Below are 72,089 nucleotides of genomic sequence, written 5' to 3'. Positions count from 1 at the left end.
GCAAATAAAAGAAAACTGGAAGCATCTTAACAACTTTAAAGTATTAAACACAGACCCTCTGCGACAATTTTCTGTGATGTGACGCATGATGTATAACTGGGCAGGAGGTGTGAGGCTTTCATTTTGTGAAAGGTTCAAGTTTCACGGAACTTAAGTTGGGTAAAGTAATTACGAAGAGAAAGGGCCATGGTTTTCTTTGGACGATAGCTGTTTTGTGTACACAGCTTGCCTGGGGGAGACAGTGTCAGCACCGCCATTAGGTTTTCCTGGTCTAATTAGGAAACATACACAGTCAAGTTTCTCTGGAATTAAGAGCCAGCTAATTAGGCCATGAAGATGTTCCCCTAGAACTTGCATTGCTTGGGAATCACCTTTCCCTTTATTTGTCACCAACAGAGGATGAGGGAGGTGCAGAGAAAGAGAAGAAAGATGTGATGCAAGGTAAAAATAAATGGGCATAGAATATGAATATGGTAACCAAAGAATGGAGACCTTATGAAGTGCTATTATGTCCATTCAGCCTCCAAGCACTCCTGCTTTGGACCTTGTGAGTTGAGCCAAGGTATAGGGTGACCCAGCACAGCGTTGCAGAGATGTTCACAGGAACATGGGGAAAATATTTTCTTCTACTTGCCTGCCTACTTGCCTGCTTTCTTGTTTCAAAAAATGAAGGTGGACATGGTCAATATGAAGGTTCGATCATATCACTAATGGTTCCACTTCCTTCAGGGCAAAGTCCCCCCGTTTCCCGCTCATTTGTAGGACAGAAAGGTCTTACTGAGGATTCCAAAGACAGCTGTGCCTTGTTGGATGTATCTGGATTATGGGTTTGATTAATCACCAACACATCAAAGTATGTCAACAGCTCCCAGGAACCGAGCTCTGTCTACAGAGAGATCAATATAGAATCTCAGGAGACCTTATGAAGGGGATGATATCAGAGCAACTCCAAGAGTCAAAGTCCTCATAGAAAAAGGAAAGACAAAGAAGATAAAGGAGGAGAGAGAGGAGGAAGAAGACACTTTCTAGGGTTGTTTATCATTCCAACTGGGAGCTTGATATCCTATGAATAAGGAAATTGATCCACTTGATTTCTTTTGCTTTACTTATTGAATTTGTGGCAAAGAATGAATTGTTTGGAAAGCTCATTCACTATTTCAGTTTATATTTGCTTCCTACCAGAGCCTGTTTTTGATTGAAGAAACCAAAGACGAGTATGGAATAGACAAAGTTGAGAACAAAATGACTGGTTATAACATTTGTACCATTTTTTCTGTTTCGTTATGGTGGTGGTGGTAAAATACAGGTAAGATAAAAATTTTCCATTTAATCCTTTTCAAACATACAGTTCAATGGCATTAAGTATATTCAAGTTCTGTAACTATCACTACCATCCATCTCCAGATCTTCCCATCCTTCCAAATCAAAACTCTGTACCCATTAAATGATAACTCCCCACTCCCTCCTCTACCTCAGCCCCACTAACTACTGATCTACTATCTGTCTCTATGAATTCAGCTACTCTGGGTACCCCATGCAAGTAGAATCAGATGTTTGTCCCTCCCTTCGTCCCCACTACATTCTGACATGGTCAAAGAATCTAAAAATTAGCAATAGCTAACCCCGAGGTATAATAAATAAGACAAAAACAACATATCTACTAATGCCAATCATTTTCCATGTTCTGAGTTAGATGTTTCTTGTTCATATTTTTCATTACTACATAAAGATAAGCTTTAAAATTATATATTTGTTGCAGACCAAAGACTTAGCCCCTTCCACCCAAAAATATTTCTTTCAGCAGGGTTTGCCATAGGAAGAAAACAAGCACTTCTTGTTTAGGGAATTTAGGGAAATTCTTGTCCATCACTTTAGAGAAACAAGGAGTAATAGAACCATAATTGTGCTTTACCTCTCAACATTTTTCAGAAGAAAAAAAAGAAAAGACTGATGAGTTACTATCATTATCTCATATGTGTCTTTCACAGAGCCTTTGCTTTGTTTAGGGACATGAACAATTTAGAAAAGAAATAGACACACAGGCTTTGTTTTCTCAGCAGGAGCTGCTGTATGTTTGGTACAATGGATATGGTTTTCTTCTTTTTAAAAAATTAAGATATCCATTATCTACCAAGCAACCTTAAAGGGACAGATTGAGGATTTAATTTTAGAATTTCATGTCTGACTCTCATAGCCAGATGGTCTTTACACAGTGGAAGTTCCCTACCATCATTCATAATTGTTTCTTATCACTATTATCATTAATGTTATTATTAAGAATAATGTTGAAATCATTTAAACGCCCATGTGGAATAGTCTTGTTCCCCACCTCCCCATGTTAACTGATCGGGCTGATAGTCATTAAGACTCTAGAAACTGCTTTCTCTCTTGATGACTTTAAAGAAAGTATACAGATTCTTGCTCCCCAAAGCAATTTGTTTATAGTGGCTCTTACCAAAACTTGAAGACTAGTATGTTTGTTTCATGTTCACTTATAGTTTTTGACCAGATTGTTTTTATTCCTCAGTTTGTTTTTAACTAGAACATATTCACGATTCTTTTTCTTTTAAATAAATTTTATGTTTTTAACCATAGGACGATTCCACTGAATAAATTTTATGGGTTGTTTTTTTCAGGGTGGAGCAGGAAAAGGTTTTTTAAAAATTGAAATATGACATCCATATCATTAGAGTTTTAAAGTTGGTAACATGCTTAAGGCAGACTTTCTATGGTTAGCAAAGCTGAGAGGTTCTGACACCCAAAGGATGTACGAAGAGATAACTTACATAAATGTATATGGTGCCCCGGAGGGGCCTTGATTGTATTATGGGGTTTCTCATGAATGGCTTTGGTTCAGACGGAACAGTGAAGCAAAGCTAAGTGGTTCTCTACCGAATGGGCTGTGCATGAGACGCGTTACCCTGCAAATAGAAGTACCTTTCAACGCCAGCTGGTTTACTATGAGATGCCGAAATAAGAAACAGAACAAAATAGCTAATGAAATGTTTATCTTATTAAAAATGTTTCCTTTAACCACTGCATTGCTTTAAAACAGATAGCCTAACAGATGACACAGAACAACTTGGAAGTGATAAGGTCTAACGCTTGGGAAAGAAGAATACACAGAAGCTGGAGAATGTAGAAACCGGGTAATACGATACATGAATGATTGACTGATTGGACTATTTCTTAGAGCTTTGAATCCGCCCTGAAATTCATTTCCTCCAATACTCAAAACTGTACTTTCTCTCTTTTTTAATTTTGCTTTTAAAATACTTGCTTGTACTGCTTCTACAATTCCTGAAAGAGAAAATATAAATAACTGCATATAAGCTATAAAATGCATAGAAGATTGCATTTTATACAAGCAATTGTACAAAATGCTTAATTCATGGTTTTCTACGTGTGAGGCAGTCTTGTCAAAATCGAGGATCCTCAAAGGAACAGCGTTTTCCCAGTAAACAGCATCATAGATCTAGGATTGTTCATTGCTAGCGTCTACCTGGGAGAAAATCTCATTTCCCTCATTATTTTACATGAAAAGGTGAGGTGTCCGTGTGATTTCTGGATGAAAGAACAAAGTAAGATTGAGTTATTATCTTCTAAAATGCCCATCCATGGAAATGTCAATAAATTTGGTATCTCCCATTGCATAAATATCTTTCCTCTGCTTGTCTCTGCCTAAAACAGTAGTCAGGGTATCTGACCACAGTCAAGTTTTAATTTCTGCACTCACTTGTGTTGCTTCATATTGTGAGGTTATGACCAGCATTCACACTGCATAGCTTCAGAAGAGACTCGGATAAAAGACCAAAGTGATCAGACGGCCTCGGTTACAAGGACTTGGTTTCTGTTTCGACTCAGAGTTATGGGCGAGCAGAAATTGATGCCCGTCAGCAGATCTGCTACCATTAGAAGATCTACCTCTTTGGAACATGAAATACCACAGACTCTTAACATTGATGGTGACTTAGAAAACTATTATGTTTTCCAGAGGCTAATTACAAACAGGTGGCGGTTGGGGCCAAATCTCCAGGAATCACAAACCCATTCTGTTTGAACTTGTTAATGCCTCTATTCAACTCCAGGAAAATGTGCACATTCCACAGTATTACAGAGAGTTTCAGGTTGACTGATAAAAAACAGGTGATTTCCTCCAAAACAGACTCAAAGATAAAATAATGTAATTTGCCTTCCTGTGTGGCAGGGCCTTTCCTGGTAGTTATAGGTGGATCCTGCTGAAGCAATCATGGAAATAATGTCACTTAGTGACATATAGGGAGAAAATGTGGCAGCCTGGCTGTGCCCAGTGATGTCCACTCATGTCCAGGTTGAGCCCAGGCACGAAGGCTTCTCTCTTCTTCTTAACAGAAAGTGCAGTGGGGTTTTTAACTTTGATCTGGGTGTCTGGCTGTTCCAGTGAAGGATTCTGCAATTTCACATTTCATCTCAACAAGTAATGTCCACATCTTGTCAAATGGCCACCGAGAATGTACTGCAGGACTGCCCCTGGACGAAGCCGTGATGCTGCGCGCAAACTTGTGATTTGAGGGTTCAGTGACCACAATGCTACCAAATGAGCTGTCCCCACACTCACAGTAAAAGGGACTGGCTCTCTCTTTAAAGAACATCCCGTTTTCTCTTCCTCAACGGTCATGGCGCAAAACTTTTTTCCGCCAAGCTCCTGGTTTCAATTCGAAATATCCTATCATGGTTTTTCTGCCTTAAAAACTGGTGGAACTCATTTTGATAGTGAGAGCCTGGGAGATGGAAAGAAGGGCTGTGTTTTCTTTCTGATTGTTTTCTTGCTGACAATTTTATTGCCATTGTCTTCCATGTTGCTAACGGTTTTTAGGCTGCTGCTCTCATTTCAACTATTTATTGAAAAAGGAGCTTAGAAGGATTTTTAATATACTTTTTCCCCCAACTTCTTCATGATTGGCAAAAAAAAAAAGCACTGTAGAGATCACAAAGATTCACTTGCACAGATATTAATCAGATAAAAAATACTTTGGGGTAATTTCACGATTGCACACGCTGATTGAATCAAAGTTGGTAAATTCATATATTTTACTTAGCAAGATATGGACCTTGTTTTGCACATGCCATTTCATTAAAAATCTATCTTAAAATGTAAAATAAGTTGTCGTCATCCTTGATTTGAAAGTTGAGAAGTTTATTCTTCTCTTCATATTGCCTGGTACCAAATAAATTTTCCCTCTGAATCCTCATAGTCTCAACTTTGATTCCCCTTCAAACTACAAGAAAATTAAGATCCTCACCACGATAAAATGAGACCTGACCGTGCAGTCCATTGGCCACTGGGATTAGCACAAACTCAGCAATCAACTGAACCAGGATTCACTTTAAAATGTCAATTACCGGGGCGCCTGGGTGGCTTAGTCGATTAAGCGTCCGACTTTCGCTTAGGTCATGATCTCGCGGTTCGTGGGTTCGAGCCCCGCGTCGGGCTCTGTGCTGACTGCCAGCTCAGAGCCTGGAGCCTGTTTCAGAGTCTGTGACTCCCTCTCTCTCTGACCCTCCCCTGCTCACACTGTCTCTCTCTCTCTCTCTCCTAGAAATAAATAAAACATTAAAAAAAATAAAATAAAATAAAATAAAATGTCAATTACCTTAAGCTTAAAAAGAGTGTCTTTTTACAAAAAGTGATATCACTCTGAAGTATTTAAACACCTTTAAAGCAAACATCTCAGAACTTAGTTTGTTCGAGTGAATATTATTCTCTTCCGAGCAGTTATCTTGGAAACCAAAATCCCAGTAATTCCATTGCTTAAAATATTTTGCCAATAGTCTTCAGTTCATTTAGGAATGAATAAGAAAACTGGCCTCCTTGTTTTCAGTCAGTCATATTTTCATTTTTGGCTCTAAACACTGTAAGCCATCTTCATTATTCACTTATTCCCAGACCTGGTACTAATTTCTTTCTTGGCGGGGGTGGGAGGAGAGAGCTTGTTTCCAAAAGTTAAACCTCAGAGGACAGGGATTTGCTGCCATCAGAGATATTTAAAAGAATGTGCTAACAGGTTGTTAGGATGACTCCAGAAAGGGAATTCTGGAAGTATGGTTTTTAAGCCATGTCAGTATAATTGAGAATGCTGTGCAGTTGCTCAAGCTGAGTGCCTTCAGGGCAGCACCACTCACCTTTGTTCTAGCCCTGCCCCTCCTGGCCTGGTCTTGGCCTTGTCACTGACTGGCATGTGACCTTGGGCAAGCTGCTTCCGTTTCCTCATCTGTAAAAGGATATGAAGAACCTAGAAGCCCACAAATGATCTGTCCAGCTCTAACATTCCAGAATAGTGACACAAGGCTCTCCAGACTTTAATAAAAGTGGCTTTGGGCCACACCTTCAACGTGTTAAGTCATACCAGTCTCTTTTCTTCTCACATTCCCCTATATTAACATTTAGTGCCATTTGGGAGCAAGAACAAAGTTCTTATTCAACTGAATTTGGGGGGTTTTGTGGACATTTAAAATTTTTCGCTGTAGATCAGAGGATGTATCTACCTTGTGTTGGGTGAGCGGGAGAGAAAGCTAATGAGCAAAGAAAAATGTGATTTGTTTCATGTTGTTTTGTGAACTATTCTTTTTTTCTTCTTACAGGTCACTGATACTCTCAAAGCAGATACCCATGCTGTATGAACTTTAAAAAAAAAATCTACCAACAGCCCTGATTCTTTGTGACATTAATCTCTCATGGTGCCATTACACCAATCTGATTGGCGATCTTTTTTAAAACCTTTGCTGCTGGGATTGTAGTAGTTCTTACCTTAAGAGAAAGATGATAGTTTAAAAAAGACTTCTTGTGAAATGCTGCCAGTTCCAGGTATTCACAGGACATGTCTGGATCTCGTTCTCTTTCTTTCCCTCTTTTTTTTTTTTTTTTTTTTTCTCTCCTTGGCCTTACAGCCTGGTCTTTTTCATAAGAAATGTCAGCAAAGTCTTTGAATTAATGAACTGTGAAGTGCTCAAAAAAAAAAATACCATTTCAAAAAGTATCCTGCAAGGACATAACACTAATGAGAGGTGACCCTAGAGGTACAAACGAATATCCCACTCTAACTAGAAAGAATTAAGATAACGACTGGTTCAGGCACCATCTCTTTGAACAAAGACCTAGAAAGGAAGGAGTAGTGATGAGGAGTGGGGGAGGTCAGAACTAGAGTTGCAATCTGGGGAAATGTGTTTATGTTAGAGTCTCTTTAGCTTTGTTGAGCACTTCCGTCAAATAATGGAATTATTCAAACCCCCCCTATAAAAGGTACCAGGTGGAGAGAAGCAAACAGAAGGGAGCGGGTGAGATATGTTCAGAAGGTTGATCAAATAAAACCTAAATGGTAGGTCTTTGGCTACACCTAATGTAGGTTTTGTTTTAATTTCGCTATTGAAAAAAAATGTGGTGTAACTCCTTCAATCTTTTTGCAATTCTGCATGGTTGAACATTTGAAATGAGTTTGTGTATCACCCCCAGGCGCTGATTCAGACTTGATTGGGGCAAAGCAGACTGCATGTGCTTATTTTTATCCACGTCATTTGGGACGTTATGTCGCCAAAGGAACCAAAAATGTGCTGCTCTGTTGCCAAATTATCACCTATCCTTTGATCAGACAGGGCGGTGATTCTCATCAACAAGTTGCCCGACCTTAGTGTAACAGCAATGTCAGGTCAACTTTAGAAAGTGAAGAGAGAGCCCTAAACACAAATAAAAAGAAACAACCAACAATCCTTATAATTATCATCATCTGCTGCTTTTCCCTCTTTTGGCAAAGAAACACTCCATCCATTTGCAGAAATCGCCCGCGGAAACGTTACATCAAAACTAATCACAACGATTAAAATCAGCTTTTCTGTGCAAGAGGAGGGTAAAAAGCAAGTTGGAGGCTGGAATAAGACTGTTTTTCCACCAAAAAAAAAAAAACCCTGGAAAAAAATTTCCTATATGTGTATTTATCTATATGTATATGTAGAGCTTTATTTTTGAAGGAGATCAATTGTCTGCCCTGTGATCAGTTAATTTGATTTAAGTTTTATTTTGGAGATTGATTTAGACTGGAGGTAGAGGCATGAGCTAATTGTATCCTGATCCTTGCCTTGAGGGGTTTCAAAGCCCTGGAGCAACTCTTCTCTGTATTTTGTTCTGTCTACCTTAGCCAAGCTATTGCATTTCTCTCTGGTGTGGCGAGCCGAGCAGATCGCTGGGAGAGAAATCGGAAAAGGGGGGAGAGGAAAAGGAAAAGGGGACTTGGAGAGAGACTTTGTGCTTCAATGTTTCAGGTAAGATCTGACGGTTTGGGTTTGTTATTATTTGCTAAGGAGGGTATGGCTGGGACTTTGGGCGCAACTCGCTTTTACGCATGTGCCAGGCATGGGGCGAGAGCGCGGCACACTCGCACACACACAGCCCGCCGCCGCGGCTCGGGATCCGCTCGGGCCGGCGGCGGGGCAGCGGCCGCCGCCTCCTCNTGAAACATGAAGTGTGCTTCCTCTCCCGCCCCCCAGAGGGACCTGGCTGGAAAATAAAGAGTCCGAGCCTTCTCGAAAAAGAATGGGGGGGAGGGGGTGCGCGTTTTGGCGAATTCCCGTTAAAAGTGAGGTCGAGCCCCAAAACCGCCAGGAAGAGAGAACCAGACCTGAGGTTCAGGAATCCCTTACCTGGACGCGCGCTCCGCACGGCCGCCCCAGTACCGAAACTTCTAGCTACATCAGTGTCTGCCTTTGTGCTTTCGAACACTTGCACTGTCGTGGAAATGATTTTCTGGTATCAAAACGTTTTCACTGTGCTTCGGGGGCCGGCTGGGCGGAGGCCAACTAAGTTAGCAAAGTTGCAACTGGGGCTGTCGGCTTTGTGCGTGGAGAACAGCACGCAGGAACTGTCCAGTGTCCCCGTGGCACCGGCTTCCTGGCTGAGAGGTGTACCGCAGTAGGCAGCAGTAATTTGGTACAAATGCTGCATTACCTTTTAGATCGTAGAGCACTGGCGGCTGCTTTCAAGCAAATCCTTGACGCGCGTGCGTGTGTGTGTGTGTGTGTGTGTGTGTGTGTGTGTGTATCCTTGGTGGAACTGGGAGAGACATAACAGTTTAACATACTCATTCTTTAAGAAACGTTTGCCTTCTGTTTTCAATCAACTAAGCTGGCAGCTAGAGATACAAGTTTATTTGAGAATACCCTCTGGGTACCAAACATGCTTGGATTGTTTTAGCAAATTAAAAATGAGCAAAATGCTTTTACCTTCTCAGCAGTAGACTCCTTAAGAGACCTCCTGTTTTGTGTGTATGTGTGTTCTTTGGAGAAACATCTTCTGTGTTTATCTCAGATGTGTTTTTAATGTGGAAAAGGAGAAAATAAAGGATTTTTAAAGGCTGAGGCCGATGCCCTAGGATGATTCATTAAATCTGATTTCACATCAAGGAATTTACCTGCATATGTGGGAAACCATGGAATCCAATAGCTAACCTACTTGGTGGATTTGATCCATTTGTCTACTGAATAACGGGCAATGTGCTGATCTATTCCTCGTGTTTATATTTGTGTGGCATTTGGCATACCATGAGGGGCTGGTGTTCAGGAGACCCCACACTGGCTGCAACAATTTGGCTCAGGAGTCCTGCTGCTGCTTGAATGCAAAGAATTGTTAGTGATTGTGATGATGACAGTAGGTTTAATGTTTACTAATTAGATTGCAAAGGTGACCCTTGAATTTTAAAACTTTGCATCACGGAGAAAACTTCATTGGTTTGGGCAATGCGTTTACAAAAAATGAAAGTAGGCAAAAATATCATACATTTGCTTGGAAGAAAGTTTGAAATGGATTGAGCGTGAATGATAGTTGGCAAAAAAAAAAAAAACAACAACAACCCTCCCACCACAGTATTCAAAATGACTGCAGTGATTTTGCTGTATTAATTATGCCCAAAGCACAATATAAAGTTCTCTAACGCACACTAGAGGTCTCTCTTCTAGCTGTAAGATTTTCCTGTGTATAATTCTTTGCTAGCGCTTGCATAGTAGGGGTGCGCAATGATAGCTTGGTTCATCCTTATTTAAGTAATAGTGATTTACTGACCATCCACATTACTCTGATGTGAGGGATTTATTTCAGAGAATATTCAGTAATTATGGTACAAATTATACTACCTAAGTACTAGGAAAGTAAATGTATTAAGACTTCTACTAGATGATGATGAAAATGTATTATTCCATTTGTTGAATAGCATTATGGACCTTTTGGCATACAATTATTTATCCAAAGCAATTTGTTGTTAAATGTAAAAGTAATTAGCAAAAGATGTATTGCATCCAAGAACTTTCTGAAAATTACACTTCGTGTTGCTCTAGGTTTAGCAGTAAGTTGTTTGCACAAACGCTTTCTTGTCTCAGTGCTCTAAAGTCAGAATGATTGTTCCCTAACTCTGAAATGTGATGTTTTCTGCTAAGGTCTTTTCCATTTTGAGTCATTGAAAAGATATTTGTTTGTGAGCCATCAGTTCATCAAGGTTTTTATTTAGTTGGATCTTAAGCTGTATTTTTGAACCTTCTCTGAGACTGCAATTTACAGTTTCCCAAGCAAGGGGAGCTCTTATTTTCTCCATCTTTAGGATGAACCATCGTGGGAATAAAAATGAAAATTTCGGATGCAAGCATGTTTGCTTATTTTAATAGCTTACTCGTGCAGAAGTGAGAACAATTCAATTTTCTTAGCCACTCTGGCTTTTCATTCATAAAAATGTACTAGATGTAAATCATGTTAAGCATATTGATGAGTTTGATTTGAGATAACAGTGTGGAAAACAAAACAGATTATCTTTTAAGAAGAACAAGCCAATATTCATTACATTCATTCATTGATTCAACAAATATTTATTTGTGCCTGCTGTATACAAGACACTGTGTTAGATGCCAGAGACCTAGTGGTGGGAAAAAGCATTCAGACTCCCCAGTCTCCCAGAGCTTAAGATTCACATGGAGAGAGGCAGACGTTAATCAAACAGTTGACAACGATTAGAGCTTTGAAGGAAAAGGGACTTAATTAGATTTGTGCTTTGAAAGGATAATTCCAGTGTTAACTGTGGGCGATGAATAGTGGCACCAAGGATGGATGAGGCATAGCCCTTGGAAGGCCGTAACAATCATCCAGGCAAGAGAAGATATTGCTGAGGTTCAGGTAGTGGCTGGGGAAACATGGATGGAAGGACGCAAGATGTATTTAGAAGGTAAAATTGACAGAATGTAGTAAAAGGATTGGTTTATCAGTGAACAAGAAGAGAGATGGCGAGCAGATGCCTAGGTTTCTGATGCATTAACCGCATAGACATTGGGATTCTGAAGGCTGGGTAGATTTTGCATCGTTCACTTCATTTCCAGTATCCAGAATGAGTAGCACTGATGAGCCTCACTTACATCCTGTGTAACTGATCGCACAAGGGAAACCGGAGTCCCTCCAATCTCTCCACTTGCTTGACAGTTGTGAATGGAGCATGCGCAGCGTCAGGCGCCGTCTCCCTGCTCTCACCCTGTTAGCCAGCCTGCGTTTTCATTCATGAACTAAACCGTGATGCTCCATGTAGCCAATTCCAGCTAAGTTGGACTTGATCATTAAAAAAAAACCCTGTTTTTAATGTTTATTCAATTTTTGAGAGAGGGGGAGAGAGAGAGAGAGAGAGGGACACGGAGAGTGAGCAGGGGTGTGGCAGAGAGAGAGACAGTAATCCAGAGCAGGCTCCAGGCTCTGAGCTGTCAGCACAGAGCCCAACGTGGGGCTCGAACCCACAAACCGTGAGATCATGACCTGAGCCAAAGTCGGATGCTTAACCAACTGAGTCACCCACGCGCCCCATCATTTGAATAGGCCCGTGAAAGACCATCAGATCTGTGCCTTATAGTGCAGATAATTGTGTTAAAAATTTCATGAACATATATTAAATTATTGGGAAACTTCTTCAACCATGCTTTTAAAAAGCCCACTGACACACAAATAACTGCACAATTATTGCAAATCCCTCACTAATAAAACTTTTAAGAACCTCAACACAGTAATATTTGCTTGGTCTGATTTGAGATTGCTCTGCTTTCTCCCCCTCAAGTTAGATTTCAGTGCCTGTGTCCCCTCGCTTTTTGGGCTGATCCTAGGCTAGTGTGGCTCTCAGTACCACACTTTCATACTTATATCGACACCATTTGTGGTATTTCTAATATCTTGTCCATTCTCTCTTCTCATTCTTATTTCTCTAAAATGTGTTCCCTCCCATCATGCCTCACGAGCGTGGACAACAATCAGGAAATAGTGTTTTGCCCAATATGTTATTCACTGCCGAAATAACATCGGCTGAAGAACAGTTGGTTAATTTTAAAATAATCTTAAAAATTAGGTATTCAGGTTTTATTTCAACATCAAAACTTATTTGAAAGACAATTTCAGTCAAAGAAATCCACCATGAATGCTTATAATAGCTTTTCCCCTTTCTGTTTGTACTTCTAGGAAATTCCAGGTTGGAGCTCCTTCCAAGAAATTCGAGTTTCAGTTATTTCCAGGAAACAATTTGAAAAATTTGAAAACCACTCCCTGCGTAGGAGTTTGATACACAAATGTGATTCCATAGGATGCTTTTTTTTCTTCCCTTTTTTTTTTTTTTTTTTTTTGGTGGGTCTCATGTGGGTGGCCCTGAGGGCAGGCTCTGCTTGGAAAAACATCTTCATTTCAACCAAACATATGGAGATCCATTTCTTCTAGAAATATGGGAATGATAATAACTCCAACCTGCCTTATAGGATTGTGGAGAGGCAAAATATGAGCATGTAGAGCAAACTGATGTGTAAATATGTAGCATCAAGCAAGCCTAAAGGGCAATTTTTCTAAAGGATCCGTCCAAATATCTGGTTCCTTGCTGCAAACAGTGGAGGGTGGTCTAGACTCCTTAAACCCCCCAAACAGCACTGTGAGTCAACCCCATCTTACAGGTGCACGAACTAAGGAGTAGAAAGGTTCTGTGATTTGCCTGAGGTCAAGGTCTAGGCTACTGGCATAGCAGAGGTTCAAGCCCAGCAGGCTGCCTACAAATCCCTGCCCACCATTAGCTACTCTACTGTCCTGCCTACACTTCTAGTTCTTTCTGTCCATTAGATACTGTTTGAGCACATTCATAGGCACTTGACACAGAACGTTTTTCTTCTCTGCCCCCAGCTTCCGTTCATCCTTCCCTCGCCTGTTGCTGTCCTCATCACCAGCACCTGCACCTACTCTACTCTTACACAAGAGTAGAAAAGCGATTTGAGGTTGTTGTGATCATATATCTGAATCGCTCCCTAGCTCGTGCTGAGCCAACCATCCACTCTCCCATATCTGTCATGCGGGCCGAAATGTGGGTTTGTTTTCCATTCAATGAGAACCGACAATAATTCAGGTCTTGCTGTCGGCACGGAGGCCACTGTTAAGAAGAATTAAGAACGGAAGAGAATGTTAACTAGATAGATTTCAGATGCTTGCTAGAGGAGGGGCTCTTCTTCCTGATCAATCTTCCCAAAGCATCTGCTGCTACATTACATAGTGTCGTGTGGCACTTTTTCTTACCTGGGATTCTGTGCTAATGGGACAGAAAATGTGTGTCAAATGAAAGACCCACATGCTCTACATGAGAATAAAACATCTACATTACTTCATGTTGTCAACCCTTCTCTCCACCACCCACCCACTCCCACTACCCACATTCAAATCTCACTCCAGCTCTAACTGTATGATCTAGTGTAAGTTACTTCATCTCCCTAAGCTTCAGTTTTCTGAACTGTAAATGAGACAGTGATAGTCCCTATAAATGAGATAATAATATAAGGTCTTTGTAAATGAAATAATTTAAGGCCATCGTCAGTGAGATAATAATAAATCCTAGGGTGGTTCTGGGGACTGGATGAGATGTAATGGAATGCATGTGCCTGGCACATAGTTAGCACTCAGAAAATATCCATTTAATATCATTAAACAGGGAGTAAGTTTATTTCTCTTTGCTTCCTTAGTTCCTAATATGTGCCTAGCACACAGGGTAGTTGCTCAACAAATAATTATTGGATACATGAATACAGAATTTCAGAGAACACAAAATAAAGTCAGATGGTGATTTCACTTCCCTCTAAGTACTTTTTGCCATTGACTGGAGGGTCCGAGTTCTGCCAGAACCCCTTGCCGGATAGTTATGGGCTTATTCTAACCAATTAGGTCAACCATTTGGGAACAGATTAAATTTGGTCTGGGGAGCTAGTAATGCAAAATAGGGCATTGCTTCAAAGACCTCGTCAGTTTACCTTTCAGTTACTCACATGATACCCTTCTATGCACAGTTGTCGTGAGATTTCCAAAACCTGCAGACATTTAGAACTGATTCTATGAAATGATGAAACCACTAAGTTCCGAAGCCATGTTGAGAATCAGTGAATTTGCTTGTTACACAGCAAAGAAACAGCGGAACAGATCTGGTACCCATTCCATCCAGCAGATGGCAGTGGTATACATTCACAAGCAAATTCTTGGACTAGCCTCTGGTCTTTCTCTTACTTTCTCACCATTGCCCAGCCCTCAGAGGAAAAGAAGTCTGAGCCAACTTTAAAAACCTCCCTTGGCTCCTTCACGGAAACAGCTGAGGCTCACCAGGGGTGACTGGAAGAATCCACACCTCGGAGTTACCCGTTTCCCCCTGTGCTGTGAACCAAGGAAGGGGAGAGAAAGCAGGCACTGTGGTCTATTCAAACCCACTCACTGTCAGTTCCCCAGAGATGAAAAAGAGATCTGTTTTCCTATGCATTTAAGCAGATCAATACAAGAAAGTGCTGCCAACCTTTAGCATGTAGGATGCTGGCCCACGCTGTGGGTTAAGAGCATCTCGGTTGCCAGTTAGTAATCAGGAATATGAGGGAAGAGGATAAACCATCTTAGGCACACGTGTGCCACCAGGGAATGGAACAGTCGTCTGCAACTAGAGACTCACTTGTACCGAAATCAGCTGGGTCCTCTACTTGCTTGGAACTGTGGACCCACTGTTAGCTGTGTGACCCTAACCCTGGGCTTCAGCCACTCCTGAGGGTTGTTGTAAGAATGGAATAGTAACACCAGTGTAACACCTCCTATGTGCCAGGCTGTTTTCCGAAGACTTTGTAATATAGTATCTAATCAAATTTTCATTCATCACCCAAGCAGGTGGTACTGTTAGTATCCTCATCTTTGAGGTGAGGAAATCAAGGCCCAGAGAGATTAAGTAACTTGTCCAGGGCCACATACTGGGGAGTGACAGAGCCAGGATCTGGGTGATGCACTCAGGCTTCCACGTCTATGTTCTTAACTCCCAGGCACTACTGCCTCTTATTAATAATGACGGCTACTAGTAGTTAATAATTATTAAGCACTTTTCTTGTGCTAGGAATTCCACGTATGTTAGTGCCCCTATACCTCTCAGCCACCTATAAGGTGGGTGTCGTTAGTCTCCCCATCTTATCAAATGAAGAAAAAAAATATTTACTCTGTGCCCCGCTCTGTAAGAAGCACAGGAACACCAATTAATGGAGGAGATTGTAATATATTACAGTGCTAAATGGTGGGTTCCTCTGTAACTGCTAGAGTGATTTACACATAAGAGAAATCAACACTATGAGTATACAGGGGTTTTGTTCAATTGTGTAAGATAAGGCACAGAAAAAAAAAATTAAATGTCTTATCCTTTAAAATTTCCATCAGGCCCTTAGGTATTTGTAACCCCAGAATCATTTTCAGAAATTGTGACTGGCCCACAGAGATGGCGGTTGGTCCTATTTCTGTTTAGCACTGGTTTCCTCTCCAGAGTCATTGCTCATCGTTTTCTGAAGAGGTAGGAAGGTCCAGGTGCTTTGCCAGATGGCCATCACCTCCCTCCATACATGAGGGCCAACTCTTAGCACAGCACTATTGCTTATGAGTTCCAGGAATTCACATGGTGAAAGAAATTCACCTGCTATATGAACTATCTCAACCTCTCTCTGATCAGAAATGCCATTCCAACTCTGGGAACAGTAGGCAGGTTTTAGAATATGCAGTCTAATGACTTTGGACCTGACATTGCTTCAGTATGCCCAGATGAAGTTGGGGAGAACAGATACCTCTCTAAATGAGAGCCAAAATTTCAGAATGAAGCCTTCCTTCATGCTGGCAATACTATAGCGCAATGGTCCATAGTATTGAGAAATGGATCACTCTGAGGTTGCACAATTAAACTAGCTAAGAGCTGCAGGTGGTTTTCTAGAGGAAACACAGGTCTTAGCTTAGACCTACTTTGGGGCGCCTGGGTGGCTCAGTCAGTTGAGTGTTTGACTTTGGCTCAGGTCAAGATCTCACTGCTTGTGGGTTTGAGCCCCGCATCGGGCTCTGTGCTGACAGCTCAGCCTGGCGCCTGCGTCGGATTCTGTGTCTCCCTCTCTCTCTGCCCCTCCCCCACTCACACTCTCTCTCTTAAAAATGAATAAATTTTCAAAAAAAATTTAATTTAGACCTACTTCTAGTGTGACTCATCCCCACTTAGTAGAAGGATCCGTGGGAATTCATGACCAATGGATTCACGGGCAACTGACCAGTCAAGTATATTGCTGGGCAATGAACCAGAGCTGAGTAAGTGAAAGAATGGAAGTTGTATAAACTTCTGCCATAAGAAACCAGACACATTTCTTATCATTTTTTTCTTCCAATCAAGCCTTTGTGCTCATGCGAATCTTTGAACAATGTTATTCTTTCATTTCTGATATGTCTTTATGTCTAAATGCATTAGGAACTAAGACTATTTCTAGCTAAAGCACTTTCAAAAGTTTAATGATTTAGCTCTGTCTAATTGTGTAAGGGGTCTTCTTTGTTTCTTTTTTCCCCCCTTTTTAGGAAAATCCCGAGTCAAAATGCATTTTAAGATGTAGACCTAGATTCAAATTTTACTTTGGAAACAGGCACCCAGATTCCTTTGAGTCACACTTTTGTTTTCATTGTACCGTTGAAGGATTCATATATCCCAGCTTATTTCTGACAGCTCTTTGCAAACTACAAGTGTGTGGTAAACACCATTATTCTGCTAGGAAATAAGACAGATACACTTTTTAATACTTGAAAATTATACTTTCTGATAAATTTGTGTTAATCCAACAACCATTTATTACAAAAGTAGATAAAGTGCTCCTGAGTTGATTGCTTTATAAAGCTCTTTGCAAATAATTGCTTTTAAAATCGGTTTTTAAATATGAGTTTAGATAGCCAGACATATAACACAGAAACTTATGGTCAGTGTTTTGTTACTTAAGGAGTGATGATACAGCTTGCATGTGATATATCTCCTTTTCTTCTTTCCATTACTGTCTACCTTTTGGCCTCATAATGTTCGGTAACTCTGTCAAAGGATGGACAAAGGGAAAGAAAGGAAATAATTTTCAAATTCATTTCTCTTCCTTTCCCTCATCGCCCCCCAACAAGTTGATAAAGTATGTTGGAAAAAAGTCAGCTCTTGAATCATTCTAACAGAGGGACATAACAAGATGAATAATCCAAAGGAATAGGCAATCCAAAGTCATTTGTATTCAAATCTTGATATGATTTATTAATTAGGCCAGTATTCAATTTTGCGGTCTTAATTTGCACGTTACAATTGGACACACATTTTTCTTTGCCGTTTCAACTTCTGTAGTCATACTATATGACCTTAGCATTAGCACGACTGACTCCTCTCACCCCTTAAGGAATAGTCTCTCCCAGATTTGAACACGAATCAGACTTCTTGAAAGTATTTTCTAGCTCAGTGGTTCTGGACTTCGAGTATGCATCAGAACTGCCTGCTGAGCTTCTTCAGAATCCTGCCTCCTCCCTGACTTTCTGATCAGATAGGCCTGGGATGCGAGCCAAGAATTTGCATTTCTAACAGGTCCCCAGGGAATGCTGACGGTGCTTCCCAGGGACCATACTTTGAGGACCTCTCTTCTCAGGGAACAGAAGGCCCTTAGGAGTAATCCTGGAGAGAAATAAAAAGGATTCATCAGTCAAGTAGATTTGGGAAACACCGTACCTTTCTTTGAAGTCTTTTAAGTATTTCAAAAATTTGTAGAAATCTTGCAATACATGAATCGGTTTTCTAACTCGTGCTTTCTAACGTCAGTTGACCACAGAGCGCTTTATTGTGGTAGTGGCGTCACCTGCTAGAATTACCGCTCATGGAATGGGTTAGGAAGGGCTGCCACCTTCACCGTCCACTTCACCGAGACTTGATGGGCAAAACTTCAGCCCCCTCCCTCCACTTCCGGTCATGTTGGCAGCCACCTGTGGACACACGCTGGACCTTTTAGACCTTTCCAACTCAGCAAACTCTGGCTGCAGCCTCCTCCTTTTGACCAGAGTATCTCATTCTCCTCCTCGTTCCTACTAAACCTGCTTTTCCAGCCTTCCCTGCTTCCTCTCTTCTTACCTCTGTGATCCTCCCTGTCTCCCTGTCTGCCTTTCGTCCTTGTCATCTCTCTCCTTTTCGGCCTGGGCTCTGTGGACCACTATTTCCACAGCACGCTCCACTCCTTCCTCGTGTGGCCCCCTCTGTCATTCCCACCTTGCCAGTGCTAGTCCTGGACAGCTTTTCTCTTTCCACACGTTTGATCCCGGGAGCCTGAGTGTCATGGGTGGAAGGTCACAAACTTCTTCTCACTGGCGCCGTTGCAAAGTCATTTCGTCCATGCAGCTCGCGGAGGCTCCCTCGGTTTTTACTGTGTCGGGCACTACCTTCAGCCTTAGAAATAGCAACAAGCAAGCCACAGGAAATCCAGAATCCCACGGAGTTTCCATCCCACAGCGGGGAATGATACCTTAATCAGATACCTTCAAGCACTATGCAGAAAATTAAACTGTAGCCAGGCTGACATCAGTTGGCGCTGCTGGCTGGATGGCCATCACGGTAGCTCAGCTCGTCTGGCCCCGTGGTATTGCATGGCAGCCCTCACATTATTTCTTATTCCACTCCCCACGGAGGCTTTTCTGGGAACTTTTGACTCTTCTCAAATTCCAGACCCTCGTGATTTAGCAGACAAACTGGCCTCATGGTTTGTTGAGAAGCTGTCTACTTTCTCCATGCCCTGACCCCAGAAATCCCATCCCTGGCCCACAAGTCCTCTCCTTCTTTCCTGCCGTGCCTTGTCTATTTTCTCTCACTGGCCCCTTTCCTTTAACTGACAGCCATTTGCCGAACAATCCATCTATTTGTGTCCCCCCCCCACCCCAAAGTCAGGTGTTTAGGTCCTAACTAACCCCCAGGGTGACCAAATTCGGAGTAGAGCCTTTCTGGACGTAATGAAGGGTAAATGAGGTTATAAGGATGAGGCCCTGATCCAGCAGGCCCAGAAAGATTAGTTTCCTCAGACGAAGAGACACCGGAGAGCTCGCTGTCGCACAGCCATCCACAAGGCAGGAAGAGAGCTCTCACCAGAAGCCAAATCCGTCAGCCTCCGGAACTTTAAGAAATAAGTTTAGCTGGTTTTTTTTGTAAAGCACCCCATCTACGGTATTTTGTTACAGCAGCCCAAGCTGACTAAGACACGAACCAGAATACCCCTCTGCCTCCTGCATGGGCTTTCCGCCCCTCACGCCAGTGCCCAGCCTACGGCAGTCTGTGCCTCACACCTCCCTCCCTCAGCCCTCCCTCGTAGGTCATCTTTCCCGAGCCACCTTTTATTTTAGAGTGTGTTCTTGTGCCTGTTCAAAATGGAACAGCACCGCCAGACCTAGGATGTTCTAAAAGCCTTTATTTTATTTTTTTTTTAATATTTTTAAATTTATTTCTAGGAGAGAGACAGCGTGAGCAGGGAGGGTCAGAGAGAGAGGGAGACACAGAATCTGAAGCAGGCTCCAGGCTCTGAGCTGGCAGTCAGCACAGAGCCTGACGCGGGGCTCGAACCCACGAACCGTGAGATCATGACCTAAGTGAAAGTCGGACGCTTAACCGACTAAGCCATCCAGGTGCCCCTAAAAGCCTTTATTTTTAACTTCTCTTGGGATCAGAACCTCGGCAGTCCTCCATAGTTTCACGGCACCTGACTGACCCTAAACACCACATTTAGTCTCTGCTTGTCCCCTCCATCTAATCCTGTAGCTCGGCGAAGTTCCCGTTTTTGTTAGTTCCTCAACCAGAGTGGTTTTTTTTCCCCCAAACAATTTAGAGAAATAAGGAAATGCTCTATTTTGTATTCTCTCCCTCCACACCATTGGTTTTTGTTTTTGGTTTTGTTTTTACCTCTTTCCAATTAGAAAGGTAATAGCCCTAAGCAGGCGTGGAAGTTTAAAAAGCAAGACTGGGAAGATGGTTGATTCTTTTTAAGGAAACTTTCCCTCCTAGATTCTGTCTTCTCTGTTTAATTTAATTAGAATCCCATCAAGCATTGCTTATTTGGTGGCATATTGTCACAGACACACTCCCCAAAGGCGCTGGGTCTCCAGGGGAAGGTCAAGTGTTATTGCTTCCCCAGATCGACTGTAGCATCAGGACCCGAGTCTGTCTCTGTTCGGTGGTAGAAGGAGGGGTGGTAAGAGAGAGAGATGAGGTAGAATCAGGTCAGTTCACTTCGCTGCCACCATGGATATCCTCCAAAGCTTCTGTGCTGATCATTGAGCTTCTAGGTCTACACCCATCTCACCTCCACAAAGAAAGCCAAAAATGCCTATCCAGCATTGCAGTGATTTAAGAGCAACCCCGAGATTCCACGAGGCATGGAAGAGAAGCCAGCAGAGAAGGAAGGACTGAATGCAGCAATGTCTATAACACACTTGCATAGTGCCTGCTACGTATAAGTGCTCAGAAAATGATAGTGACTATTACCGATGCCATCATCATCGTCATCCTTGGTGTTGCTCATCATACACACGCATGCACATACACATACACAAATACAGTTGTATATAGGTGAGGATTCTTTCTGGCTCTACGTGGAAGCTATGGGGATCGATGGAACTCCAGATCAAGTTGTGCAGCTCTTGGTGGAGATCTGACCCTTGCCACTGCAGTTACCTAGAGGGCTGGTGGGGAATCACTGAGTTCATGCTGCAAGAAGGGCATGGAGCCTACTACACGTATAGATTAAGTGGATAGGTACTTACAAACAGCTTAGTGTTTAGGCAAGCATGGCATGCCAGAAGGAACGCACCGGTGGTTCTAGGATGAGGGGTTGTCATAAATTGAGAGTGAGGGACATTGGCGACAGAGACCAATGGGGAAGTGAGAAAATGCAAAGGAACAGATGATGCGTCTCAGCTCCCAGGCTGCCTCTGGAGTGTTCGAGGAGCAAAATGCCAAGCCAACAGGGAAGAATAGGCCATGGGAAGAATTCACAAAGCCGAGACTCTGCTAAAAAGGGTAGAGGAGGTTCTGGTGTAAAGAAAGTGTACTTTTAAAAATCCAAACTATACAAGTAGAATAAAAGTCTCTATGCTGTGGGTTATAAACAAGCAATTAATCAGGACTGTGTCATCAGGCACTGTGGGGTTCCAAGGAAGGCAGGGCCTCTGCCTTAGATGCTTGGAATTTTGGGAAGAAACAAGATAAATGACCGGGGGGAGAAGAGGAAACAGAGCGCTGGAGGCCTGGTGGTGAGCAGTTGGGAAGGCTTGCTGGAGGAGGTGAGGGTATAAATTGGGCTCAGAGGACAGCACACCAGGCTGGGACAATGAAGGGGACCGATGAAGCAGGAGTGAACATGCAAAAATGAATTTGAATGGTGGCTAGAGATTAGCCCACAGAAACGGGGCTTTGGAGGGAAAGCATTGAGTCCAGTCCTCCTCCTGACCCCATCCCATCCAGCTCTGTGATCTCTGTGTGTTGGCCGCCCTCGAATCCATCAGACTCTGCCATGCTGTCTGACGTCTTGTCTCTAAGTTTTCTTTGCTGTTTCCTCTTTCAAATATCCTATCCAGGGAACCTCACATCTTTAGACTTGAGTATGAATGAGACGCAGCTGATTCCACTTGTTTCCACCTGTGTGCGTCTAACTGCCTAGTGACAGGTCCAGCTGATGGACGACAGCCTCTCAGGAGGTCCCAGAGGAGCTCATCCCCTCCTGGTCCCCCTAACCTTCCTCCCTCGGGTGAGGGCTTTCCCACCCACCAAGGTGCTCAATAAAGAATCCTCGGGATTTCCCTCATCATGTCCTTTCCCTCAACTACCTCCTTCACACACACACACACACACACACACACACACACACTACACACACATGGACACATGCACACACACACTGAGGGGCACACACATGGAGTCATCACCTGTTATTTCCACCTCCTGAAGGTCTCTGTACTCATCACCTCCTCCCCACCCCCACGCTCACCTTGTCCTGTTCCTTCTTGTGGGCTTGTCTTCCCCAGCACACTTTCTGACCTACACCCCACCTACTCAGCCCCTTCACACACCCACCAAAATTCTTTTGAAATCCCCAGTTCCGAAGATTAGCATGCCAGACTCCATTTTAAACAAAAATTTTACCTTCCTCTACATACATGTGTGTTTGTGTTGACCGTGTGACCGTCGAGCAGCAATGTGGCCTGGGGGTTCAGAGCCCGCCCTCTGGTATGGATCCGAGCGCTGCCATTTACCACTTACTGGATCTAGAGAAGCTTCTTAACACTCCCCCATCTGTAAATGCAAAAAAAAAAAAAAAAAATTATTCTGTCTACAACACAGGTCTGTTGTGAGGATCAATTGAACAGAGAGGTCTTATAACAATGCCTTGGATATAGTAAGCACTCATTGCAGGGAGGCAGGGTGAAGAGGGAGGGAAAGAATAAGAAGAGAATACAATAATTTTATCAATGTTTATCTCCAGGCCGCAAGATTTGCATCTTTAAATTTTTACTTTATTTTTTTTGATATTTTCTGTATTTTTCCAATTCTCTATAATAACCATGAAATCCTTTTATAACCATTAAAACTGCTCTTTTCTTTGGACATTACAGGATGCTACATCCTTGCTTGAGAATGGTAAGGAACCTCCACCATGCACAGGCTATGACCCAAAGGCCTGTGCTGGCCTGGGGACCCCTGCAACCCCCATCCCCACCTCCTGCTGCCCCACTTAGGCCGCAGATTGCTGCCTCTCCAGACTTCTTTGGCCCATACCCTGGGTCCCTGCCATGATCATCTCTTTTCATTGTGTCCTTTCTTGCCAGGCACTCTCGTCTCCTCTGACTTGAACTACCCCAACTAAACCCCCATTCACACTTGGAGGCAGAGTTCAGATCTCTGCTTGCCCGGGGACGTTCATTTCCCCCAAGGCTGTGGGCCGGGTGGCAGGCCTGCTGGCGTTGCCAGATATTTGTAGAAGCCTCAGATGTTTGAAGACAGGTGCAGGGATGTGGAGGCAGAGGAGGCTGAGAAGAGAGAGGGAGGAAATTGTGAGGCTATTCTGTGCAGGACTCTAAACGCAAGACTCATCAAGGGGGAATTTTTGAAGATTTTGGGTTTTTTTGAGTAGAAGGACAGCATGATAAAAGTCACATTTTAGGAACAGAAGTTGGCAACAGTATGCAAAATGGAGAGTGTGGGAGGCCAGAAAGTTGGTCAAGAGGAGGTTGGCAGGAGGTAGGCAAGAAAGGATGAGGATTGCTCCAAGGTGGACTGGCCAGTGAGCACGGCCACCAGGGCTGTCACAGCTCTCAGGTCTGGTCTCCCGCCCGGCCGAGCACCTCCCTGTGTGGCCCCACTGACCCCCTCCAGACTTATGGCAGCTACCTTTACACGTGGGACTGAGTCACGTGGCTGACTGCTGAGTAGTAGAGATAAGAGTCACGCCTAAATACGTCTCACCCCAAAGCAATGGCCGCTAACTAACCTGCGCTAAATGGCTCACAAAACTCCAGGCCTTCAGAATAGAAACACTGAGGGGGAGGAAGAAAACAGGAGGGTGTGCTCAGCCCTGGAACATTCCTGCAGGTGTGCTTTAAGAAAGTCTTCAAGGGGCGCCTGGGTGGCTCAGTCGGTTAAGCCTCCGACTTTGGCTCAGGTCATGATCTCACACTTCGTGGGTTCAAGCCCCGCGTTGGGCTCTGTGCTGACAGCCAGCTCAGAGCCTGGAACCTGTTTCAGATTCTGTGTCTCCCTCTCTCTCTGACCCTCCCCTGCTCACGCTGCCCCTCTTTCTCTCTCTCAAAAATAAATAAAACATTAAAAAAAAAAGAAAGTCTTCAAGTTACTGGAAACACTGTGGCGAGCGATAAATAAAATGTTTAAAGAGGAAAAAGAAGATGTTCAAGTGTCAAGGAAATTATGAAGGTTAGGAATAGAGTCAACTCTGAAAGAGAAGGTTCTGGATGAGTGAAAGGGACTTCTCTTTTATGCAGCAGGCTGCAGAGTTTTTGGACCTCATGACTTGCAGGGGCGATAGAGGCTGAACATAGAAAATGGGTGCAAAGGGTTTGGACCTATTCTTGGATGGTTCATTTGTAACCAGTTTTTCAAAACAAACTACATATAAGTGGGAGAGAGTTCCCTAACTTTTTAAAAAATATTTTTATTTACTTATTTTGAGAGAGAGAGAGAGAGAGAACACAAGCAGGGGAAGAGCAGAGAGAGACAGAGACAGAGAATCCCAAGCAGACTCTATACCATCAGTGCAGAGCCCAACATGGGGCTTGAACCCAAAGGCCATGAGATCATGACCTGAGCTGAAATCAAGAGTTGGATGCTTAACCAGGTGACCCCCACCCCACTTTTTGAAGTGACACCAGGGAGATCCAACCCAAGATCTTAAGATTTCCTCAGTAAGACAGTGTAAGATAAAAAGGAGGGTGACAATAACCAGTGTACTCTGTACCAGGTACTGTACGTCATCTCAGTCAGTCCTCACAGCAGTCGTTTGAGGAAGGAATTATAATGTCCACCCTTCACAGGAGGAAACAGAGGCACAGAAGGCTTAGGTAACTTTCACAGGGTCACAGCTACTATACCAGCCATGCTGGGATTCCAGCCCATATCATTAGACTCCAGAGTCAACACACTTTCCATTGTAGACACTGCTTCCAAAGTGGATTGACCACTGAACTCACACAGAGGAGGCTTCCTAATACTTTTGTGTCCTGGAATCTTCTCCAGTGACATAAAATAGGCCTCGTGTCGTGGAAGCAGCAAGACCACCTCTCTCTGCTGAGAGGGCACCGAGCCTCTTAGTCACGGCCCAACTTCCCTCTGGTTCTAGTTCTTGAAATCAGCAGTGGGAAGGGTGACCACACTGGGTGGGCTGACCCCATAATAGAAGACTTAACACATTTTGCTTCCCTGCCCACATGCCTGTGCCGCCTCCTCCTCACAGCTAACCTCAGCACCACCCCCAGCAATCTGGATAGTCCCCGTGCCATTTGAGAGAACATTCTTAGTTGTTCGCAGTCTCTGGTGTTCACACAAAGCCAAAGTTAATGCTGCGGAGTGTTTCCATCATGCTGTGACAAATCTGGACTGGGTATCAGTATCGGTCCAAAGGACATAGCGTCAGGAGGAGGCAGGAGGGAAAGAGCAAAATATGGAAGATGCATGAGGTTTACAAGTACCATGCAGGAAAAAAAAAATTTAAAGACCGTTTAAGCAATTTGGAAAGCAGGAGGAATGTTCAAAAATGTCAGCAGCGTACAGAGCACAGATGATGGGGCCGGGGACATCCAGGGTGCCCTTGGAATCGGCAGAGTGGCCAGAGGAGTGCACGGGTCAGAGCCCCAGGTCCGGAGCATGCTCGCGGGGGCCTGGGGCTCTGCGTCCCCACTCACCTGCTGTGGAATCATGGGCGAGTTGCTTAACCTCTCTGTGAGCCTGTTTCCTCTTGATAAGGAGGGTGGTGATAATTGAAAAAAAGTCTATAGCGGCCCCAGAAGCTGCCAGCTAGGCCGTGATGGGTCCAATCCTTGGATGGAGGGGCCCCAGAGAATATTTTTCATGGGGCCGTGAGTATATAAAAAATTGAGTGGAATCTGAAAAACAGTCAATTTCAGACACAAAGGGTTGAGAGGGGCTGGGGGTAGGGGAAATAGGGAGGTTGGTAGAAGGGGACAACTTTCAGCTCTAAAATGACTAAGGTCTGGAGATACAAGGTATAACACGGTGACTGGAGTTGATAACACAGTACTGTATAACTGACATTTGCTAAGACGGTAGAACTGAAATGTTCTCACCAAATAAGAACAGGTGCGTCTGTCAGGGGACGGATGTGTTAACCAACTAGATGGGGGGAGGGGAGACCCTTTCACACTGTATGTATATCTCAGAGCATCACAACGCGCGCTTTAACCGTCTTACTGTTGTGTCAATTATACCTCAATCGAGCTAAAAAGAATTTTCAAACAAAAACGTGCATTAGAAAGTAAAGACGAGCATTAAAAAACAAAAACAGAAATCTGTTTGAGTCGCTCTAGATCAGCGTGCCAGGACCCTTCCGGAAGCTCAGTCCCGCACAGTCGTGCGAAAGCCACCCAGTATCCGCGGGTGGGAACGAGCCCCTCCCGGGCGGCCCTCCGGGAACAGGGCCCGACGTGGGCCCGCTGACGACCACAGGGACACAGGCGTCCCCTCGCGCTCCGCGGGGCGTCAGAGCGACCCCGTGGTCCGGGTGGAGAGTCCGAGAGTGCTCCGAGGCGGGGGAGACCGGGCCTGGGGCCCACACCAGTCCCTGCACCGACGCACGGCCAGCCCTGGCAGGCCTCGGGCGCTGGGGAGGCGCTTAGAAAATTCCAGACACGCTGCTCCAATGTGAGAGGCCGCCGGCGACACAGGTCCTGGGATCCAGGGCCCAGGTGGCCAGGGTCCTGAGAGCACTGGCTGCGGCGCTCCCAAGGGAACCTAGAAACATCACTCGCTGAATTAAAACAATAATCAGAAAAGGTCGCTCCGTACCGGTGTTGGAGCGAACCGGCCACAGGGCCACCTGTGACTGTGGATGACTCAAGACAGAAGGACACTCAGCGACCACGAACATAATTAACGCGCCCCCTTCTGGCTAATTTGTGGGACCACTGCTTATCTATGATGGCAGCTTTATCTACTGTAATCCTTCATCTTCCTGGACCGAAAAAAGAAAAAAAGAAAGAGAGAGAGAGAGAGAGAGAAAGAAAGGGAGGAGAGAGAGAAAGAGAGAGAGAGAGAAAGAAAGAAAGAAAGAAAGAAAGAAAGAAAGAAAGAAAGAAAAAGAAAGAAAGGGAGGAGAGAAAGAGAGAGAGAGGGAGGGAGGGAGGGAGGAAGGAGGAAAGGAGGAAAGGAGAAGAGAAGAGAAGAGAAGAGAAGAGAAGAGAAGAGAAGAGAAGAGAAACCTTACCAACCCGTCCAAGCATCACATTGCGCTTGTGCCCGGACGGCTCCCAACCCCTCCCGCTCCTGAGATTCGCCCCCAGCACACGCCCAAATCCTGTAATAAACGCCTCCAACTCCCGCCTGTGGCCCCTTGGGGTGCGTTCTCTCTGGCAGCAAAGACAATAAATCTGTGTGCCTGGCGGTGGATCCTGGTGGCCTCTGGAGCGCAGGGCTGCTGTAAGGGTTAGAATGCTCACACAGACGCTGGAGCGCAGCGCCCTCTCGTCACTCCGGTGCATGCCCGTCTTTCCGGGCCATTCACCACCTGTCCTGCTCCCTACTGCTCTAACGCAAGGGACGTCTATAGACCAGAAACATGGGCATCACCTGCGAACTTGTTAGAAATGCAGACTCTTGGGGCTCCTGGGTGGCTCAGTCGGTTAAGCGACAGACTGGTTTTGGGCTCAGGTCATGATTTCACGGTTGTGAGATTGAGCCCACATAGGATTCTCTCTCTCCTCTCTCTCTGTGCCTCCTCTGCTCACACTCTCTCTCTTTCTCAACATAAATAAATAAACCTAAAAAAAGGGGCACCTGGGTGCTCAGTCAGTTAAGCATCTGACTTCAGCTCAGGTCATGATCTCATAGTTCATGAGTTCAAGACTCACGTCAGGCTCTCTGCTGTCAGTGCAGAGCCCACTTCAATCCTCTTCCTCTCTCTCTCTCTCTGCCTCTCCTCTCTCCTTCTCAAAAATAAATATTAAAAAAGAAAAAAGATGCAGACTTGTGCCCCACCTCAAATCAATCAAATGCAAATACGGTTTTTAACCAAATCCCCAGTGATCTGTGTGTACAGGCAAGTTAGAGAAACACTCCTCTAGCTTAAGGGGCGTGTCTTGGGGCCACGTGACTGATAAAGGCACCTGCCAAATAGCCACCCAAACAAAGATTAGAATTATGAAGGATTTTCCAGCAATGGGCATAGGCAGGCCAGGCACATGGCAACATGTCCAACTCTGGGGAATTCACCTTCTTGACCCCTCATGAGCGACTCCAGTAGCAAGCGCATGTACATTTCACAAGCACTAGTTTATTCATGTCTTAGTTTCTTACCGCAACCCTGTGAAGTGGGCAGGGAAACAATTATGCCCACTTCATAGATGAGAAAACGAAGTCTCAGATATACACGATGCTTGGCTCATTTTCACACGGCTGCCTAAGGATGGAGACAAGCAGAGGTGGAGTTACGGGGGAGACATGTGGGGCAGTTACCTCAGGCACTACATTTAAAGGAGCACCCACACACTCCGTAATCAGGATAAATAATGTTCTGATGCAGTATGTGTTTAAAATCAAAATTAATATAAAAAACTCTATGATGAACAAAACATCACGCTTTCAATAAAGACCAGATCCAAGAGGGCTACAGTTAAGATGCGGAAAGTGAGGCCTAGCCATGCAAATGCAGGGCCGGGTTCTGTCTTTACTGAAAATTCTGAGGGGTGCCTGGGTGGCTCAGTTGGTTGCGCGTCCAACTTGGGTTCAGGTCATGATCTTGCAGTTCATGAGTTTGAGCCCTGCGTCAGGCTCTGTGCTGACAGCTCAGAGCCTGGAGCCCGCCTCAGTCAGATTCTGTGTCTCCCTCTCCCGCAGCCCCTCCCCCACTCATACTCTGTGTGTGTGTGTCTCTCTCTCTCTCTTAAAATAAATAAGCATTAAAGAAATCTAAAAAAGAAAAAAGAAAATTTTGATATTTTTGTTCAAATGTCAAGGAGTGGGGGTTTGCATTCAGTTTCATTTTTGTTTCCAAATATTATTTCTCTGGTTTTCTGAGTTTCTCAGCACTTCCTTCAGTTTTTTACCCAAGGCAAGTTTCTCACTCACCAGTCTGCTAAGCCCTCAGAAGGCCTTTAGCAAACACGTGCGTGTGGCTTGTGCAGTTAGATTGCCTGGTTCCGATCCGTGGTCTGCGCTTCTTCACCGCGTTCGTTGGGGCAAGTCGATTACGCTTTCCCGCTTTAGTCTCTTCTCTGTACAATGGAGATGACTTTTAAAGTTCCATTCTGTTCAAGTAAAGAAGGGCTGATACGCAGTCCAAATGCCTAGGTGGAAGGTCTGGTTTAACCCAAGGATCAAATTCAAATTATCAACAAGACGGGCAGGGTTTTCTTGGAGTAATCCTCTATCAGTGTTTTTATGGTGATGTTTTAGTGAGAAAGAGAGAGAGAGGCAGCACACACATGCAAGTGGGAGAGGGACAGAGTGGAGGAGAGAGACTCTTGAGCAGTCTCCATACTTAGTGCAGAGCCGACTGGGGCTCAGTCTCATGACCTGGGATCATGACCTGAACCGAAACCAAGAGTCGGACGCTCAATCAACTAAGCCATCCCGGCAACCCTATAAATAAAACTTTTTAAATTAAAAATTTTTAAATATTTGTTTTGAGAGAGAGAGAGAGAGAGAGCGAGCGAGCAAGTGAGCACAAGCAAGGGAGGGGCAGAGAGAGAGGGAGAGAGAGAATCCTAAACAGGTTCCATGATGTCAGCACCGAGCCCGGCTGGGGGCTCAAACTCATAAACCGGGAGATCATGACCTGAGCCAAGATCAAGAATCGGACACTTACCTGGCTGAGCCACCCAGGCTCCACTGAATATAAATTTTAAGTGCACACACGTAATCATATCACATGTACTGTTGTTTTTAGCTCTTTTTTTATCTTGATGCCCCTTTCCCCCTTTTCCTTCCATTCCCTTCCCTTGTAATCCATATTAACGTACCTAATATGTATGTTTCCAAATTTTCCTCCGTGTCCTTATAATGAGTTGCAGGCACAACATGCACACGCGTATGCATATATGCACATTGGGCATGGGGTAGGGTCATTGCTTCACAAACACGGGATTACATTGTTAATGCTTTTCTGCACCTCATGTATAAACAATATCTTGAAGAAATTCCTCCAGGCCACTTGGTGTACCTCTATTTTTTCTGTTTTCACTGACAGTACACTAGTCCTTGATGTGAACTAAAGTCACCCATTCTGTATTAATGAGGATTCATTTGTTTTCTAATCTTCGCCTCTCTAGATACTACTATAAGTAGATAGCCTGAGGCATATATTCTAATACCATAGCTTAATTTTCCCTATTCTAAAATTGGCATAAGTGGAAACATCCAGTTTGGATTCTTTTGTGTCTGGATGATTTTGTCAGCACAATGTTTTTGAAATTAAACCATTTTGTTGCATGTAGAATGTGTTCCTTTTTACATCTGAGTAGGATTCCATTGTCTGCATATACCACATTTTGCCTGTCTGTTCTTCTGAGTATGCAGATTTTAAATTTTAGTGGATAATGCTAGATTTCTTTCCTGGAATGCTATAAAATTCGCATATCCACCAGTGGTATATGTTGTAGTTGTTTTTAATTCTGACTGGCCTGCTGATCATGACGTGATGTCTTTTTTTCCTACTTAATTTTCATTTCCCCAACTATGGTAAATTCAAGCATCTTTTTGTACACTTGTTGACTCTCTGGATTTGTGTTTCTTTAACTTGCCTTTTCGTATTCTTTGGTCATTTTTCTGTTGAGTTGCCAATTTTTAAAATTTCTTTCTACTTATATAAATTACTATCTTCTTATGTAATTAATTCCCATATTGTATAAATACTCAAATACTTGCCACTACAAGTATTTTTTCCCAAATCTGTCATTTGTATTTTGATTTTGTGTATATATCTTTTACCACATACATTTTTAATGTGATCAAATAGATCTTTTCTTTCAGAGTCTCTGTGTTTTCCAATCTTCTTAAGATTTCTTTGTCTGTAGATTGTGCACAGTCTCCTAGATATTGCTGCAATATTTTGTCCTGTTTTATTGTTTCCCATTAAGACTTTACTCTCTGAGGAATGTTATTTTTGTATATGGTGTAAAATGGGAGTTTTGTTATTTTATTTCAGACGGAGAGCCTGTTATACTGGTTTCCTTTTTAAAATAATTTATTATTTCCCCATTAATTTGAACGACCACCTTTGATATATATTGTATATTAAGTGATCATATACAAGACTGCTTCTGGATTCTCTTTTCCACTGATCCATTTCTCATTCTCATACTAATAAGAGACTTATTTCAAAGTGGCTTCATAGTATATTCTGATGTAATGGTAAGACAATTACCCCGTTCCTGTTCTTTTTTTATTCTTTTCTTGGTTATTCTTGAGTATTTATTTTTCCTTAAGAACTTTAAAGTCATTTTATCTAGCCTTCACCACCACCCACTAAAAAAACCTGCAATTGTGGGACGCCTCGGTGGCTCAGTCGGTTCGGCATCTGACTTCGGCTCAGGTCATGATGTCACAGTTTGTGGGTTCGAGCCCCACGTCAGGCTCTGTGCTGATGGCTCAGAGCCTGTTTCAGATTCTGTGTCTCCCTCTCTCTCTGCCCCTTCCCCACTCATTCTCTGTCTCTCAAAACTGAATAAATGCTAAAAAAAAAAATTTTTTTTTAAATTAAAAAAACCTGCAATTGTAACTGTAATGGCATCATATTTATATATTTAGGGGGAGAATTAACAATGCTATGATATTGCTCAGTCTCACCCAGGATGCAGTAGATCTTTCCATTTGGGGACACTTCGTTTTGCGGCCCTTAGATCAGTTTTATTCATATAGGTGTATTTGTATTATTAGCTGTATTCCCTGATATTTTTGCTCACTATTTTATACGTAGAATATTTTTCTTTTCCATTTCTCTATGATCATTGTTAGAGTAACTAAAAATTTATGTATTATATCCTGATTCTTAAATTTTTTTATTAATTATAATGCTTAAAAAAAACCCCACTAGGATCTCTTGATTTTATGTCATGAGCAAAAATGCACAGTATTTATTTCTCTTTTCAAGTGTTTATTTTAGTTACTCATTTTCTTTTTTCATTACATTCACGAGATCTCCCAACACAAAGTCAAGCTGTAATGGTCATAACAGGCTTTTCTGTTTAGATCTTGATTTTAATGAAATGGTTTTATTTATTTATTTCTATTTTCTATTTTAGAGAGAGAAAGCAAGTGGGAGAGAGGGGCAGAGAGAGAGAGAGAGAGAGAGAGCAAGGAGGGGGAGAGGGGCAGAGAGAGAGAGAGCAAGGAGGGGGAGAGGGGCAGAGAGAGAGAGAGAGAGCAAGGTGGGGAGAGAGGGGCAAAGAGAGAGAGAGAGCAAGGAGGGGGAGAGGGGCAGAGAGAGAGAGAGAGCAAGGAGGGAGAGGGGCAGAGAGAGAGAGAGCAAGGGTGGAGAGAGGGAGAGAGAGAGAGAGAGAGAGAGAGACTCCCAAGCGGGTTCCACACTGAGGACAGAGTCCAATCAGCAGCAGAGCCAGGCGCTCCTAAATAAAATGGTTTCATTGTAGTCCTGAAGACTATTAGTGAAGGGTTTTTGGAAATATTTTTATTATATGTAAGTACTTTCCTTACAGTCATCTTTTAGTTAAAGTTTACTTAGGAATGTCTACTATATTGAATGCCTTTTAAGCATCTATTGATAAGACCATATCAATTTTCTCCCTTAATTTGTTTAAGTCCTGAAATATTAACCAGTTTCCCAATATTGAAATACTTTTACATTCCTGGATAAACTCTAATTGGTTTATTGACATGGTGTTTGATTGAATTCTATTTAGAATTTTTGTATCTATATTTATAAATAAAATGCAGTTTTTCACAAAGGAGAATTTCATAAATTTCTGTGAAAGAATTGTATCGTCTGACAGCTACCTGGAATATTCCCACAATCAATCTTTTTTTTTTTTAATGTTTATTTACTTTTGAGACAGACAGAGCATGAGTTGGGGGGAGGGGCAGAGAGAGACAGAGACACAGAATTCAAAGTAGACTCCGGGCTCTGAGCACAGAGCCCGACACGGGGCTCAAACTCAGAACGCTGAGATCATGACCTCCGCGGAAATCAGACGCTTAGCCGACCGAGCCACCCAGGCGCCCTCACAATCAATCTTACTAGAAAGTATTTATAAGTGTTGGGAAGATATCAAGATCAAAGTAGCAGACACAAGCTTTCCAAAATTCTAAAACTGTCCTGTGAAAGCTTTAATTGTGTCATTGGCAACGAAGACTGTCAGTTGCTTGCCTGGGATAGGGACCCTTCATGCATTTTCAAGAAAATGTCTGCTAGTTACCCAAGTAGCAATAGCCCTAATTTGTCCGTCGATTATTCTTTCAAGTAAAAATGGTGTTCCACGAAAAAGAAGAGTCCATCTCGCAACTCAGTCACACAGATGCCTTTCCTTGAGCCAACCTTCCTCCTGCAGCAGGCGGCTGACGTGCTTTCTACACTCTGCAGCTAGCCACACGGAATGCTAAAGAGACATGTACTCGAGGCTCGAGATTACATAAAACTAAGGATTTTTACTACCTCATCAAGGGCATTCTTAAGTGAACGGACATTTTTTAAAATTGAGTGTGTGGCACTGAAAAACCGTGACCGCTGCTATTTGGTGTCATTGCCTTTACTATCAGTGAGACGCCAGCAGTTTTACCCACCGTTGCTTTTACACCATTCATGCAAATGTCACTACAGTGAAGAAAGCAGGTAACAGCTCAGTGTCATTTTGAATACAGGTGTGACCTTACCAAACTCCTGAAAGGGCCTCAGGGGCCCTGAGGGTCCTGTGAAACATGCTTTAGAAACGACTGCTCTAGCCAGATTGAGCTGCGTTTCTGTTTTTTGAGAGAGCCAAACTCTTCCCCACCTCAGGGGCTTTGCACATACTGGTCCCTCTGACTGGAATGCTGATCCCACACTTGGGGTCAACTTTCTTCCTCATCCCTCAGTTTCTAGTTTAAACGACTCTTTCACAGGGAAGCTTAGCCTGGCCTACTGTTCGGTTAGGCTCAGTCCCCGCGTTCTGTGCTTTCAGGAAACCTTGATGTTTCAGGTGGAGCTCTTATTACAATTTCAAATTTACATGTTACTCAGGTGTTTATCCATCAACGTCTGCTCTCCCAGGAGTGTAAACTTCTTTTTTTTTTTTTTTTAATGTTTTATTTATTTCTGGGAGCGAGAGAGAGAGAGACAGCGTGAGCAGGGGAGGGTCAGAGAGAGAGGGAGTCACAGACTGAAACAGGCTCCAGGCTCTGAGCTGGCAGTCAGCACAGAGCCCGACGCGGGGCTCGAACCCACGAACCGCGAGATCACGACCTAAGCGAAAGTCGGACGCGTAACCGACTAAGCCACCCAGGCGCCCCTAGGAGTGTAAACTTCTTGATCCTATAACTGCTTGGCTCGCATCGTAAGCGTGAAGGGCTGAGGCCAAGGTCACAGGTTCGACCTACCTCACTCCTTGCCTGTTGTCTACTCCAACCATCAGATTTTACGTCCCAAAGCTCTACTGCAGGTGAGCTGGGATAAAGGCTGCAGGTGAAGAAAGGCAAATCCAACCCTGTTATAGGAAAGGCATTCAAAGCTTCCTCCCGAAAAATGTCTTGTGGATTTGTTGTCCTCTGCAAAGCCAGAAAGACAACTACAGCACTTCCCCGTCATCGGAGACCTACTTAAACTTCCTGAGACTGTGAAATCTTTTCTATTTGTTCATTTACTGAAAATCCCCTGGTCCCCCAGCAAATACACACGCCTTGCAGAACCTTGAAAAGTCATCGGAAACTATCCGGCAGTTATGAGCCATAGTTTAAAAACCTCTGAACTAACAAAATTATCATTCCGTCCCAGATTTAAACTGAATTGTGGTGATTATAGCGTATACTCTGCAGTTCTGGTTGAGAGGGCAATTTAATTAGAAGCCTCTATCTTGAGGCTAACTCCACCCCAGAGCCCCTCCCCCCAAAAATAATTCTTTAGGATGAAATTTCTAATGCTGTCTCTCAGCCTAAAGGTATATTTTCTTGTAGAAAGTTGAGTAGGATTCCATTTAGGCTATTTTTAAAACTCAAGAGAAAGGGCAAAAAGGGGGATTTTGCCACTTAAGAAATCACTCAGATACTGTTTTACTATTTTTTTCTCCCAAACGCAAACTGCTTCCTTTAGAACTTTCAAGTTGTCCTTTTTAGTGCCTTTGACATGTTTGAAGGAATTTGGTAGAGCTGTAACGAAGTCATTGACAAAGTGTGTATGCTCACAAAAAGTGAGCAAAGTGCTCAGATGAAGACTTTCCCCCCTTTTTAAAAGAAACTTGCATGGAAATGCTATGTGCGGAATTATGATCAAAATCAAATCTATGAATCAAAGTGTATGTGTGTGCGGTGGGGGGGGGGTGTACCCTAAATAGGCACATAACATCTTACCAATGAAAAGTCATTAGTTAATCGCCTGGTAGTTGCTAAAAATGACCTTAGAAATCATTTGGCCTGGGTCTTGTTTTACAGGTAAGAAAACTGGGGCCCAAGGAGGTACAAAAATGTTTTAGGCGAGATGAAAGATAAATGAATAATCCTGAAAGATGTGTTCTTTTACACATGTTTAACTAAACACATTTAGTTCGAATGTGTTTTGCACTATTAACCAGCAAAAGTAAAATCGACAGCCATTGGACCAGTCTAGAGGGAAAGGAGGGCCCCCAGCCTGGGAGGGTTATGAATTCCCACCATCTTGGCAGATCACGTGCTAAGGGTGAGAGTGGGGGCCAAGAGCGCCATCATGGCAGCAAGCTGATCCAAGGGGAACGCTACTCTGCTTTCTCTGAATCCAGTACAGGAAAGGAATCCGCCAACAAGTTCCCGGGCCCAGAGAGAGGACCGAGGGGCTGTCTCCTTTATGGGCACCTGGGTACAGTCGTGGCTTCCTCAAAAGTGGCCAAGAATTTTGGGCCTCGATCACACATGTACTAACAATCCATTGCTCTTTTCAAATCATATCACTAAAAAAGCAGTCACCTGCATAAAATTCAAATGGAGCATTCAAGCCTGAATTCAAATAAATGTTAAATTGCATAGTGTTTTTAAAAGATGTTTTAAAATGTTGCACTCAACTAACGTAAGGGACAGTCAAGTGGCAAAGGTACATTTCACTACAAAGGAGCATTTCCTCAGAAGGCCCAGGTTCCACAAAGAGATTTTTTTTGGAAGCATGACCATTGCATTTGGATAGTTAGTGGTAGAGCTGGCCTATCGTGTAATTAAAGATGATATTATAATATGAGTTACACTGTACAAAATTGCCGAAGTTTGTTCCTGATTCTCCCCACCCCCAAAATTACAGCTCCATGTGGTTCAGTTCATATTTCAAATGCATCCTGGCAGAGAGGCAGTGAATCTAGAAGCATGGTGTGTATTTTCACAACGATTAAGCTGACTAGCGTTAAGCTTCTGTGACAGACACATCAAAACCCAAGATGCTCTCAAAGACTAGAATCAAATTAAGGAAAGTCAGTTAAATCCTAAGAAAAAAAGTCAGAGGGCCATAAAACACGCTACACTGCAGCTACCTTCCAAGTTCCAGTTTCCAAGTTCAAAGGATGGCAGAGTACTATATCCCAAAGGAGAAGGGATCCTTAGCTCAGTCAGGGAAAGTTCAAGAAGCAAAGGCGGCATAAGATAGGCCTTGAAATCTTCAAAAGATTTATAGAAAGAGGGAGAGGTAATTAAGGAAAGAGGAAGGAGCGTCACCATGTCCTACTCTGCGCCTTTGCTTAGCCACAGGGCCTCCTGTCCGTTTCTGGAATCCTGCAAGTTTTTTCCTACTACAGGGCTTTCCCACTGGCAGTTCCCTTTAGAATGTTCTTCCCCTTCACCTACCCAGGGCTAGTTCCTGTTTCCCAGTAAATATTAAATGTCATTTCCTGGGGCGCCTGGGTGGCTTAGTCGGTTAAGCGTCCGACTTTCGCTTAGGTCATGATCTCACGGTTCGTGGGTTTGAGCCCCGCATCGGGCTCTGTGCTGACTGCCAGCCCAGAGCCTGGAGCCTGTTTCAGAGTCTGTGACTCCCTCTCTCTCTGACCCTCCCCTGCTCACGCTGTCTCTCTCTCTCTCCTAGAAATAAATAAAAACATTAAAAAAAATTTTTTAAAAATGTCATTTCCTCAGAGAAGCCTTTCCTGACTACTCAGTCTAAAACAGCCTTCCTTCTGTTTAGCCTTTCTCTATCATTTGCTTTTCTTTGTAGAATTTATCAATATGTAAAATTATTTTGTTTGTTTATTTCTTGTGGGGTTTTTTGTTTTGCTTTGTTTTTGTGTTTTGGTATGGCCCCTCCAAGCCCCATCCTAAGTTAGCCTCGTGAGAGCAAGACTTTGCTGGAACAGTGCCTGGTCTATAATAGGCTTAGGCTGCTCGGATGCTCTTGACTGCAAGCAACAGAAAGCCCCCATTCAACCTGCTTAAGCAATAAAGGGGTTTTATTGGCTCATGTACCTGTGAAGTTCAGTGTCCCATGTCATCAAGGAAAGATCTAGTTTCTTCTTTAGTTCCAGGCTTCACATGCATCCATACATCATCCAAGGGAGACAGCATCTCTGTCCTAGGCTTCAAGAAGGCAAAAGTCTGATTGGCTGGGTTTGGGTCACTCCTCATGCTCTTCGCAAAGCAATGATGGTAGCAGGAGCGGGGATGTGCTAAGCCAGGGCTACTATGTGAACAAATGGAAACCGTCCGGAAATGCTGGATCCTATCAGGAAAGGGTAATGGGGAGATGAACTGTGCATGCATGAAGATGCCGGAACGGAGAGGGGGCTCCTCATACTGTGGAGAAGCAGTGTCACTGGGCCCTGAGACAGAGTGGCTAAAATGGGGCTGGCGTTGAAGATCTTAAAGGAAGAGGAGGGCCATCATTATTCGATGAAGAAGCCACCGAAGGTTTTGAGTACTGGCATAACGGCAGGAAGTAGTGTTGAGGAAGATCAGTCGGCTACAGTTTGCAGACGCAGTGAGAAAATTGAGGGGAGCGGGGAGGCCGATGAAGAGTTTGGGCACTTGGGAACAGCCCGGGTCAGACATTAAATATGAAAGAAGGTCAGAGATAGAAAAGGTGTTCCAAGATGAGCCAGAGTTCGTGGCTGATTGGACATAGATGATGCAAAAGGAATGAATGAGAGATGGTCTGGCATGTCCCTTCTTTCAGCTCTCCACGCTCCTCAGGCACGCCCTCCCCAGCCCCAGGGCCCCCCCCCACCCTGGCGTCTTCCCCACCCCTCTCTGCACCCTTCACCCTCTTTTCCACTGTGGAACTCACCACCAAGTATAACGGCCTCTGTATTTATTACCTTCTCATTGCCTTCCCCCCCAGACCTTGGCTCTGAGATCAATGGCGGGTGAGGGTGCCTCGGTCCAGGTCTGGGTCTGGGGCTGGGATTAAAGAAAATGTAGTGAGTGAGCTATCAGCAGGCAAAGATTCTGGGAAAGAGAGATGGGTTATAGGGAGAAGACAGCGCCTTTGATGTGCAGCAAGATGGGTCTCTGGAAGACATCCAAGTGAAAATGTAAGGAATTTAGAGCTTTAGAGATCTTAGTCCAGTGTTTTCGCAAAATGAGGCCCATCTTCCTTGGCCTGGAACCTCTTACCTCAGCCTCTTCTCCTCCTTTCACTTGTCATGACTTGGTTCCTCTATCTGTGTCTCTCTCTTTCTCCTTCTTACTTCCATGGCCTCTAATAGAGATTTTAGATAGTTGCAATCCATAGTTTTATTGGATTGAGAAATGTTGGCCCTAATAAGCCCCTTTATTTTGCAAATTAAAAACAAATATATATGGAATATATATATGGAATATGTATTTTATATATTCCATGTTATATTGGAATATACAATATATATTCCAGAGATCTAAATGACTTACTTAAAGCCATACATCTAGGAAGAGAGAAAACCTGAACTAGAATCCATGCTTTTGTTTTAAAAAAACTGCCGTTGTGGGGCGCCCGGGTGCCTCAGTCCGTTAAGTGGCCGGCTTCGGCTCGGGTCATGATCCCGCGGTTCGTGGGTTCCAGCCCCGCATCAGGCTCTGTGCTGACAGCTCAGAGCCTGGAGCCTGCTTCGGATTCTGTGTCTCCCTCTCTCTCTCTGCCCTCCCTTGCTCATGCTCTGTCTCTCTGTCTCTCAAAAATTAATAAATATTTTTTAAAAATGTAAATAAAATAAAAGTAAAAAACTGCCGTTCTTAGCTCAGATTCAGTACCGAAGCGTAAGTCAAGCCCTGGGAATGGGTTGCCTGAAATCCTGAACTTCCTAATTCCTTTCTGGAACCAATTTAATTCTTCTACAAAGAGGCCACAGAAAGTACACAAGGACCCTCAAATGCATGTTTTGTTCTTTTTAAACAGGGACTAAAATGTGCTGCGGGGAATACAGGACGGCACCGTTAAAGAAAGACTTGTCTTTTTCAGTGCCTTTTAATAAGAGAAAGTGTGCTCACAAACCAACTCTGCATGAACAGTTCTTATTTAAAAAAAAAAAAAAAATTACCGAAGATCAAAATAGCCAACAGGTTGGCGTTCACAGCAGCTCTGGCCTGCCCCCTTGTGCACACTTCGTGTTAGTGCATGTTGTCCGCGCAGCTGGGGTGGGGGTGAAGGTGGGACTCTTCTTCACTTTCACCTTCCGTCCTCTGCCCCCACATCATCCCTCCTTCTCCTCCTTCCTCCACTCACAGTCCAAATGACAGAATCAGCTCAGGGACAGCTTGGATTTTTGTGTGACTGTGAAATCTGCCTCCCCTGCCCTTTCCCCAGTGTTGGGGGCATTCGGTCAACAAGCGGTTTGTGGAACAACTAGAAAGCGTTGAATTCAGGGCTAAGGGGATAGGTGGGCCCTGACTTCACAGAGCTTCCAGTCTCACAGGGAAAGCACACAGTGACGAGTAATCACTGGCCTGACTGTTGTTGTGAAAGGAGAAGGAGTGATTATCAGCAATTACCAAACTAGTAAATAGCACCCCCATACTGAAGGGTCAAAAAGGAATGAATTCATGAACACTGCTTTGTCAAAAATTATTTTTTCAGTTTGGTTTTTTGGACATCATTTCAGGTGTTTGAGGATTAGTGCTATCCAGTAAAGGAAGTTACACCACTACCTTCATCTCTCTTTTTTTTTAAACATTAAAAAAATTTTTTTTAATATTTTTTATTTATTTCTAGGAGAGAGAGAGAGACAACGTGAGCAGGGGAGTGTCAGAGAGAGAGGGAGACACAGACTCCGAAATAGGCTCCAGGCTCTGAGCTGACAGTCAGCACAGAGCCCGACGTGGGGCTCGAACCCACGAACCGCGAGATCATGACCTAAGCGAAAGTCGGACGCTTAACCGACTAAGCCACCCAGGTGCCCTGAACATTAAAAAATTTTTTTTTTAATTTTTATTTTATTTCTGAGAGAGAAAGAGAGAGACAGAGTGCAAGTGGGGTAGGGGCAGAGAGAGAAGGAGACACAGAATCCTAAGTAGGCTTCAGCCTTGAGCTGTCAGCACAGAGCCTGACCCGGGTTTGAACCCGTGAACCACGAGATCATGACCTGAGCCGAAGTCTGACGAAGTCTGACGGTCAACCAACTGAGCCACCCAGGTGTCCTTACTTTCATCTCTTAATAGTGCTATCAAAGGATCAGTTTTAGTATCTGACGTGTCTGATTAGCATGTTATAATTTTTCCCCTAAAACTTACCTTCAGCAAATGCAGACTCCAGTGTGACTTGGGTGAGCCCGGCTCACTGGAGAACAGCTGGGGATGGAAAGAGCATGCTCTATAAATACTTGCCAACAACCATTGGGTGGCTTTTAGCCACAATAATTAATTCAGCCATCAGTTTCGTCATTCCACAAAATCTTAGTGCCTACACCATGCCAGATACTGTGTTAGGATCTGAGCATTAGGGGAAAACAGAATGAAAAACCAAATAAGAACCAACCAAAACCTCCTCAGAGAGCTCAGAGCTCTGTAAGAAAGAGACGGAAGCAAACAGATGATCACCATCTTGTGGGGTTTGCTTTTGAGGACCACTTTATGACAAGGGCAGTGTGCACAATATACCACTGAGAGAAGGAGGCATGATAGGTAGGATGATTTTGGCTGCAGGTAACAGAAATGCAACGAAAAATGACTAAAATAAAAAGGGCACCGTTACCACACAGAACAGGAAGTCCAGAGGTGTGCTCTGCAGCCGGTGGGTTTGGCGGCTTACCCAGAATGGATGGGTGCTTCTGTGCTCCGTGCTATCATTTGCAGTCTGGCCGTGTCTTCCCTCATGGTAGACATGCGGCCAGTGAGGAAGGGGCATTTCCTCTCAAGCTTCTATTTGACGAATCCCCACCCACCCTCAGACATCTTCTCTGGTCCCATTGTCCAGGATTGGGTTCCATGCTCAGGCCTTAGGGCAATCACTGCCCAGTGACAGAAGACCTGGAGAGTTGGCTCCAGCCAGCCTCCCTCAAGAAGATTGGTTTGAAAAGCCTGAACACAACCAGGTTCTAAGAGCAATGGGAATGGAGAGATATGGCTGTTCTTGGACAACATGGAGGCTCAGCCATAGGACATCTGTGCCCCCTCCCTCCACCAAAAAGCTATCAGTAGGAAGGAACATTATGGAAATTTGTCATTTTCTTCTTTTTGTTTTTCTATTTCCAGATTTCCAAAAGTGAGTATGTAGTCTTTTTATAATCAGAAGTAAAGAAACAAGCAGTACTTTGGGACAGTTGTTAGGGAAACACCCTACTAGGAAGAATGGAGTAGGAACACACGGTCGTTCCTGCCCCAGATGAGCTTAGCATCTCCTTGGGACACACTAAGCCGTTTGTAAACAAGTATAAGGTTCTGCATCCAATTCCAGTGTGTGGGCTTGGGAGAGTTTCTCACACCCACAAGCAGCTCTAAAACACCAGCTGGGTGTCCAACAATTCAACCTACTTCTCACACTGTCTCCCTGGAGATGGAGTCAGATTCCCACGGGTTAAGGGATCAGCCCTCCAGGGGTGCCCCTTCCTTCAGACACCAGTCACAGGCCTAGGTGGTCACTTCTGGCCCACTGGCTATAGATTGGAGGTTCCTACGACCTCCTCTTCAGGTTCAGTCAATTTTCTAGAGCATCTCACAGAACTCAGAAGAACATTGTAGTTACTAGATCACTGGTTTATTGTAAAAGGCTATAACTCAAGAAGAGCCAGATGGAAGAGACGCAGAGGGCCAGGTATTCGGGAAGGGGTGTAGAGCTCCTATGCCCTTGGGGTGCACCACTGTCCCAACACTTCTACACCTTCACCATCTTGGAAGCTTTCCACACCATGTTGTGTCCTTTTGGATTTTTATGAAGGCTTCATTATGTAGGGCTGAGTGATGAAATCATTGGCCACTGGCAATCGATTTACCGTCTAGCCTCTTTTCCCTCCCTTAAAAGGTGGGGAGGGGGGCGAAAACGGAAAGTTTCAACCTTCTAATCACATGGCATGGTCAGCCATCCTTAGGTGAGGTCCCAAAGTCATCTCATCAACATAACAAAAGACACCTTTATTGTTCTCATATGAAATTCCAAGATTTTTAGGAGCTCTATGCCAGAAACGGGGACAATGACCAAACACATATTATAAGTCCCACCAACACAACAAAGATGTCATATAGTCACAACATATGTGGACTACATTTTGTTTCCTAGTACCGCAAATTAGATACCAGAACAGTATACATTATGCTAAGTCTGCCAAATAGACGGTAATTTTACAAGAATTCAAGGAGAGCAAAGGATGAATAGAGCTCCCATCTACAGGCAAGAAGAAATAGGCACTGACTTTTCAAGGACTGTGAAATGCTGGTCTCCCTATTCTTAAAGAAACACCGAAAAGGGCAGCATCCAAACAAAAATGCGGTTCTTCTATGTGTCACTTTCCAAATGTCAATAGAATGCGGCTCCCTCAGTTCTAAACCGTAACAACCCTGATTTGGAAAACAGTTGAAATGGAGCCCTAACTGGATTTGCAGCACATCAAGTCCTGTACAGGACTAGAAATTAAATGCGCCAACAGGTCAGCCTTGAAACACTTTCTTGCCTTAAGGTCCTTTCGCACTTACATTTATCTTTGTCAGAGGATCTGAGTGTCTGAGAAAGAGGAAGATCAACGCATTTTTTATTCCGATAACCTGTTTCCTTGAGTCCTTGACCTGTGGTTCTCTAAAGATGGAGTTAGAGGTGGTAGGTAGAGTGCACCCGGTTTCGAGAACGTGAGCTCCAGTCCACTTGGTACACTTCTTTGAAACCATCCAGGGCCCAGATTCTATCCCCCACCTCCCCCAAAAAAACACACTGCCAAAGTGTGTTGTTTCATCTCCCTGGTCCATTCATTTGGCTTCTTTGGAGGAACAGATTTCGCACAGTATCTGGACATTTGCTTTAAGCCATTTCACTCTCACTGCTGTAGAAAGACCCACCCTAGTTCCTGAGTTTGCCTCCAGAAAGAAATACGAATAGGATTTTTGCTTTTATGAAATGGTAACTGCGTCTGCTTTAGGTCATTTCGGCTTACCCCGGGTTTTGTAGGAATGCTCTACTTTCAGGTATTAGGGGAAACTCTACACCTTCTTTGAACGCCATGAGAATCTTTTATGCTTGTGTAACGTAACACTTGGTGATTTCCAAGGGCTTTCCCACCTAGTCTGCATAACCACTTGTAAGACAGGGGTCCCACTTTTTGCACTAATGAGAAAAAAAAAGATTTAGAAAGATGAAACTACTTGTTCCAGGTCACATGGCTTTGAGTGGCAGAGTCTATTTTTCTTAACCTCAATCTTCTTATTCATGCAAGTACCTGATTAACACAGTCCTGATACTCAGGCATAGGAAGAACTAGTCAACAAAAAATCACTAGATATTTATACTGTGTTGATAAGGATTAGATTTCAGACATTTACATGGACTTTCTTTTTTTTCTTTCTCTTTCTCACTTTGCTCCCTCCTTCCTTATCTATCTGTCTCTCGTTGCTTAAAAAGTACACAGCTGCAATGTTTGGAATAAAAACAAATACATTAAACTAAGTTCTGTCTTCTACCCATGCCCTCTATTGCCTTATCCATTTTTGGTTCAATTATAACCAACATATGGGAGACATGGACACCACATTCTCAATGCCAAAACCACTTTCTACCACATAGGAGACTGTGGCAGAGTTTGAAAAATTAAATGCATTACAGTTATATTGCTGGCCACTTAAAATACCTCTCATCATTTATAAAATATGATCCCCTTTGGTTTCTCAGTAAGTATCCAAGGGAAGAGAAGACTTACTTGCTTATCCTGATTTTCCCATATCCTATTTCAAAAGTGAAATTGTTGGTGACCCTGCTCATTGAGAGACCTTCCTCCCCAAACAAAACTTGGGAGAGAAGTATGTTGAGAAGCTTCAGCACTGATATGCATCTTTGTCTGGGCAGTTGACAGCGTACATTCCTCGTGGTTGACATCACCAGCTCTGTGGATTATTGCAAAGCTTGGTCCTTGACCCTGAATATCACAGCTCTCAAGACATAACCTGTATTTCCAGCAGTATTTTCGAATGGGCTTGGCCTAGAGAACTGATCTTGAAGATTCTCTTGGAATGGCCCATTTGTTTAAAATGCATGGCCTGCCTCTCAAAGGTGTTAAGTGAGCAATTCCTATTCTCTTCCCCTTCCTTTACTCCACCGAATCAAGGGCAGACAGAGGCTACTTAGCTGTCTGATCATAACAGGGACAAATTTTCCTTGTTCCACACGTTGGTGAAACACAAAGAGTTGAATTTATATATAAACTCCGTTGGACTGGACTGAGGACCCCAGTCCCTGTGAAACAGCCTCCCTACCAGGCAGTCTCTGTGCCATCTCTGGGAGAATGGATAACAGAGCGTGTGGAGTTCTAAGTTGCCCTAGAAGTAATAGATTACATGCAACATAACATAATGGGTGCAATTGAAGAAATAGTACAAAGTAAAAAAGAAAAAAGTAGGCATATGAAACAACCGTCCACATCTGATAAGGACGTGTACAACAAACAAGAAAGGGGCCTGTGGGTGATGGGGCATGAGGGGTGGGAAGGGGGTAAAAGGCACTCAATCAATTTATTAATCACTCAATCAAGAGAGAAGCAGGCCCAGACCCAGGATGATGAGCCATGAACTGAGGATCATAGCACTGGAGATCCAATTATAAAAAGGGAGGGGGGGGCGGGGGGGGGAGAAAAAAACCTTAGGAAAAATTGTCTCCAAGACAATTAAAAGCACTAATGATCTCAATTCCTACTTCAACAGGCAGGTGCTGTAATGTTTTCCTTAGAGTCCAGGTCGTATCCTTGGAATTTCCTTTTGTTTCCATCCAACAAAAACACTTCCATGTTGAAATAAGTAAATAAGCGTCCACGATCCAATCACAGCGGGATAGGAGACTGTATCGCCAACTTTTTCAGTGTTTGTGGGGACAGGGCACCACCACTGGAGAAGGCCCCCCAAAGCAGAGGCTCCCCGACATGTCCTGTTCCAGCTTTAAAACCCAAGATGATTTTCCATTCTACTCATAATAGATCCTCATTCAAACGGTATAATGCTCAAGCCTTATTTCTTAAATTATTTTACTCTTCTCTCACCTATTCCACCAACAGGCCCCTCTGCTCCCCAAAACTCCTGAGTAAAACCGATAGACTAGCGGAGTGTCCACATCGGTGGTGGGGTTCCTAGTATCCCTGACATTACCCACTTTTGCCACAGAGGTGAGGGGGGAGAAGGAGATCTGAGCAGGGAGGTTTGACCCGCTGACGCAGCCCTTCCATCTGGCGGAGGCTTAGGTTCCCTCCTGTAAAGTGGCAAGATTGGTTTGAGCTGGATGGGGTGGGTTAGGAAGCTGTTTACAAAGCTTTCATAGTCTAGAGGATTTCCAGCCTCCGTAAGGTTTCCTGTTCAGGATTTATTTATTTATGATTTATGTCCCACTTCACTGCTCTATCCTTCTTATACTGATCGCATGGAATTCATGTGGCCTATGTGATCACATCCAGAGGCTTCCTTGAGAAAATGCTGGGTTCATTTTTCTACAGGAGCATACATGAAGACCCTGTGGAGGGGCAAATTTATTATTTAAAAAAGAAAAAAGTAGGGGAGCCTGGCTGGCTCAGTTGGAAGAGTGTACGTACGGCTCTTGATCTTGCGGTCATGGGTGTGAGCCTCACGATGGGCATAGAGATTACTTAAATAAATAAATAAATAAATCTTTCAAAATAAATAAATAAATAAAGTGAATGAATCGGTGAGCAAATTGTCCGTGAAAGCTCTAAGCTACGTTACAGCTGTGCCATTCTTGAATGGTGTATAACTGCTAAGAGAAAAGGTGTAAGTACCTATATTTAAAGCAACAAGGTAAGGGGAGTCCCCACGTTAATGAATTCAGTGGTATGCTAATAGACATCCCGGTTTCTCCGGGTAGGAGCGGGATTAGCTAAAGATGGCTGTAAAATACTACCTTACGTAACTCCTTTAAAATAAATTCTAAACGCTTTGCTAGCTTTCCAGGATCAGACCCCAAAACCTCCATTCTCCCTTACCCTCTTGCTACATCTTTACAGACCCAGCCACACAGGTCTCCTCTCAGGTCCAGAACAGGCCCACCGCTCCTAGGCTCCAAGTGGTGCTCACTCTGAACCTTCCGGCTGGATTCCCCAGCCCTCTACTCTGTGCCCACCAAACTTCTCTGGTAAGGGTCATCTCAAAATCCATGCTGCCTCCCTGCACCCCTCCTTCTTCTGTGCATTCAAAATACATCATTTAGGGGCGCCTGGGTGGCTCAGTCAGTTACGCTTCCAATTTCAGCTCAGGTCATGATCTCACGGTTCGTGAGTTCGAGCCCCGCACTGGGCTCTGTGCTGGCAGCTCAGAGCCTGGAGCCTGCTTCAGATTCTGTGTCCCCCTCTCTGCCCCTCCCCCATTTGCACTCTCACTCTCAAAAATAAATAAACTTAAAAAAATTTTAATACATGATTTAATCCATTCTTCTGCTTTGTTTCATGGCCCTGGATTCTGTACTTGCCTTCCTCTAGGAAGGAAGGAAGGTGAACTCCTAGAACAAGGAGGGATTAGGGTGATTTACATCATAGTCCCTCCAGGCCCTTTGCACAGAGTAGGAAGTCAGCAAATATTTGTTCATTCATTCAACAATGAACATACTATGTGCTGGGCACCATTCCAGATGCTGAGAATACAGCAGAAAGAGTTTCTGTTCTTATGACGTATATATTCAACTCAGGGGGTATACAATAAATAAATGCATGCCTACATGTTAACTAAACCTCTATCTGTGTATGTATACATGTATATTTTTTCACTGTCAGGCGGTAAGTGAGTGATGACATGAAGGAAATAAAGCAGGGGAAGTGAAGAGAATGTCACATGGAGTGGGAGAGGAGGCCGCAGTGCTCTTTTACATAGGGTATCAAGGGAAGCCTCTCTCTGAAGGTGACCTTGAAGCATAAGCTTGAGTGAAGTGAGAGAGTGAGCCTTGTAGTATCTGAGAAAATAACACACCAGAAGGAACCATGTGTGCAAAGGCCCTGAGGTAGGGACATGCTAAATCATTGGCCAATAAAGGTATTAAATTATGTCGTTAGTACATTCTGTCAGCAGTTTGGTCCTAGGAAAGTGCTTTTTCTCTCTTTGTTCAGAACAGGACAAAAATTCCTGCTTGCCTTGTAAATGATAGATTAAAGCCATGAATCTATAGTTATACAACTCAGACAGCTTATACTCAGAAAATCTTAGACTAGAGCTTCTTCTGTCTCCTTAATGGCTCAATGGACACCTGGCTTTAGCAGTACAATAAAAAACTGTGTTAATTTCAATCTCCAGAATGTAACCAAACTTGTGATTCTCTGTTATTCCTTTCATGGCCCTCTCAGGAAAACCCCGGATACCAAATAGTGTTAAACCTCTCTTTGAGGAAAGCTAAGAGACCAACAAAAATGACAGGGAGGGACTCCAGATGAGCAGTGGCAGGATGTTCATTTTATTTCACAGTCTGGGTGGTTCGGGGCCCAAGAGTTTCTTCCACAGCTCTGTGCTGTAATGTCTGGGGCTGTGAATTTTAGAAGGAAGTAGTAGGGTGGCACTTCTTTGAAAACAAGATAGGAACAAAAATAGTTTCGTTTCAGGCTATTTTTCACACGCTAAAAATATCGAGTTGGATAAGAAATTTCACATCCATTGATTTTTCATCATGAGTCAATCCTCAGTATGCTGAGTCCGAGGAACCAAAAATATGCTGGTGAGCTCAGATATGCATTGCATTCCGGTCATGTGCAGGACACTAGCCCAGGCATCGCGGTTTAGTGCAAAGGGGCATTAGACATGGCCTCTGATCTCAAGGTTTACAATCCCACTGCCGGGCAACACATGACCACAAGAATATTAAACAGTGGTAGCAGACACCATGCAATGAAGTGTCAAATGAATGAGGACTTCTGCTTCCAGCCAAGAAGCAATACAGGGACCAGGTTTCCCCTTCTACTTGAAACAGCAACAAAAATCAAAGACACTGGTTTTTAAGACACTGGCTCTCAGATAACAAAAGACTATGATCCCTAAGGGATGAGAAACGGACTCAGTGAGTCCTATGATTATTCATGCATACTGCCATGGGAGAATTTCTAGACTATAACACCCTTACAGTAACTTTGAAGACAGCAATGGAACCTACCCTAAATGAAACACACAGGAAAATTGACTTTAAAATCCAAAGATCAGGGCACCTGGGTGGCTCAGTTGGTTAGGCATCTGACTCTTGATTTCAGCTCAGGTCATGATCTCTGGGACGGAGCCCTGCATTGGGCTCTGCACTGACAGCCTGGAGCCTGCTTGGGATTCTCTCCCTTCCTCGCGTGCTCACATGCCTGCACTCTCTCTCAAAATACATAAATAAACTTTAAAAAAAAAACATCCAAAAGTACCAGTGAGATACGTGGCAACTTCCAGCAGCCTATTCTACCTATTATGAAGGTACCCAAAGAAGAGACAGAGCCAGAGGATACAAAAATATTTGGAGAAATAATGACCAAAACCTTTCCAAACCCAATGAATGCCATGAACCCACAGATCCAACTAGATCAATGAACCCCAAACACAAGAAACATGAACAAAACTACACCAAGACGTGCCCTGATCAAATTGCTCAAAATCAGTTATAAAATCTTCAAAGCAGAGAAAAATAATTAACTACAGAAGAACAGAGATAAGATGACACAGATTTCTTGTCAGCGAGTTCAGAGGTCAATCCAAATATGTATGTAAAATTGATTGTTGACAAAAATACAAAGGCAATTCAGTGGAAGAAATCTTTTCAACATTAGGACTATAAAACTGTATATTCATATACAAAAAAAATGGGCTTTGACCCATACCTTACACTGTATACAAAAAGTAACTGAAAATGGACTGTCCATCTAAACTGGGAACCCAAAACTATAAAACTTCTAGAAGATGACAGGAGAAAATCATTGTGGCCTTGGAGCAGACAAAGATTTCTTCGATACAACACCAAAACTACAATCCATAGAGGAACAAATTGATAAATTGAACTTGAAAACAATTTTTAATTCCAGTCTTTAAAATAATAGTTGAGATTTTTAAAACTACCCATAGACTGTAACATCATATTTGTGAAGCATATGTCTGATAAAGGACTTATATTCACAGTGTATATAGAGCTCTCAAAACTCAATATTAGGGAAGCAAACAAACCCTCTCAAGTGGGCAAAAGATCTCAACAAATACTTCTAGATGAGATAGTCACATGACAAATAAGCACAGGAAAAGATACTCAATGTCATGCATCCTTAGGGAAATGCAAATTAAAACCACAATCAGATACCACTATATACCTACTATAATGATTAAAATAAAAAAGATTGACCACACTGAATATTGGGAAGTGTGTGGAGGAACCGGAACTTATACAGTGCTGGTGGTGCAGCCACTTTGGAAAATGGTTTGGTAATTTCTTAAAAAGTTAAGCGTATGCCTACCATATGATTCAGCCATCCCATCCCTAGGTAACTATGAGAGAAAGTAAAGCATACACCCGTACAAGGACTTGCACATGAATGTTCATAGCAGCTTTACTGATTAAAACCTCAAGCTATGGGGTGCCTGGGTGGCTCGGTTAAGCATCTGACTCTTGGTTTTGGCTCAGGTCATGATCTCCCCGTTTGTGGGTTTGAACCCCACATCAGGCTCTGCACTGACAGCACAGAGCCCACTTGGGATTCTCTCTCCCTCTCTCTCTGCCCCTCCCCACCCTCTCTCTAAATAAATAAATAAACAAACTTAAAAAAGATCTCACACTGAAAATAATTCTAATAGCCATCAATAGGTGAATAGATGAAGAAATTTTGGTATTTCTATACAATGGAATACTACTCAGAAAAAAAAAGAACAACCGATATAACAAATAGATGAATTTCAAAACAATTAAGCTGAATGAAAGAAGCCAGACCCAAAAAGTGTACATACAGTATGATTCCATTTATACAAATTTGTAGAAAATGCAAATCAACTTACAGTGACAGAAAACAGATCAGTGATTGCTTGGGTTAGGGGTTGGGAGATGAGATTACACCGGACAGGGAGAAACTCTCTGAGGTGATGGATGAATGTTCATTATCCTCATTATGGTGGTGGTTTCACAAGCATATACACGTGGAAAATTTTATCAAATTGTATAGTCTAAATATGCACACTTTATTGTACATCAATCATACCTCATTAAAGATGTTTAAAAGAAAATCAAGAGAATGATCCAGATGATGAGCTTTAGAGGGGGTCACAAAGGGAGAAAATGCTGAGGACCAGAGTGAAGGGGAAGGTCTTTCTTGGAGACGGAAGCTGAAAGTATAGGTGAGATTTGTATGGGCTCTAAAAGAGTGAAGGAGTTCCAGACAGGGAGCACAGCACAAGCAAACATAGAGGAAGAAATCAATGAGTATATTTTATTGTCTGTGTAAGGGACCCCAGTGATGATATAATATACATGTGCACATAGAAGATGAAGTTTGAATGTCCATTTCCTGATGATTTATACCCAATCTAAATATGATTGTTCTTTCTTCTGTTTTTGATGATCGATTGCTGTGTGACAAACCACCCCAAAACTTAATGTCTTAAAACATCCATTTGTTATTGCTCATGATTCTGTGGGCTGAGTGGGTGATTATTCTGCCCTGTGTGGTGTGGGCTGAGGTGTTGGAAGGTTGGGGCGTCCTTTGGGCTGGAACATCCAAGATGGCGGGGAAGCCAACTAGGGCTGACTCGTGCAGCACCTTCATATGGCTTAGGCCGCCCACAGCATGGCAGCTGAGTTCCGGGAGGGAGTAGCTCAAGAACAAGAGAGGCAAGAAAGCCATGTAATATCCCCATTTTGGAGTGTTTGGGTGGCTCAGCCCGTTGAGCATCTGACTCTTGACCGGCTCAAGCCATGGTCTCATGGTTCTTGCATTTGAGCACTGTGTCAGGCCCTGCCTTGACAGTGTGGAGCCTGCTTGGGATTCTCTCTCTCTCTCTCTCTCTCTTTCAAAATAAATAAGTAAAGTTTAAAAGAAAGAAAGAAAGATCCTCATTTTGCAGATCACAGACCAAAATCAGCAAGTTGATACACTTTAGGTATTTCAGGGAGGAAATTTGGCTCACTTTTGGCAATTCCATTTTAGAAGTTTATCATTGGAGCCTTTGGAATTAAAAGAACTATCCCAAAAGAAATACAGTTGGTTTCATGCTTATAGAAGGCCATTTTGAAGGCAATTTGAAGGCTGTAGTTTCAGCCCTTGAGAGAACAGAGAAAATCTTATTGGCGGTTAGATTGGCAGGCGTGTTAATTAACACAGAGCATTGGAATTGATCCAGACAACCCCATTTAGAGCTCAAAGGTTTACATACTTAAGAAACAATCTTAATGGGGGGAAATCTGTTAATAATTTTAAAAGTAAATTGTACCTTGAATTTTATTTTATTTACAATTTTTCTTAACATTTACTTCTTTTTGAGAGAGAGAGAGAGAGAGCGCGCGCACAAGTGCGGTCAGCACAGAGCCTGATGCAGGGCTTGAACTCATGAACTGTGAGATCATGACCTGAGCTGAAATCAAGAGTCAGCCACTTAACTGACTGAGCCATCCAGGTTCCCCCGTACCCAGAATTTTAGAGAGCAAAATACTTTACAGCAAGGCATCCCTGTTCCTTCAACTGTTAGTGAGACACTACTTTTAGGGAGGATGGTTCATCCCCTCATAATATGGCCCCATTAACCTCCTGACGGTTGAATTTGGTGCTTAAGCAAGAAGGCTTTTGCCTCAACGCAGCTGGCTTAAGTTACCCAGCATGGCCATGTACTGTACCATAGAGGCAGGAGCTGAATTCATTTAAAACTCTCAGCCCATTAGAGAGAATTAGGTCATGATGTGCTAGTGAAAGGCACTTGAGATGTTTACTCTTTTCATTAAATTCTTTCTTCTTAAATATTTAATGCTTAGGGATTTTTATTTAAATGTATCATACAAAAATGCAGCAGCTGATGTGGCAGGACTTCTTCATTGCATCATATGAGGTCTTGGTACCACTTTAAAAATGTATCCTATGAATCCAGAGTGGTCTCGTGGACAGGACACAAGAGTTATAACCCCAATTTTGACATCATCTTCAACAGCCCTGGGCAAGTCACTCATCTTGTGTCTGTGTTTCAATATCTATAAAACAAGCATCATAATTTACCGAGTCCCACATTACAGAATACAATGAAGTATAACTAATTAGTATTTACAATCTGGTTTGATGAAAGGCATTAAATGTTATTGTTGTTATATTACTATGTAAATGATTGTTAACTTTGACATCAGAAGCAATTGGTTTGTGACAGCAAAGCTTTCTGATGAAATCTGATCTTGCAAGAGGCACACAACACACTTCTTGCCAGTAGATTTCCTTCTTCAAAATAATTAAATATACTGTGTTCAATATAAAGTTGATGAGGCATTCCTGTGCACAGTAAGACACAGGACAGGATTAATTATACATTCTGATGTTTGGGGACTGACACATAAAATACAGTAAAGGGTAGATAATGAAGGGGCAGTGGGCTGGTGGGGTGGGGGTTGGGGGACAGTACTTAGGATTGGGAACAGCTCACAAAAGCTCTTCCTGAGTGTAGACTGATGTTATCTCCCAGGCTTTTTCCCGGAATGCTGTGATGATCAGAAAGATCATTTTGGTGCCTCTCTTCAGGTCCATTCTGTCACAACTTTATCATTTTGTGCTAAGGACTGGCAATTGAGCAACTGGCTTATCACAAATGCAGCTCTGAGTGAATGGGGCAATAATCTAAAGAACTAAAAACCACAGGTGCAAAATCCTACCAACCTGTGCCTAGAACAGTTTATTCAGCAATCTCTACTGTCACTGAGAAATAGAAAACCTGTGAGGTGAATGAGAGGAGGAATCAAATAGACAGGGTGACTTTTAATCACTTTTAAGGAAGCTGATGGTAAGACATTAAAAGCAAATGGGTTAAAGTTTTAGTCTATTTGCAAGGGTGGTGGTGAATAGGATTGAAAATTAAATTGAACAATTGAGAAACTTTAAGACATTTCAAAGAATATTTGCAAGTAACATGACTATCCAGTATTGGAAATAATCATTGAGGGGAAATATGGCACGTCCTGACTTAGAAGAGGCATACACACATCAGCCAACATGTGATAAAGGACTGAAATTTGGGGGGAGCATTACAGAAGGAAGGACCTAGGCATAAGAGAAAGTATTATTTACAGTTTGGAAGAAATAGAAAAGAGGAAGGATTATATATGTTAATATCCTAGCATTTATTTATTCATTCCTACAGTGAATATTTTTGGCGTACTTCCTATAATAAGTCATCCCTGCCTTCAACTAGCTTAGCCTAAGGGAGAAATGGATGCGGGGGGAAAAAATAACTCTATGTTGCATGCTATAATAGAGGTGTGAAGCTCATTAAAGAAAGTGGCTACGTCTGCCCAGATAGGGACAAGAAGCTTCCCCAGTTAATATTATATTTGATCTGGGTCTCGATAGATAAATTTAGGAAGTTACTAGACTGAAAAAAAGAACAGGCCTTTTAAGGCAAAGGAATAGCACATGTAAAAGCACTGTATCTTTGAGCGGCTGCCTGCAATGAACACTGCAAACAAGCCTCCCCAAAACACAGTGATTAACAACAGAACCATTTATTACATTTCCATGAGTCTACAAATCAGTGAGGCCATTCTGCTGATCTGAGTATGGCTTGGCTGATCTTGGCTGGGCTGGCTCATAGTTCTGAGGTCAGCTGAGGGCTGGATGGCAGACTTGGCCTTGGCTGGGGTGACTCAGCACCACTCAAGTTGGTCTCTCATTATACACCAAGCTAGCCCAGACTTGTTCTAATGACAGAGACAGAGATCCAAGAGGCAGCAGAAATACTAAGGTAGCTCTATAAGCCTGTGCCCAGAACTGGCACACAGTTATTTCAGATATATTCCACTGGCCGACACAGTCAGGAGGTAGCCCACATTCAAGGAGAGGAGAAATAGACTCTATCTCTTGATGAGAAGAACTACAAAGTCACATTGCAAACAGAGGGGTAAAAACTTGTCGTAATAATCTAACACCGTTATATTAAAATATAAAAGAATGCGGTATATTCAGGAAAAAGCCAGGATTTAGGTATGGGTATGGCTTGAGCATCAAGTTCAAATAGAGAATGAGATGAGCAGAAGTTACAGCTGGAAGCCAGAAGTAGATCACGAAAGGACTTGACTTAGAACTAACCAACATTTAGAAGTTTGGAATTTTTTCAAGTCAATTGGAAAGTTGTTATGCTATTGATGTGATCACATCTGTATTTTAGAAAAAAATATACAATGCACAATATCCTGGAGTAAAGAAAGGAATTAGAAAAACCAGTAAGAAGGCACTATGATAATCTAGTTAAAAATTGATTAGAGTTTGTACAAGGGAAGGAGGAACGGAGAAGAAAAATAGGTGTCAAATTTGGAAAAATATTGGAACAGAATTGACAGATTGAATGTGTGGAAGTAACTACTTTTCATCTCTCCTCTTTTCCTATAATAAACCCCCTCATTTTTGTAAACATCTGTTGATTTACTGGGCACCTTGGTGGCTCGGTCGGTTAAGTGTCCTACTTCCACTCCAGTCATGATCTCATGGCTTGTGGGTTCAAGCCTCATGTCAGACTCTGCACTGAAAGCATGGAGCCTGCTTCAGTTCCTTGTTAACCTTTCTCTGCCCTTCCTCTGCTTGTGCTCTGGCGGGTACTCTCTCTCTCTCACAAAAATAAATAAGTAAACATTTAGGAGGAGGAGGAGGAGGAGGAGGAGGAGGAAGATCACTACCCAGCTTCCCTTGCAGCTATAGGAGACCATGTGAGTACTGTCTGGTCATAAAATGTAAACAGGTGCATCCTAAAGCAGTCTTCTGGAACCTTCACTAAAAGACAGTTGAGGCATGCCTTCACCTACCTCTTTTTCCTCCCTCTGTCATATTGCCTGGGATGCAAACATCCATTCTGGGGCGAGGAGGGTGAGGACCGTACCCTGGGGATGGCAGAGTGGTGAGCCGAAAGGAACCTAGGCTCCTAAAGAATTAATAGAATGAAGCTACCGCCATAGCCCAGGCAGCTGCCAACTTCCTGGTTTTTGTTTTTGTTTTTGTTTTTGTTTTTGTTTTATTTTTTAAATGAACCAGAAATAAGCCACTATCCTGTTTAGGCCTCTGTTACTTAGGGTCTCTGTTATTCACGGCTGAACCTAATCTGAACTGATACAGATGTGAAAAGGAGAATTGAAGTTTTGTTTGGATGGTGATGCTATTAGGCCAGAAGGAAAAGCAAGTCTCTAAGGGAAGTTCAAGAGCTGATAGATACATTTATATGCCTGGGGAAAAACAGATGAAGGTTTCTACCTCTAGGGGAGAAAGTGTGTGAAGAGAGCCTAGGGGAAAATACTGAAAGACTTCTACTAAAACATTTTTTGGTGTCTTTGATATGTATTTTGTACCATTTGCTTATTTTACTTAAGCATAAATAAATACCAGTATGTCACAAACACTTCCAAAAAATAAGAGTATACTCTAACTCATTCTATGAGGCTACTATTACTGATACCAAAAGAAGACAAAACTGATGCCAAAAATACACGAATCTTTCTTTCTTTCTTTCTTTCCTTCTTTCTTTCTTTCTTCGTTCGTTCTTTCTTTCTTTCTCTCTCTCTCTCTCTCTTTCTTGCGAGTGTGAGTGGAAGAGAAGCCGAAGGTGAAGTAGAAGGAGCGAGAGAGAATCCCAAGCAGGCTCCATGCCCTTCAAGGAGCTCAATTTGGGGCTCCATCCCATGACCCCTGGGATCATGACCTGAGCCTAAGTCAAGAGTCAGATGCTTAACCAACTGAGCCACCCAGATGCCCCTACACGAATATTTCTAGTAACTATAAATGTAAAAGTCCTCAGCAAAATGCTAGCAAACCAAATTCAGCATCATACAAAATTATGATTAAGTGGGATTTATTCCTGTGAAATAAACTCGGTTTAACATAAGAAAATCAGTTGTGTGATAATTCTATTAATAAATGACAAAATTTACATGATCACCTCAATCAACACAGAAAATCATCTGAAAAAATTTGACACCGGCTCCATGATGAAAACACTAAAAAACTTTTTGAACCTGATAAAAGGCATCTATAAAATACCCACAGTTAACACCACATTTAATGGTGAAACACTGGATTCTTTCTCATGAAAATCACTATGAAAACAAGAATGTGTGTCGTCACCACTTTGATGTAACATTACACTGGAGTTTCTAGCAAGGATAATTAGATAATAAAATAAAATAAAGCATCCAGACTGAAAAGAAAGAAGGAAAACTCCATTCTCAGATGATATGATTTTTTTATATATAAAAAATCCTAAGGGGCCCACCAAAAACTATAAAAATAAATAAGTTCTGTAAGACTGCAAGACACAAAATCAGTTACAAAGATCAATTGTGTGCACTAACAATGAACGATCTGAAAATGAAATTAAGAAAAAATTCCATTTATAATAGCCTCAAAAAGAATAAGGTATTTAAATTTTTTTAATGTTTATTTATTTTTGAGAGAGAGAGAGAGAGAGAGAGAGAGAGCATGAGCGGGAGAAGGGCAGAGAGAGACAGAAACACAGAATCCAAAACAGGCTCCAGGCTCTGAGCTGTCAGCACAGAACCCAACATGGGGCTTGAATCCATGAACTGTGAGATCATGACCTGAGCCAAAGTTGGACGCTTAACTGACTGAGCCACCCAGGCGCCCCAAGAATAAAATATCCAGAGAGCTCCAGGCTGACTGAGTCAGTAGAGCATGCAATTCTTGATCTTGGGGTTGTGAGTTTCAGCCTCATATTAGGTCTGAATTCAAGGCATGAACTTTTTATTTTATTTTTTTTAATGTTTTATTTATTTTTGAGACAGAGAGAGATAGAGTGCAAGCAGGGGAATGGCAGATAGAGGGAGACACAGAATAGGAAGCGGGCTGTGGGCTCTGAGCTGTCAGCACAGAGCCTGATGCGGGGCTCAAACCCACAAACCGTGAGATCTGGAGGCAGACACTTAACCGGCTGAGCCACTGAGGTGCCCTGTGGCGTGAGCTGTTATTGGCCCAGACAATGAACCATCCCAGGATCGGGAGGACACTGAGGTATCTGCCCACAGCCCTGTGCCATTGTCCATCCACATGGCACTGTGTCTTCTGTTTCAATTTCTCTGTCATACAAATAGCACTGTTTTTAACGTTAAAAGCTAGTTTGTTAAATATAAACTTCAGGATTTTTAAGAGAACTCAATAAAAATCACTTCTCTTCTCCATACTTATAAACATTGATTAGGAAACACAAGTCCAGGGGTGCATGGGGGCTGGCTCATTTTGTTGAGCACCCGACTCTTGATTTCAGCTCCGGTCATGATCTTATCGCTAGTGAGATCAGATCGAGCCTGGCGTGGGGCACTATGCTGACAGCTCAGCCTGCTTGGGTTTCTCTTTTCCTTCTCTCTGCTCCTCCTCCCTACCCCCCACCGTTCACTCACAAGTGCATACATGCTCGCTCACTCGCTCTCTCAAAATTAAATAAACTTAAAAAAAAAAAGAAAGAAGTCAGTGTATGGATGCTAAAATTTTCCCTTTACTACTAAATAAGCTACGACTTTATTCCCTTTACTACTGAATATTGGGAAATGCAGTATACAGCAGCAGAGAAATGAGCTTCCTACGTTGATTTAGGCAAATGTAACCACCCTATCACTGACAGCACTTGACCTAGGCCTTCTGACCAGGAGCAGGAGGAAGCCACCCCTTTGGGACTCCGGTGTAGAAAAGCACAGGGAGGTAATGCCCAAAGCACAGAAGGGGAACTCCCAGCACCCAGCTTCTGCTCCAAAAGCGCCAAGCTGGTAAATGGCCACCTCTTATGCTAATGGGTTTTCGGGGTCAGAGATGGAGTGTGTTTCCCTCAAACATAAATATTTAAATAGTCTACAATTTTTTGACATTTCATCTCCTCATCCTCTTCTTCCCCATCTTCTCCCCCCATCTCTTCCCCCCTTTCTCCCTCCTTTAATAAATATATGAGAAGCTTCAAAAACAAAAATGCCCAGAAACTCCTGGCCAAGCTGGAACGCCCTCAGCAGCCTGCGAGCAAGAGTGCCCATGCAAGTGTCATGTTGGTCCAGGGTTGAGTGTTAACCAGGACCGGGGCGGGGAGGGGCACAGGGGAGACATCAGAGAACCACTGTAGAGGGTGAATAAATGACCTTGAAGCCCAGAAGGGGGGAGACACCGGGAGAGTCACAAGAGCAGAATTTGCTCTGAGATGTAACAAGGAAGTTAGCGGGAGTGAGAACCAGGAAGAGAGAATGGAAGGGGAAAAGCTAGCTTTACTGAGTCCCAGCTAAGTGGGGTGTTTGGTGCCCGCAGTCCCAGGACCATGACCCACGTTACAATCCCAAGCACAGATGATGTTATTCCTCTTTCACAGATAAGGAATAGGAGACTCAGAAGTATAGTCATTTACCTGAGATCATTCAACCAGCAAGTGGCAAAGCCACTATTTAAACCCAGATCTCTCAGGTTCCCAAACCTGCGTTTTATGTGCCTATATTATATCAGCTACCACCAAGGAGAGGAGAACACTAGAAAATGTGAAGTTGCAGAGCAAAGGGGATTACGGTGGTGAAGCACACAAAGCTGGAGGAGTTTCCAGTCAAGGGTGTGGCCATGAGGATGGGGTGCTGAAATGGTGAGAGGTCAAGATCTTTGGAGGAGAGAAGCTAAAGGGACTATGGCGCTCAGCTTGAATGGACCACAGGCATAGACAGTGAGTGTATCCAGGAAGCTTGTCTAGATAGAGGCAGAGTAAGCATGTTAGGAAGAACCCCTGAGCGGACAGCGGGGACAAAAGCATTACAGCTCAGTGATACGCTAGCCATGGAAATATTGCAAATGCCCAATCCTAAGGTAACTGCAGAATTCTGAGTTTCTATTCTTTTCGCCTTTTTCTTTTCCTTCTTTATTTCTTTTTTCTCCTTCCGTCCTTCCTTCCTTCCTTCCTTCCTTCCTTCCGCCCTTCCTCCCTTTCTCTCTTTCTTTCTTTCTGGTGTGTGTGTGTGTGGTGGTGGTGGCTTCCCGTGGGGGTAAAGTTCTTGCTTTAATGTCTAAAGAGAGGAACCTCTCTGAACTGCCACTAGGCACTGAGCGGTGTCTGAGACAACCATAGACCGGCAGTGTATGAAGAAGTGGTTCTTCGAGAAGCTCATGAGAAGGCACAAAAGAGGGAGAGTAATGACTACTGTTCTTTATTTTTTTTTTTTAAGTTTATTTATTTATTTTGAGAGCACAAGCAGGGGAGGGGCAGAGAGAGAGGGAGAGAGAGGATCCCAAGTAGGCTCAACACTGTCAGTGCAGAGCCCAACACCAGGCTTGAACCCACAAACCAGAAGATGGTGTCCTGAGCCGAAATCAAGAGTCAGATGCTCAACTGACTGAGCCAGCCAAGTGCCCCAAGAATTGCTTTCTTCAAGAGCGAATGGTGGTGTGGGAGAAATCAGCCTGTGGGAGCCTCATTTGGAGAACCTGGGGGAGCATCCGACTCCAGTTCAGTGGCCGGGCCAATCTGCTCAAGTTACTGAAAACAAGTTAGCTATGTTTTTCTCTGCAAAGGATATGCCTTGTTTTCTCAGGACCACAGACATCTTCATATATTTTAGCTGCAGAAGAACGACACAGTTTCCAAGGATTATTTAAACTGTTTTTCCAACAAAGCAAAAAAGAAAAACAAAACAAAACAAAAAACAAAAACCTGTCTCTAAGTTTTCATAAAATAAGGAATTTTTTTAAAGATGGGTTTTAAGAATGGAGACAGTTCTCTTACTAGGTGGAAACTGAAAGTTTAATCCTTTGTTACTGGAGTGACAAATAGTTAGGTTCCTATGTGAATGCATGACTCTAGGCTCTAATGTTAAAATAATTCATTATCTCAGGATTTTTATTTCATTGCTTTCGATAGGGTTTAAGAGTTTCTAGAGAATTTGTACAGCTGATTCCTAGCTTTGGAGATTAGGGAGGACTTTTGCTTCTCTCTCTCCTTCTGTGCGCCCTTTGCTACTTATTACCATTTTTGCAGGCAGGTGGTCATGGTAAAGCAAAGGGGTAATTCCAGTATCTTGGATGGAGTTTGGGGTGCTTCTGGGTTCTGCAGTCAGGTGGATCGGGGGTTCAATCCTAGTTCAGAGCCTCTTTTTTACCAGCTGGGAGACTTTGGGAAATATGCTTTATCTTTCACCTTCAGTTACCCTTTCTGAAGGAGGATAAAATAATCCTTAAAAGATGGGTAGAGGTTGAAAATAATTTAGTTTTTCCCAGTATTTGCATAGACATCATGTAATCTGAACCATTAACCTTTATAGTACCTTCAGTGTGGATAATCAATCATTAGTTCTCTTGGTCTGTCAAAGAAGCAACCCTGATTTGGAATTTGCCATCAGCACAGTTGGGCATGGAAATTTCTCGGAATAATTATTTACATAGTTTTCTTTTAAAATTCATCCCTGTAAGAGGGACAATATGGTATCTAGCCCAAGTCTCTCGAACACATGATGAAAGGCTATACTTGTGTATTATGGATCCAGATTTCTGGAATTAGAAAGACCAAAAATGTGTGTAGGCAATTTCTACCCACTAGGGACTTTAACCTCTGTCCTAAGTAAGTGAATATCTTCAGCTGCATCCCGTAAACTTTTAACATCGCTCTGCAAAGAGCTATTCATTCTTCAGCAGGTACAATGGTGCCAGGCAAGCAGAAAAGAAGGACTGATTGAATTTATCTATCGTTTGTAAGGGAGGCCTTGCTAAAACAAAAAACTAGTAGGTTTCAAGGTGTTGCTTGATCAGCTACTTTTCTAAATAGCAGTATAGTAACAATGTCATTTAGGATGCTTTGGGCTGAAATAATGAGACGGAAAAATAGTCTAATATATTTCTGATAAATAAGAAGTCCTGAGGTTGGGTTGTTCCGGTGCTTGCTAATTCAGCAGCTCAACAACAAAAGCTTTGGTCCCTTTCAGTTCTGCCTTCTCAGATTGGTTTCCCTCATGCTCACAAGATCCATGGATCACATGTAATATGACTACATGAAATAGGAAAAAGGGCGGGGTTTTTTCCCCATGCAAATCTTTATCAGCAGGACCATATAACAATTCCCCTCATCTCTCACTGGACGGAATTGCCTTGTGTGCCCATTTCTGACCTAGCTAGGGGATGGAATAATTTCTGTTGAGCTTAAACCAGTCAAGATTGACATTAGGGCACTTGGGTGGCTCCTTTGGTTAAACATCCAATTCTTGATTTCGGCTCAGGTCATGATCTCACAGTTTCTAAGATTGAGCCCCGTGTTGGGCTCTGTGCTGACAGCATGGAGCCTGCTAGGGATTCTCTCTCTCTCTCTGCTCACCACCCCCCTTCTCTCTCAAAATAAATAAATAAACAAACAAAACAAAAAGAAAAGAAGAAGAAGAAAAGAAAGTGGAATGGACCCCAGACCCCTGTTTTCAGCTCCTTGATGGTAGGTTTTGTAAACATCTGCTACCTTGTTTCTAATGTTAAGCTGCCACCTGGGTCATTTCATTCCTCCGACCTGTACCCAGCTTATGTGCAGTTGCCCCCCAGGACCAACATCTCAGCCACTCTTTATTACTAATCCTGTACTTATTGATAAGCTTCACCTATGTCCACATTGTTTTCCACAGGGTACAGATTCTTTTGAATTCATCTTTATGCCAGAAATTCTTAAAGTGTGGTCCAAGGACCCCTGGGGATCCTTGAAAAAACTATCTAGGAGGCCTGTGAATCAAACCATGTTCACAATAATACTAGGTGTCGTTTGTCTCTTGCTGTCACATGTGTGAGAGCAGGGCTTTCGCGGAGGCTCCAAGACGTGGGATGTAGCAACAGACTGAATACAGAACCAGATATGAGGCTCTAGCTGTATGCTAGGAAGGCAGGCATTAAAGACACTTGCAAAAATGTAAAATAATACCACATTTCTCACTAAATTTTTGTTTTGAAAATTATAGCTTTATTACCCATAAAAATATATTGTGTATCGGGGCACCTGGGTGGCTCAGGCAGTTAAGCATCCGACTTTGGCTCAGGTCATCATCTCACAATTCGTGGGTTCGAGCCCCTAGTTGGGCTTAGAGCCTGGAGCCTGTTTCAGATTCTGTGTCTCCTTCTCTCTCTGACCCTTCCCTGCTCATGCTGTGTCTCTCTCTCAGAAATAAATAAAAAACATTTTAAAAAATATATTGGGTATAACATGTATTTGTTTTATTGTTTCTTTAAGTGAATTTAAAATAAATGTTTAAATGTTTTCTCTGTTTAAATTTCTTAGCTGATAAGTGTTTCCCAGCACAGTCCACTGTATTCCACAATGGAATCTAGAATGTTCCACACAAGAGACGCTCCATGATGGCCACTGACCATTGAGTTGGGCTGCACAAGCTTCCACAGCTACTGTAAAATCCTTTTTAAATTTTTTAAAGCATTTATTGATTATTGAGAGACAGAGTGAAACAGAGCACGAGTGGGGGAGTGGCAGAGAGAGAGACACAAAATCTGAAGCAGGCTTCAGGCTCTGAGCTGTCAGCACAAAGGCCAATGCTGGGTTCGAACCCACAAACCGAGGGACCCAAACCGCCACCAGACGCTTAACCAACTGAGCCGCCCAGGCGCCCCTACTATAAGATCTTTTGGGTCAACACTGTGCTAGTTTTCTTAGCTTACTTAATATTTTATAGAATTTTTATTGAAATAAAATGTCTTTTTTTAAGTTTTAGCCACATTTAAACAAATTTGGTAGATTTAAAAATTATCAGGAATAATCTGTCCAACAGATTCTTACTGCTCTCATTTTGACAATTTTGCTACAAAAAAAGCACAATAATCAGATGCACCACACAGCATCATTCAATAAAACGTGACACTTTGAATAATAGTTGTAAAATATGTAATTAGTTCTCTGATGTGTATCACTAACCTGAATGAAATCCCATTTTTGTCTTCTTGCCATAACCTAGTTAGATGATTCTTTATTAGCGTTCATACCATTGACTGGGCTCCCTGAAAGTTAAAACTGAAAAGAAAATAGAGATTATCAAGCTGGAACTCCTCGCTGCGCCATGAGCAGTGGCCCTCGCTCTCTGACTAACCTGTTGAAGGTCACTCAATAAACAGAGCACAGCTTCCGGCCCCGGTGTGCCTTGCAGCACTCTGGCCAAACATTTCATTCTTTGTACAGGTAAAGAATACTGTTTGGACAGTAAACTTGGCCTTTGAAAAGTTGTCAGTGTGAATAGTGGTCTTGCCCTAAATGAGAATGTATTTCCTAAAAAATTCTGGTTACCGCAAGCATGACCGCACCCGATAGGAACACGGAATGAATCTTCCAGCTGACGCTCAATCCTGGCTACACAGGGCTCTGGCTAACTTCGCCCTGCTACTGGTCCCCCGATGCGATCCTCCAGGCCGGTATGGAAAATCAGACCAGGGTAAGGAACAGTCACCCAAAACGTGGAGGAGGAGACACCCAGGGGCAGAGTTCCTCCGCGTCATCTGGTCATCTGAGCCTGTCTGTCCCTTCCACAGCCCATCCGTCCATCCCCGAACCCCAGCGGGCGGGACCCTTGCTGCGCCTGGAAGGAAGCTCCCTTCTCTCGCCTCCACACTTGTACTGGCAGCTGCCCATGCCCGCCACACCTTCACCCATAGTCCTCCTTGGCCCAGTCTGGTTCACTCCAGCCAGGCCTTCAGCATTGGATTTATGTTTTGTCTCCCGTGGAACCTTCCCTCCCCCAGCCTTCCCCAGCACGCCCCGCCCACGGCACTGCCAAACATTCTGTGAGTAATGGCCTTGCTCTTCCCATCTGCCTTCTTATCGTCTCTGTTCTAACATAAAAACTCTTTGAAAGCAGAGGCTGTGCCCTCTTTCTCATACTCTCTCCTGGGCCCTGCACCACACCCAGCACACGGTCCTCTCCTTATGAATAATTGTTGAATGACTGGCCAAATGAGTGAGTCAGTGAGTCCTACCCCTCCAACACAGTGCTATGCAACAGAAATAGAAGCTAGGCCACATGTGCAACTGTTTATTTTCTAGTGGACCCATGGAAAAAAAAACACTTTTGTTAAAAGAAAGAGCTGATATGAATGTTATTAATACATTTATTTAACCCAACATATCCAAAATATTATTTTTCAGGATGTACTCAATATAAAACACTATTTTTAAATGGATTTTTAAAAATTTTTTTGTGATGTGTATTTATTTTGAGAGAGAGAGAGAGAGAGTAAGTACAGGAGGGGCAGAGAGAGAGAGAGAGAGAGAGAGAGCTTCCCACGCAGTCCCCACGCTGTCGGCATGGCTGGAACTCACAAACCTGACCTGAGCTGAAAACAAGAGTCTGACACTTAACCGACTAAGCCACCCAGGCGCCCCAATATAAAACATTATCAATGAGCTATTTCATTGTGTGTGTGTGTGTGTGTGTGTGTGTGTGTGTGTGTGTGTGTGTGTTCCTCAACATTCAGTATGTGTTTTGCCCATAGCACATGCCGGTCCGTGCTCGCTGCATTTCAAAGCTGATGCTGTTACACGGGGCAACATAGGTAGACCTGCTCTAAGAAATCTCTGTCTGGGGTCTGGCCAGGACACTCACGAAGCCTCATCAGCATCTCACTCCAAACCACTATTGCCCTGGGATCCTGGTCTTCCAGCCAGGAAGGACCCCAGTTAGATGAGACATTCAGGCTTGGCACCAAACCTGAGTGGCATCGGGCAAATACAGAGAAGCGCCTGTGCAGGACTTGTCCCTGAACCTTTGGATTGATGTTAACTTGAGGATTTAAAACAACAAGCCGAACTCAAAGTTGAGGTGAGCCCAGCATTCATTTGGAAGACAAACTGGGGACTGTCCCTGTGCAGCAAAAGTAGTCCCATTACTGAGGCTCTCCTCCTCTTCTCCCCCAGAGTCCTGAGGAGTTGATCTTGCATTCTAATAGACGGAGTCTTTTCTTAAACAACTTTTAAAAAAAGAAGAAGAAATGTAGGCAACATACGATGTTATATTAGTTTCAGGTGTATAACATAGCAATACAACAATTTTATATATTACGTTATGCTCGCCAAAATAAGGGTAGTTATCATCTGTCCCATACAAAGCTATTAAAATATTAATGACTTTATTCCTGATGCTGTATTTTTCTTTTTAAAATTTTTTTATGTTTTATTTATTTCTGAGAGAGAGAGAGAGAGAGAGCGTGAGCAGAGGAGGATCAGAGAGAGAGGGAGATACAGAATCTGAAGCAGGTTCCAAGCTCTGAGCTGGCTGTCAGCACAGGGCCTGATGTGGAGCTTGAACCCATGAACCGTGAGATCATGACCTGAGCCGAAGTAGGACGCCTAACCGACTAAGCCACCCAGGCGCCCCGCCAATGCTGTACTTTTCATCCCTGTGACTTACTTATTTTATAAATAAAGAGCATGTTTGTACCTTTTAATCCTCTTCATTTATTTCACCCCTCCCTTCCGGCAATCACTGGTTAGGTCTCTATATTTATAAATGAGTCTGTTTTGGTTTCGTAGTTTGTTTTGTTTTGTTTTTTAGATTTTACACGTCAGTGAGGTAGTATAGTATTTGTCTCTTTCTGACTTATTTCACTTAGCATAATATCCCTTAGGTCCATCTTGTTGTCATAAATGGCAAGATCTTATTCTTTTTACAGCTGAGTAATATTCCTGTGTGTGTGTGTGTGTGTGTGTGTGTGTGTGTGTGTGTGTGGTGTGACATTTTCTCTATTCATTCATCTATCACTACACACTAAGGTTGTTTCCATAACTTGGCTTTTGTAAATGATGCTATAATGAATATAGCATGTATATGTATTTTGGGGGTTTCTTGGGGGGGGAAATACACAGCACTGGATGGTATGGTATTTCTCTTTTTAATTTTTTGAGGAACCTCCAGATTGTCAGTGTTCCACAGTGACTGGAACAATTTACATTCTTGCCAAGAGTGTGCAAGGGCTCGTTTTTCTCCCCATCCTCACCAACATTTATTTCTTGTCGAAACCGCTTTCTTAAACAGAAAGGATGTTTTTTACTTTCCTAAAACAACTGTTAAGAAAATGTCGTGTAATCAAAATGATAGTGACCTTGCTATATCTTTGTTGTGCAAAAGACTTAGCCGAAAACAGGATCAGATGAAAGAACCGTTTATCCAACTTAATTCAACTTATCAATGGCCAAGTGCTTTTAAACTCCTATAAAGCAGAGTACATCAGATAGTATCCATTTGGAGAGAACAAAGTTACACATGGAGCCAAATTACATATTTTAGATGATTTGGTGGTTGTAGTGTCTGTCGTGGTAAGTACCATGCTCTGAATAAATGTATGGAAGTCCATGCTCACTTACTCTCCTGTATCTTCATTATGGCTTTTTAAAAATTACTACCTATCCACTATTAAACATTACAGAAATATATATTTTAAAAGTGAAAATTTCCTATTATTTTAATTGTGTATATCCTTTTATATTTTCCTATGTATACATATTTGTTTTTTTATGTTTTATCTTTTTCAAAATGAAGTTCATACACGGGGTACCTGAGTGGCTCAGTTGGTTGAGCATCTGACTCTTGATTTCCGCTCAGGTCACGATCCCAGGGTCATGGGATCAAACACAGTGTTGGGCTCTACTGGAGCCTGCTTACGATTCTCTCTCTCTCCCCGTGCCCCTCTCCCCAGCTCACTCTCTCTCTCTAAAATAAAAAAATGACACTCATACAACTCATATTTCAATATTAATTATATTTATTAAATATGATATCAGGGCACCTGGCTGGCTCAGTCAGAAGAACATACAACCCTTCGTCTTGGAGTTGTGAGTTGGAGCCTCACATCGGGTATAGAGATTACTAAAACAAATAAGCTTTAAAAAAATGATATTAAAAGGATTAAAAGAGAGGAAGTAAAGTGAGGCTCCCTTTCTCCCTGTTCCTTAGCCAAATAGGTCCCCTTTCCAAAGGTAACCACTGTTAGCAATCTCTTCTGTATTTTTCTAAAGATGTTCTGTGCAAAGAACTCCATATAAATATATTTTTCTTCTTTTTAAAAGAAATTATATTATTCTATACACAGTGTTTATCTCTTTTTCACTTACTATAATTTGGAGATCCTTCCATATCTGTATATGAAAAGCTACCTCATTCTTTTCTAGGTCTGCATGGTATTTTTTAGACTGCCCATTAATTCGTTTCACCTACTGATGGACATTTAGGTTATTTTCAATATTTGGAGATTGTAAACAATGACATAATAAATATCTGTGCTCTTGTGTCATTTCAAATGTGAATATTTCTACAGGATGACTTTTTAGAATTAAAGTAACTAGGTCAAAATGTATATGCACTTTAAATTCCGGTTACGGGCGCCTGGGTGGCTTAGTCAGTTAAGCATCTGACTTTGGCTCAGGTCATAATCTCATAGTTCGTGAGTTCGAGCCCACATGGGGCTCTGAGCTGACAGCGCTGGGCAAGCTTGGGATTCTCTTTCTCCCTCTCTGTCCCTCCCCAGCTTGCTCTCTCTCTCTCTTTCTCTCTCTCAAGAAATAAATAAATAAACATTAAAAAAAGAAAAAGAAAAAATATAAATAAATTCTGGTTAGAGGTTGTCAAATGGTACTCCCTAGAAACATCTGCCAATTTACGATTCCACTGGGACAGTGTGTCCTCATCAGCTGGGAGTTGGAAAAAGAAAATCTCCTCCAGATTTAGTTTAATTTTCTTTTCTCTCATGAGTAACCACAGGGAAGAGCCGTTTGCAGTTCCTTCTCTAGGAATTGCCTATTGATATCCTTTGCCCACTTTTCCATGTCACTATTGTTGTTGGTCTTGAGTTGTATGAGTTCATTAAGAAATAAATAGGGGGCGCCTGGGTGGCTCAGTTGGTTAAACATCTGACTTCAGCCCAGGTCATGATCTTACGGTTCGTGGGTTCGAGTCCCGCGTCGGGCTCTGTGCTAACAGCTAGCTCAGAGCCTGGAGGCTGCTTCAGATTCTGTGTCTCCCTCTCTCTCTCTCTGACCCTCCTGCTCATACTGTCTCTCTCTCAGAAATACATAAAAACATTAAAAAAATTTAAAAAAAAGAAAAAAGTAGTTGGTGCTTTTTTTGAGGTTTATCATTAGTCTGTGGATGTTACTCATGATGGTTTCAATCATGCAAAAGAAATATTTTGTTTAAGTTTTTATGTAGCCAAATTTATAAATCTTTTCTTTTTCTTTGGGCTCCCTAGATGTTTGTGATAGTCATTCATTTATTTACTCAACCAATATTCATTCAGAGTGTACCACGGGTCATGAAGTTCTAGGTACAACAGTGAATGACACAGACCAAGGGCTGTGCTAACGAAGCTTATATCAATCGTTGCGGAGTATTTGGAGAAGCCAAATCTACTGCACTCAAATCATTTTTGTTTGTTTTACTTAACATATCACAAACATCTTCCTGTAGCAATTATAGAGATTTATAGAATTCTTTTTTGTGGCTATAGTATTCTATTTTCAGCACACGTCATAAACGCTGTAGCCAGGTCCTTGCTGAGCCCATACTCATACCCTCAATCTAGGGTCAGCGGTCTCTTTAGGGCTGAATCATAAGTACTTAAGGTTTCGTGAACTAAGGTTCATCACAGTGGCTCAACCCTGCTGTTGAGACACAAAAGCAGCCATCAACAACACCTTTAAAAATTAGCACACCTGTGTTCCAGCAAAACTTGATTTATGGACATCCAGAATGTGAATTTCACATAATCTGCACATATCATACAAAATACTGTATTTATTTTTTTTCCAGCCACTTAAAGATACTAAAAAACAAAAACAAAAACAAAAAAACCCAAAAAGCAAAAAGCAAAAACAAAGCCTTGGTCTTACAAAACAGACGTAAAAACAGAAAGTGGGCTAGATTTGGCATGTGGGTCACAGTTCACTGACCTCTGCTCTAAGTCATCCTGTTGCATGGCCTCCCAAAAGTCCTCTGAGCTATGCATTTCAATGGCCTCTTTTAAAATCAGATTGTGAAAAAAGGGAGAACTTCATTGCCAAGGCCAACAGTGGTAATAACCATAGTTACAGTAATAACGATAATAATAAATCACACCCTCCGTTGCATTAAAGAAAGCCCTGGCCCCAGTGTCTGCTTGTTCTGAAGCACTGGTCACGACAGTGTGTCCTGTCCTTACCACAGTATAGCTCTAGTTGAATGAGTAAGGTGCCAAGTTCACACCAGAATCATGCAACACATTCACTGAACCCTAGCGTCACAGGGCTTCTTGGGTGACTTTCACTCATCAATGTTTTGTTTTCCTTCATTACACTCAGGACACCTGACATTACATTATATATTCACGTGTTTCTTGTCTATCTCCCGACCAGCACGAGGGAAGGAATTTTGTCTACCTTACTTATTGTTTATTCTCAGAGCCTAGAACCAGCCTTGGCATATGTTCCATATGGTGCGTGTTCAATACACATTTGTCGACTGGATGAGTCACCTCTCTTCATAAATCCCCCACTTGGCATTGGGCAGGTAGAGCCTCATAAATATGGAAAATCTTACTGCAAATAGAACTGACTGCTTCAGAGAGAGCATCGGTGAGGCCCAGGTTACTGTTGGCTAATGTCTCTGTTCAGCTGGATAGATAGGGGAGAAGAAATGGGGGTGGGAGTTGGGAGCAGCTCACAGTTTCTTCATTGTCGTATACTTGCTCCCTGACTCAAAGGATAAATAAGGGCCCTTTCGATGACCAAACGCCTAGCCACCAATGATGAACTGGTCCAGAAATGGCCAGACCAGAGCATGAGAACAATAGGTCAGCACCTAAGTGCTTTGCTTTTGACTCTTAAGCTGGAAGAAGCAATTTCTCTGCTTGAGCGCCCAAACCAGAAGTTTTTTTGCTTGGACCCAAAGTCAAAAACAAAGGCACTTAGGTGCCTACCTGTTGTTCTCAAGCTGTAGTTTGGCCATTTCTGAGTAGTTCATCATTACTGAACGTTTCTGCATGCTAATGAGGAATGAGAATATGAAATCTTCATGGTGTGAAGTACCTTCTGGGTTTTGCACATAATTTATGGAAAACAGAATTTTTTCCAAAAATATTTCTATATAATGTTTATAATTTTTATTTTAGTTTAGTTTAGAGCGAGAAGAGTGCACGTGAGCAGGGGAGGGGGGTGGAGGGAGAGAGAAAATCTTAAGCATGCTTACGCTCAGTGTGGAGCCTCATGCGGGGCTGAGTCCCAGGATCCTGGATCATGACCTGAGCCAAAATCAAGAGTCAGACGCGTACCAAGAGTTGGATGTTCAACCGACTGAGCCACTCAGGCACCCCTATATAATTTTATATTTTAAGTAGAACAGAACGAAATTTTAAGAAGAAAAGTAAGGCTCCTAGAGGAAGTGCTATAGAAACCCCTAAGTAAACTCCTTATCAGGCTGAACATTCCAGATGGTGGTTACTGAAAACTGTTACAGTTTTGTTTTCTCCATAGTCATCCGCAAAATAGTTGTCTAATCTAATTAGTTCTTAAGGTCAGGCACAAAACAAAGAAATACCAATCACGGAATATGTTGTCATTGCCAAGTGTGTAAGAAGCATTTTTGGACACTAGCTGGGGGGTAATTATGGATGAGGTTCAGGGCAGATAGAAGAGGAATGTTTGACAAGGTCTTTGCCTAACAGTGATTCCAATGAAGTGGAGACAGTAGGAATCCAAGTCAAGGGGCTTCTTGGTCTGGCCACACTGTCCCACTGAGAGTTATTTATACCCATTGTGAAATTGGTGGGGGGTAGGGTCGATTATTAATCACAAAAGTAATTTCCAGCCCTAAAACTTTTCCTAAATTTAAATATCACCTTAGCACATTCAGGCTTTTCGATGCCTGTTTCGTGATGGCAAACAAACAAGCAAAAAAAAGCCCCACATTGTAAAAAATGAACTTCCTTTCCACCATAGGTATTGAAAAGATCCATTAAGTATGTGCAGTGTGCCTACGGTGCACACAGCGAGGTGCTGAGATACAATGGAGTAAGACAAATAAGGAGTTTGTAGTCTAGTACGTTTATCACTTCTTGTGTCTTTGTCTTCCATATGTATTCAGTCTCTGGTGTAGTAAAAGAAAAAAAAGCAGGTAAGAACAGA

General features: G+C 42.8%; 1 long non-coding RNA gene across 1 annotated transcript; it reads right to left on the bottom strand.

Annotated features, from left to right (window-relative positions):
• Positions 1 to 17,616: 17,616 nt before the first annotated feature.
• LOC144243133 (uncharacterized) lies at positions 17,617 to 38,587 on the bottom strand. Its single transcript, XR_013338544.1, has 5 exons — positions 38,513 to 38,587; positions 37,665 to 37,775; positions 28,404 to 28,506; positions 22,523 to 22,658; positions 17,617 to 18,011 (listed from the first exon to the last, which is right to left on the bottom strand). It is a non-coding gene; the product is annotated as an uncharacterized LOC144243133 (long non-coding RNA).
• Between the last annotated feature and the right edge of the window lie 33,502 nt (positions 38,588 to 72,089).

The sequence above is a fragment of the Crocuta crocuta genome, unplaced genomic scaffold (genome assembly GCF_008692635.1).
Source record: "Crocuta crocuta isolate KB4526 unplaced genomic scaffold, BGI_CrCroc_1.0 scaffold26, whole genome shotgun sequence".
In the NCBI taxonomy this organism is placed as follows: Eukaryota; Metazoa; Chordata; class Mammalia; order Carnivora; family Hyaenidae; genus Crocuta; species Crocuta crocuta.
This window is presented reverse-complemented; position numbering and strand designations above follow the sequence as displayed.